The 72089-nt window shown below is 40.4% G+C and overlaps 4 protein-coding genes across 7 annotated transcripts in view; 3 read left to right on the top strand and 1 right to left on the bottom strand.

Moving 5' to 3' along the window:
- Window positions 1-16625, top strand: part of csnk1g1 (casein kinase 1, gamma 1) — a 27822-nt gene extending 11197 nt beyond the window's left edge. Inside the window, exons 5-14 of one of the 4 annotated variants that reach the window (XM_083759833.1) lie at window positions 2350-2501; window positions 4385-4619; window positions 5191-5276; window positions 6517-6601; window positions 6856-7004; window positions 7778-7885; window positions 8979-9089; window positions 11219-11325; window positions 13116-13139; window positions 14254-16625. In XM_083759833.1, coding sequence (XP_083615959.1) covers window positions 2350-2501; window positions 4385-4619; window positions 5191-5276; window positions 6517-6601; window positions 6856-7004; window positions 7778-7885; window positions 8979-9089; window positions 11219-11325; window positions 13116-13139; window positions 14254-14308 — 1112 coding nt within the window. In that variant the 3' untranslated portion in view covers window positions 14309-16625. The remainder of the gene's footprint in view (window positions 1-2349; window positions 2502-4384; window positions 4620-5190; window positions 5277-6516; window positions 6602-6855; window positions 7005-7777; window positions 7886-8978; window positions 9090-11218; window positions 11326-13115; window positions 13140-14253) is intronic. The other 3 variants (XM_083759835.1, XM_083759834.1, XM_083759836.1) reach the window with 3 other exon arrangements.
- Window positions 16626-20866: 4241 nt separating this feature from the next.
- On the top strand, window positions 20867-25786 carry LOC310854472 (small ribosomal subunit protein eS17). The gene is made up of 5 exons (XM_083759137.1): window positions 20867-20893; window positions 21988-22139; window positions 22824-22929; window positions 23317-23382; window positions 25673-25786. Exons 1-5 carry the CDS (start codon window positions 20891-20893, stop codon window positions 25748-25750), a joined length of 405 nt encoding a protein of 134 aa, XP_083615263.1. The 5' UTR covers window positions 20867-20890; the 3' UTR covers window positions 25751-25786.
- Window positions 25787-36285: 10499 nt separating this feature from the next.
- slc7a6 (solute carrier family 7 member 6) lies at window positions 36286-48080 on the top strand. Its single transcript, XM_083792840.1, has 9 exons — window positions 36286-36899; window positions 38617-38742; window positions 40640-40784; window positions 41329-41452; window positions 42050-42153; window positions 42928-43024; window positions 43773-43922; window positions 47520-47703; window positions 47928-48080. The coding sequence occupies exons 1-9, from the start codon at window positions 36404-36406 to the stop codon at window positions 47993-47995; spliced, it is 1494 nt and encodes a 497-aa protein (XP_083648966.1). The 5' UTR covers window positions 36286-36403; the 3' UTR covers window positions 47996-48080.
- Window positions 48081-49275: 1195 nt separating this feature from the next.
- Window positions 49276-54963, bottom strand: slc7a6os (solute carrier family 7 member 6 opposite strand). The gene is made up of 5 exons (XM_083792973.1): window positions 54704-54963; window positions 52842-53180; window positions 52503-52709; window positions 51714-51843; window positions 49276-51572 (listed from the first exon to the last, which is right to left on the bottom strand). The coding sequence occupies exons 1-5, from the start codon at window positions 54896-54898 to the stop codon at window positions 51445-51447; spliced, it is 999 nt and encodes a 332-aa protein (XP_083649099.1). The 5' UTR covers window positions 54899-54963; the 3' UTR covers window positions 49276-51444.
- Window positions 54964-72089: the final 17126 nt, after the last annotated feature.

Here is a 72089-nt window from a genome sequence, read left to right as displayed (position 1 = left end):
CTAACCTGCCTCTGTCCTCTACTCCAGATGGGATAACATGACCCCATTTCATCTTAGCTGTGTGCTAATATGCCATCATCCTATGTCCGCCTGTGTGGTTGTCCGATAAAGGATGTCTGTTTTGCATCAGTGCATTCATGGATGAATGTGCTCAACCCAGGTGTCTTTATACAATATATTGAATGATTATGAGTCTTTTATGACTGTTATGAGCCAATGTTTTTCTAAAGGTGTAGCTTTGGCTTTTTGCATTTTGGAAATTAGTGAGGCATGAAATAAAAAGTCTGCCTGGCTTAACTCTGAAAGACTACACCTTGTACTCTGGATCTCAAGCAAAAAAACAACCATAGCAGAATCTGCCTCTAGAGAAGGAAAGGTTCTGCAGTCTTCTCTTGGGTGCTCAAATCTTGGGTTCCCATCACTGGCCAAAATATTGGTTAAACCCAACAGCCTCTTAGCCCATAGTTGTATATTGCCTTAAACTGTACTTCACCTTCAGTAATTATAGAAATTATAGGCTAACAATTAACCAGTACTTTAGAGAAAGATTGTTTTGAATTTATTCCATGAATTTGTGGAATAAATACATTTTCTGATTTTGACCTGAATAGATATTTTTGCAAGAAAATACTGAATATTTCCCATATATCTGCTAGTGCTACTTCATTCACCTTTTCCTCAATCACCAGATGCCTCAAGGTATCATTCCTATGGTACAATTGGCAACCCACAGAATAGGATAATTGGCTCCTAAAACACAGGATGGAACCCAGCATGCTGTTAACGTGGCCAAATGCTAGCTAAATGGCTGTAGTGCCACTTCTCTCAGTCTCATGTGTTAAAGCCCATCTGTGATATGCCTCAGGAATATTTGCTCACACTATTCTAACGTTTTGGATTAAGTCAACCTGTTCATTAACCCATTCTGACCTGAGATCAGATTCTAAAAATGTCTTCTACATCCTGACAGTTTTCTGAAAAAGCTATGTTTCTATGTCAGTCGTTCTTTAAAAGAAATAGCAGACCTACAAGCTCGTAGATCTGCTATTTTTCAATAGCTAAAGCACAACACAATGCTAACACCGAAAGGGGTTCCCGCCAAGGTTAAGACCAACAATGACAATAATGATGAGTACCAAGTCTGTCTTTTTATGTAAAGTAGACCATTGTGGCTCCATTAGGAGCTGCTTTGAGTAACACAATTTCTTACTTGATTAAATTAGCTGATTTATTGTTTTTGTTTTGCCCATGGTTTTAATCATGGGTGGAAAGAAAATAGACCTTTGATTTCAATGTTTACTGGGGATAACTAATATTATTTTATGCCGTAATCATTTAGTCATGCCTACTTAAAGTGTGTTTCAAGTGTTATTCCAGTAAACATCAAAGATTTCCTACACTTTGGAACTACAGATCTGCGGAACAAATCCAATACATTTTGTAAATTCACACGTTTGAATATATTTTGGGTATCCCACAACTGCGGTTTGGTTTGTCTTTTTAAGTTGAGAATACTGCTTTGTCTGGACTGAAGACCTTGTAATCAGGACAGCTGTCCAGTAAAATAATTGGACACAGGCTGCAGAACATGTTGTCAGTTTGAAGTTGGACATCCTCCAAAACTGAATGACAGACACGCTGATCCAAATTATGTATTGCCCACACTTGAGTGTATTTTCTTTTTGGCATTTACTTACTTTACTTTACTCTTTCAAAAGCGGAAATTGCTCTGAGGTTTCCCTACACATACACAGGCCACTCATGCTTCTTTTCTTATCCATAACGTATGTAGGTTAATTCTCCTTGGACCATTAGCCTAATCAGCACAGACCTTTTGCTATCCAAAGTAATAGTCTAGGTCTTGACTTCAAAGCTCTCTCTCCCAGGCACACCAAGACAATTCATGGAGCAGTTTCAACAATCAGTGCTTTTTAGTTTCTGGTTAATGTGTAACTAGCAGCAGGATCTGATCTCTACCCTCCATAACAAACCATGTGATACTCCTAGTTTCAGATCTGGCTGTGACTGAGTTGGGCTCCAGGTCAATTTCATCAGTCATGGGAGGCAAGAATAATAAACAGTCTCTTGCTGCCCACAGGTTTTCATCAGACACATTGCCATGTGCAGCTGAAATAATTTCTTACCATTAAGGCTTTTAATATTAGCTGTGTGACTCAATTTACTGTTTACCATTCCAAGCTTATAACAATGTTGGCCGTGACGCACATGGAAACGAAAAATACAATCTGGAAATGAACCAATTACACATTATGCTCATGGACTTCAGTATTGTCAGCCGAGCTATGATTGTGTCTCATGCATTCCTTATTGCTCTTTCTTTTGTTTCAGCTGAAGGCCTGCCACAGGTTTTCTACTTTGGGCCTTGTGGGAAGTACAACGCCATGGTTCTGGAGCTGCTGGGCCCCAGCCTAGAGGACCTCTTTGACCTTTGTGACAGAACCTTCTCACTCAAGACTGTCCTAATGATAGCCATTCAGTTGGTGAGTTCACAGCAGTGGGTTAGACCCAGCAGGGCCACACTCATATGAACTAGAGTTCTCAATCTCTGCCCGAACCGACCCGGCCCGACATTTTCGGGTAGGGTAGGGCCCAAAATCCACGATAATTAGTCGGACCGAGCCTCGGGCTCTGTGATTTTCCGTGATTTTTCTTTTTGTAATAATCTTATTATAATAAAAATAACAATTCTGTTTGTGTAATGTATTTATTTAATATGAAGAGGGCTGAGCTGGTGAATGTTGGCGATTGACTTTTACAGTTTAGGCTATTATACTATTATGTGACTGAACCGGTGGAGATGATCAGCAGCAGCACACCAGATAAGTGACAGAATAGAACGGTGGTTGTTGAACTTGCTACTGCTGGCTGGCCTGCAAATGAGCTGCTTTAGTGCTCAGCACCAACTATATAACTTAAGTTAACTTGCCATATGCTTAAATGTTTTATAAGACCATCGATTGATCCGCATTAGCTCGTTTTGGAAACATTGGAGCTTAACAAGACACTGCTGTCTCGTTGAACCCATCTGGGTGAATAAGCTAAATTAGGCTACCTAATCAACGTCGCCAGTCACCACGGTAAATGCTCCATATAACTATGAAAGCGCCTGCATACACGTAATATAGTTACATGATGACCAAGCAATGTTACAGTCCACTGTAGGCTACAGCTATTTGGTTTCCCCATAGTAGTGCAGCGCGCATCGTTGTGTGCCCACTGCCCAAAATAAAAGATATGCAAGCTGTCTACACGCCATCGAGGGGCATGTTGGTTGTTTGTATGTCTGTTCTTTTGGTTAGGCAACGCACATTACGCTGGTATGTGGGTTTGAGAGGCAATGATTAATGTAAACTATACAGTAACCTAATAGATTATAGTGAAGTTGACAGTTGTCATAATATTGTAGTCTATAGCTCTGAATCGGGACTGTTGCACAACGGTGAATGATTAAAAAGTTGCACCTTGTTAACGGGGACAGTATTGGACATAATAACTGCGTCACTTCAGAGGATCGCTGGCGCTGCTACTTTGATTCAGAAGATGTTTACTCACCCCTGGAAATTGCTGGAAACCATTAGAATGTTGGAAACATGAACATTATCAACATTATCAGCCAATTAACGTGAGTTACATAAATCCTTTATTTCGGCGACTTTTAGTGCAATCTCTGACACACTCGTCTCAATAATCCACAGTCCAGAAGGAAACTCGCCCTAAGGGGCGAGAAGGGCGAGGTCATGTGCACGCATCCGCCTCGTTGACGGCAGACTGCTGGGCGAGCGCTGGGGCGCTGGCTTATTTGTGACAGCAGGTCGCATTTACTATGATGTGACTATTACTTTGATGATGTCACGTGATGTCATGAGACCTGGGCTTATACTGTATGGGGGCATTCCCATGTATGGGGATAATGAGTGACAGTGACTGACGGGAAATCCATGTATGGGGATAATGAGTGACTGACGGGAAATTAACGATTTCATAGTAAATGCGACCTGTGGTCGCAATTAATAACTGTGTAGTGTGTACACATCATTCACCATTAGCTGTGTAAATCAGTCACTGGATGTTTTGTTTTTACAACCAGAGAAACAAATGTTCACCACAAGCTTATTTGCTGGTATGCAAAAGTTGGTTGCGGCTCAACCTTTGGGCAACAGTATCAAGAAAGAATAAGATAGTACTGTCATTCTATCAAAGAATATAATGTAGTTGGTGATATAAATATGTGATGGTAAGAATAGCAACTGTTGCACAAATGTTCATCTTTTTCTGGCTTAAATTACTTAAAAGCCACATTTTTGATTTGTGGCTGTGCATATAATGCATTTTTCTTCTTTCTTCCTTTATTGTCCCACTACAGATCTCCAGGATGGAGTATGTGCACTCTAAAAACCTCATTTATAGAGATGTAAAACCTGAAAACTTTCTCATTGGACGGCAAGGGAACAAAAAGGAACACATTATCCACATAATTGACTTTGGCCTGGCCAAAGAGTACATCGACCCTGAAACGAAAAAACACATTCCATACCGTGAACACAAAAGCCTGACTGGAACCGCCCGATATATGTCCATCAATACACATTTGGGCAAAGGTAAGACGATGTGCATTTTTAATTAAAGCTACAAACCAGGAGTCTTCTCCATGCATAAATTGTTTGGTTATTCACGTTGACCATGGAGCCAGATACATAACGGACAGACTGGCATCTTTACCATGGTTGGAGACCATAAGCGTTATGGACATTCCCAGGTTTCAGCTACAATTAACAGGCTGCCTTACTGTTGAGCAGATATGACCATATTTTGGGTGTTTTTGGAACATTTAATGTATTCTCTCCTAAAATATGTTCAACTATACTGTTGGACTATACATAGACCAGGCTACCTGTTTAATTATGCAATCTTGAAAGAACACTAGAACAGTGGTGGAAATGTAGATTTCTGTGGTTAAGCTTGCTACTACTATTTTAAAGTGAATCCAGGGCTTAAAGTTCTCAGTCCTGGGGACGGATTTCAGTCCTGAGGATTTCATAGGGGTTATTTAATGAGATCAGTGCAGATTTGCAAAAAGTAATTTTCAGTCTTGGGATTCTTTTTGGCTTTAAGCCCTGTGAATCTCTATAGTGCTTATTTCTTCTTATTTTTATATTTACTTTTTTATAGAGCAAAGCAGACGAGATGACCTTGAGGCCTTAGGTCACATGTTCATGTATTTCCTTCGTGGTAGTCTGCCCTGGCAAGGACTAAAGGTATGCAGTCTATTTTGATATTGATTACAGTTCTGTAGAAGTGCAATTATAAATATTAAGCAAACTTACACATTGACTTTGTAAATATCGTTTGACCTGGTCTAGGCAACCTTTGAAAATTAGTTCAAGTACAGGTGATGTGTTGAAGTACTTTCTGTGGTTTGTGTCCGCCAGACAAGTGAGCGCCTAACGATTTAATTGTGTTTTTGGTGTTGAACATTGGAACGCGAATACAAATTAGCGCTGACGGGTCTCTCACTGATTTGAATGGGAATATCATGGTTTTTCCACGTAAAACACTCATGTTTGGAGCCAAAGCTTCAAAAACTCTTTCAAGTCCCATCAACAAGGTCTGCAGCATGTACCAGAAAAATATGCGCTTGGCTCAGTTGGCTGGCATATTATTGCAAATGTTTATCACTGGGAAGGAATATGGATGTACCTCATCTCATCTAAAGTATAATCGTTCCTGGGGGTCAGGAAGTTCTGGGGACAACCACACGGAGTTGCACCACTCAGTTCACACGGGTGGGATTTTATTACAATTCTTGCCATTACCATCATTAGTATTATTGTCATCACCTGAGTGGGGGAGCTGTCTAATTTCCCTGACATGAAGCTGTGTGTAGGCCTGTCATAACACAACTTTGTGTCACATTGTAAGCTTGTAGATCAGCTATTTCTGCTATGTTTGAAAGTTGAAAATGATTAAATGTCAGTAATTTCTTTCTATATTTAAGTTATTTGTCATATCTGCTATGTACCAATTTTGAGCAGGAAGCCTAAAAGGCAAGCATAAATTACATTTGTATTCACATGTTCCAATGTTCAATGCCAAAAACACAATTTAATTGAGTTAATCGCAATATTTTTCATGACAATTAATCGGCAACTTAAAATGTTGTCATTGTGACAGTGTGTGTGTGTGTGAGTGTGTGTGTGTGTGTTTGTCAATACAGTTTGAGATTGGGTAAAAAAGAGAACGCTCCAATCGCTCTGTGCACTGTTGCAGATCACACAGCAGCATAATCAGCAGCATAATTTCACCATAGTGTTTTTATGGTATTCCTATTCGTTCTAATATGTTGCTCAGATTATGATTATGACATGGCCAAAGTATTTTTGGGGGTCTCCAGCTGAAAAAGTTGAGGACCCCTGACTTGGATCAAAATGACAGGTGCTGTTCTTCTATCTCGATTGGATTGCAGTCTCTTTAGATTACCATGTTTATCTTCTGCAGGCTGACACATTGAAAGAACGATACCAGAAAATTGGAGACACAAAAAGAAACACTCCTATTGAGGTCCTTTGTGAGAACTTCCCAGGTACTATATCTTAGGCTTGCACAGCACTGCAGGGTTTACAGCTTAGTAATAACATGGCTGTTTCACAATCTGACTTGTTTTTATAGCAGTAATCTGTGATCCTTGGATCAAAACTGATATATCAAGACAATCGTTTCCTGCAAATACATTATTTTGCAATGTTGCATACACCTTCATGTGCTTTAATACACTTCATAAATTGTGTCCAGAGTTGCGAATATAATGTAAACCGGATTATTTTCTTACCGTTTCAGAGGAGATGGCCACTTACTTGCGCTACGTGAGGCGATTGGATTTCTTTGAGAAGCCAGACTACGAATACCTGAGGACTCTGTTCACTGAACTGTTTGAGCGGAAAGGATATACATTTGATTACACTTACGACTGGGTTGGCAGGCAAATAGTAAGATGGATAAAAGATTGTTCTATATTAACTATAAAATACTTTTCCTGATAACTCTGTGGGCTCACTGTCTTGGAAGCCATTCAAGTTTTGAATGTTGGTAGTGTTAAGTATTGATAATGCTGGTTAATTCTTGGTTTTAACCCATCTGCTGCTATATACATATTTTAAGTTTTTCAGAAAACTTAGGTCAGGCTTTAGAAGGCGTTTTTAGAATCGGCCTTAGGCCTAGAGTGTTGATAGTGTTAAGTAGTGTTAGTGTTAAGTCTAATATGGTTTTAGGGTAAACCGGTGGATGCTAGGGTAAAACAGTGATTGCTAGGTTCTAATAGGTGGTTGCTGAGGTAAAACAAGAGAAATACCTTTTTGAATGTACTGTGCCTTTTCAGAGTTACCTAATTTTACAGGTAATTAGTGGGATTTGATTAGTGTAGAAGAACATGGTTCTGAACAGATGGTCACAACTTGAAAAGTATATATTTACATGTGAGTGACCATCAGTGGACCTGTGTCAACACAATTTATATAAGTAGTCTAAAACATTGTGGCATGGATATATATCAACAATTTTATGACAGTACATCTCGCTGTGCTCTAGCAAATTGCCATTTTCGCTTTCAAACTAATGGGGATTTAGAATAGCGTTTTTAGCTAAACGTACAAAGGACTAGATGATGATAAATAGTTAGGATGACGTTACTGTGCACGCCTTAGTGAGCCCACAAGACATTAAAGATGGGAGTAATCATTTTCTGGTACTGTTTTCCTCACAGCCCACGCCGGTAGGCTCTGTCCATATAGACTCTGGAGCATCCGCCATCACAAGAGAGAGCCTTCCTCACAGAGACCGCCCCTCACAACAACAGCCAATGAGAAATCAGGTGTGATAAAGGCTTGCCATGTTTCAGAAAAGTGGTGGTGGTCAAAACCCCTCAACAAAGTCCCAGGAACTGTTGCATCATATCTTTAAACGAATGAATGAAGTCCCAGGACATCAACAAAGGGGTGTGGTGTTTAGACTCTGAGTGGCCTTCAGGCTGAACCTGCTAATGAAAATGTCATGGGGTTTCCACTGTTGGCACTGAGCAAAGCTTTTGTAGTACAGTAGTATGCAAGGCTAGAAGCTTTAGCCAACTAGATTTAGGCATAACAAATGGCTAAGTGACTCTATGGATTGTCTTGTTTAGTGGATCACTATCACTATGTGCTTACTTGGGTCCCAATAATTTACTCTATAATATATTAATATCATTTTGGAGGTATCATGATCGATTAATGCAATTACTTTTCTGATTGAGCTGTGGTGCCTCAAAAGCGGCAGTACCAATCGCAACCTGTAGATTCTGTTTCACTGTTTCCAGTATTTGAGGAGAAGGGAATTACCGTTAGGGATGTTAAGTTTGTAAAACTAGGATCACCTTTGAATAGTTGGATCCCTTTTTCAATGTGTGTTCAGCAAGGGTTTCTATACCTGTCTAGAGCTAGAGACACAAAGACAGGCCTCAGCTTATTAGAAAGTCTTCAAAGGAATGTGATCACATACAGCACTGGCTAATTTACACAGATAGCCTGATAAAGGTCTCTGAAGGATGACTATTCAGAAAGAAGAGAATGTGACTTTACATCATTGAAAGCAATGGTGGTAAACCTCACATGAGGGGGGCGGGCGGGGGGGTCCATTAAAGCTACACCCAAGGCAGTATTATTGGGACATTGAGGCCAAGGTTTGGGATTTTCAAACAACATTCAAATGAATTTGGCCTCAGTGGTAGTTATTCGTCCATCTTCTTGGCTTGAGCCTTTGCTTTGACGCATTTTATTTTATCATTTATTTATTCACGTGCAGCTTTGCATGACATCTTGGCTTGCTCGCCCCTCCCCAAACACCCATCTCACCTCCCCCTCCTCCCAATGCCATCACCCTCCCTGTCCAATTGCACCCCTACCTCCCTTATCATCCCATCCCTTGAACAGACTGCAGCCTCCGACCGACGAGGAGCATGGGAGGCGCAGCCCAGTCGCCAGGCAAACTCCTCCTATCTGTCCTCTCACCTGGCAGCGGACAGGCATGGGGGCTCAGTGCAGGTATACACCACTCATCTGATCCACTGCTACCCTACGCTCTAGCCCTTCTCTATGGAGTCACTCCTGTCTTGGCAATGAATCCAAAAAATACTCGTTCCGGTAATGTGCAACAGCATGTAAATATACCAAAAACTGGTATAGGCATTAGGCATCTGTTCACAAATTAACAAAAAAGACCATTTACAATGTTAAATTGTGTTTGTACAGTATATCAAACGATGTGGGTCTCTTATGATGTTATATTGATAGAAAAACACTCAAACATGCTCTACGTGTTCAATTTGGATATTTATAGGATCTTTAGAGCTTTTGCGGAGTGTGTGTGCAGTTGTTCACATGAGACAGATCTGACTCCATTGCTCCCTCACTCCCCACCCTTTTCCCAACAGCAAGGATACGGTTTCTCTCTGGGCAAGGTGCATCATCACATGCATGTCATATGGTGCACACTTCCCAGGTGCTGAATATGTGATGCATTAACCTGTACTGGTTGGACTGTTTTAGGTGTCATAAGCACAGGTTCCACTCTTCATGGCCCTTTGACATTCCTTGTTTTTTACCTTTTTATTTGCTTTTTAATTAACTATTGCGAGATCTAAGAGCCTATAGACCGGTTCAACTTAATATTGTTTTTCTTTTCTTTTTTTAACGCATTATTAGGAGGGGAAAAAAGTAAAGAGGGGGAAAAACACTTTGCATGGTGACCTTGCTTAGCTGGCTTATTGCATGCTCTGAAGTCATCGCAGTTAATTGCATACAAGTATGGTTAAACTGTCCCTATGCTAAGCTACATTAAACGGTGAACGCCATACAAGACGGATTGCCCTCACCTCCCTGCGTGCTTGCTCTACAGTGTACAGCAAATTGCATAGGTTTTTTTTTACCTCACAACCACATTTCTTGTAGCCTTCTACTGTAACCCCAATATCAATAATTGTAACAGCTATTCTTAATATAATAAACAATTTGTAATGTGATATACTGTAGTTATAGCAATGACTGCGACAGCAGACTGAAAAACAAAGCCAGTGACAGGTGAGTTAGTGAACGCGCACAAGCACACATGCGCAACTGGCCTGGCCCTCATCAAGTCACTCCCCTCCCCTCCTAGGTTGTCTAGTGATGAGTTGTGTTTGCTTGCTAGCCTCTCATTCAAGTATTCTGTATGAAAAGATTTGTTGTTTACGTTGGTTCCTTATGTCAGATTCATTACAGCAGTACTGCCATTAGTTTATTGAATGAGGAGTGATTTTCCATTCCGTCTTCCCGGTGGTGTTCCTCTCTGGCAACTGTGCCAGTAGGTACAAAAGTACGTCCTCCCCGTGGCGCTTATCTCTGGCAGGTATGCCAGTATAGACAAATCCACAGAGAGCCAACATAGCTAATTTCCTACTACTACAGTGAATGTGGAAGTGACTGATGTTTGTCTGCTCACGTTACTCTTTTATCTGCTTTTTACTAACACTAACTTTACAAATATGCCTAGAACATCTGGACGTACCTGTGTAGTTTATGGCTGCTCAAACTGTACAGTAGTGGCAAAATTCATCTTTGGAGAGAAACGGACTGTCAAATTGCGCATTATGTAGTGTAATTACGGTAAAGGCTACTCAGTGGCTCAGCCTTTACCGTAATTACACTACTTAATGCGCAATGACATACGGGCGGGTGCTCGTATTTGACATTCAGTTTCTGAAGTTGAATTTTGCCACTACAGCCATAAACTACTCAGTTTCGTCCCGATGTTCAAGGTGTTGAACTATATTATATATTAGCAGAGCTCCAATCGGTTAATATTCCAGTTTTTCACTGAGCGAGGGATTGTTTGATGCAATTCATGTATCACGTTTTAGTTATGGTAGTGGTGATAGAAAACCCATCTGAAACCATGTAGAATGTTCATTGAACTTGAGCATTAAATTGATACAACTACATTCTTAAATTGGAACAAAGCGGCAAACCTTAATATCTTTTATTTATATGCCACCAATTTAAACTTAAGTGTTTACTTTGTTATCAACCACAATTTCAGTGCTGCTGAAGCAAAATGACATGCCCTCTTGATTAGGAATGGTCCTTGATTGGCTTGGGACAACCTGTGACCGAATGTTTCACTGTGTCACACCAAGGTGGTCAGCTCGACTAATGGGGAGCTGAATGCTGATGATCCATTGGCTGCCCATTCCAACGCACCAATCACAGCTCAGGCAGAAGTTGAAGTGGTTGATGAAGCAAAGTAAGTCTCACTTTTGCTGTGGTATTGTGGCAGCCCTTTTCCTCAACTCTGATCCGACTGTCTACCCTCTTAGCAATGTCTTAATAGAATGTTAATGTTGATTAACCTTTTAAACCCTCTAGACTGGACAGCTGGACCTATGTTGCAGGTCCTCTTCTCTTCGCCAAACATAAGCTCACAACACGATATGTTGTGCATATTTGGCTAATGTTCCCCCCAGAATATGAATGCTGGGGTTCAAGTGATTAAAAGATAACGATAGCAATATCATGCAGTTCTAAATGCTTGTATAGTGGGTGTTAGCAGGCAGCCTTCCACTGTCCACAGCAGGCAGCCTTCCACTGTCTGTCCACACCATCTCTGCTGGTGTTTCTCTTTCTGTGTTCTGAGGGATTTCTGAACCGCAGAAATCAGACTTTAGAAAGTATTTTGGAGGTTTTAATTGAATGAGTTTTTGAGTGGTGCAACCACTCCCTTACGGAGCTATGTGTGTGGGTAGCTGGGTGGCTGGGTGCGTCTGAGCACGAAAACAGCATGGTTGTTTTTCACCACCTGTGCGCAACCTAACAAACACACACGCACATATTAACTGTATATATAGTGATTTCGGGTGTGCCAGTACAGTACAGTGAGAGTACAGTACAGTAGAGGGACCCCCACACGGTAACTGTGTCATTTCGCAAACGATTCGGATGCACCCTGGGTGCGTTCCTGTGGGTCTGGAACTCTCCTCCCCCCCACCCCCACATGGAGTTGCACCACTCACTTCACACCGGTGTGATTTTTAAAATGTTTCATGAAATGAAATGTTTGATCTTCCTGTATTTACACAATATTACATTGATATATATATACACACACACACTTTCCACATCATTGCATCTCCATCATGAGATTACCGTAATTCACTTTAATTTATTCCCATTTCTGGTCCTGTTTAATCAGACCAGTGTGTGTCCAGTGGAAACCTCGTATGAATCTGATCTCAGGTCAGAATGGGTTAATCAGACCACTGTGTGTCCAGTGGAAACCTCGTATGAATCTGATCTCAGGTCAGAATGGGTTAAATAACGCCATTTAGTTCCATTCATGCAAGCGTTTGATATGATGATTTGGCGCCTGTACTGCCAGTCTTTTTGATACATAGTCAAACAAGTTCACGGTAGAAATAAGTGCTTGTAACGAAAAAATGCAAATCTTGTAGCCAAAACCCTTTTCATTAATGTTGTGCATATTATTGATGGATGACCATAGAGGGAAAGGGAGAAAGGTTTCCATGAAAAATTGGTTTTTATATATTATGTCTACATTCGTAGATAAAACAATTGTTTCCTTTAAGTGATTTGTGTAAATGGTTACTTTTACGCTGTTGGGCTGAATCTAGACCTACTGTGTGTGTACCTGCTTTCCATCTAGATAAATCATTAAACAATGTAAGCTAATTAAGCACATTAGCCCTATGTATATATACTCTTTTATTTATTTGAGGTATTGGTTATCTTGACTTTGACCTCCATAAACTGTGAATGGATCCTTATGGAATCATAATCACACACAGGAAGTAGAGTATCTGGTCCAGTGTTTCCTCCTAGTAGATCTGCTCCGTCTGTGCCACGTGTACGTACGTGTGTGTTTGTTTGTTTGTTAGGTTAACGTTACATTACGTTTGCATGCTAGGTTAACGTTACATTACGTTTGCATGCATGTGTGGCATGAGGTCAGTCCCATCGTCTTGGTCTAGCTGAATTAATCTATCTTTTCTCTTTTATACTCTTTCCTCTCTTCTGTAGCTGCGTGAAAATGCTCAACCTTTGGTGAGTCCCTCTGCTAGTCCACATCAAACTCATGGGACATGGAGTGGACAGGCCTAGGCTGGGCCCCAGTGCAGTTAATACAGCATTAACAATGGACACTCACTAATAGTGCCATAGACGGTGCCCACTGAAAAAATGCAGACTTCAGATCAGTAAATTTCTGAACATGAAGGTGGTAGAGTGCATAAACGACCTTTTTGAAGTACTTATAGGCGTATCATTTTTATTATATTTATTCCTGATACAAACTCTGATACAAAAAGTACAAAACTACACCTACAGTAAGCAGGTATCACCAACAACCCAAATTGTTGGTGATACCAAGTTAACAAACATGACTTGTTAAGTCTCATTTACTTGAATTGCCAGCTCACGTGATTTTCTTCTTCTTAGCAATATGGAAAATGTGATTTAGTCAATGACTTACAATTGTGTATGTGTTGGCTCTGTTGCATGGTTCACCATTAGTCTCTATTAATAATTTAATTAGAAATAGACAATCACTGTCCTATGTCTTGGTCTATAGCTGTTTGCCTGTCTTCTGTACGTTTGTTTATAGTGGCTCACCATGTCCTGTGCTCTTTGTCTGCACCACTCAGGTTTTGTCCATACAAGCATAATTGCTTTCAAAGTCCTTAAAAGCTACTAGATGAGCTCCTCTGACATTTCACAAGTTGCTAATTGATGATTAAAAAAAACACCCCCACACTGGATAGTTGACATTGAATGCCTGACTATTTTAATTCCTGGTTATTATCGGAAAATTGGTAATGGAATACTTAGCAACAAACTGTGCAGGTTGTTTTTGTCACCATTGTATTTTGCATTGTGTGAACACAGTTTGACTAGGATGTGCATAATGATACACTACGTTTTTGAACAATAATGATGATGGCTCATAATAGTGGCAGATAAATTGGAACACAGGTAATGGTGGATGGCGGTGCAGCCAACTTGTGCTTGGTGCTGAATGGTGGCTTTGCTAACGGATGTATCTGTCAGACTTTTGGAAAGCTCTGAGAAAAACAGTTTAATATTGCATTTAAAAAATTTACTAGTATTGTTTAGGTTTTGTCTGTATAGCTAGCTCATCCAGTTCTCTCACTCTCTGCAGGTGCTGCTGCTTCTTCAAGCGGAAACGGAAGAAGAACACACCACGACATAAATGATTCTTCACAGCCTGAAACATTAAAAGTGTCTTGCTCAGCTGAATTGTGATTACAGAAATCAATAAGGTCCAATCCAGAAGAAAAGGGAGATGACTGAAAGATAGGAGGACCTATGGAACTGGTTATTGGGATGTACACAAGATGCATAATTATGTGGTATTATGTGTCCTTTGATTAGAATCCTGTGAGTTTCATGGGAGTCTCATTACATCTTTTCTTTTTTTCCCCATGATGCTTGGAATATTTAGCAGGCAAACGGGCCTGTTCGGGATCCTACATCTTGGCTTTTAGCTGACAAAAAAGATTTGCATTTTTGTCATACTTAACCAAGCATTTGCACTTTTCTTTGCCTTCTCTGTTTATTTTCATTTATCCTTGGAATTACAAAAGATGTTTCCCTCTGGAAAGAACTTCAGCTACACCATGTTTTACTCACTTCTTTCCTTTGCTCACAGTCAGAAATGCAATCTTTCTGTTCCTTTGTCAAGCCCCAATGGAGTGCAGTTTGCCTCTGGTATACTTTGCTAACTTGTTTTGGCACAACGCTCCCACATTATTTCTGGTGTTGAAGTGAATGTAAACCTGAACATGTGAGGAACCTAGAGTGTAACTGTATCTATTTAAACACTGAACATACGTCCAGAGGGCATGTCGGGGTGCATCATTATGTCACTAGACCCCTGCACTTTTTCCTCCAAAGGGGTCAGACATAGCACTGGGACATGGGCTGAGACCATGTGTTCTGTGTTTTCTCCAGGCTGTCTAAAGCTGCCAGCACTCCCCGTAACCATAACTGTCAAAATACATTACAACGTCTTTGACTCGTGGAGTTTTGGTCCAGGTGGATTTTCATTGAGCAACAACTTTGAGATTTGTAAGTTGGCTAAAGAAAATACTATTTATGCTATTTATCTCTTGATTTTCATCCTTGATTTTCTTACTAATTCTTAAACATACACACTGAATGTATGGACAGAAAAGCAAATGACATTGAGACATTTACAGACTGTCAAGCCCATGGGAAGGAAACCACCAGAAAATACAACTGACCAAACTAGGTGGACTTGGAGCTCTTCTAAAAGACATTTTTGACCTTAATCATGTGACGTCAACTAACAGACTTTATACATGGCTGGAGTGTATTACTTTGGAGAAACGAGACAATGGTGCAATGTGCTTTTGAGATCCAGTCTCCTTACACTACTGTCCAATGCCTTAACCCCAAACCACAACATCACAGCCAGTAGGGCATGGTGGCAGGATGAGGGTCTGCATAATGACACCCAATGTTTGGCACCATGTACCTGTACTCCCCATTGGTGTACACTAGAGCAGTTATAAGTCACTCACTTATGCTGAAGTTCATGGCCCCAGAGTATGATGCCAAATGAAACTTTGGGTGGATCTAAGATCATGTTAATACAGTAAGTGTCTACCCCTCTTAATGCAGTGCTGCAATGCATTCCACGATGTTTTAAAGAAATCGGCTGAACCCTGATCCTAGGTCACAGAAGCTGGACAAATACAATGTGTGTACACTATAGTTTCTTTTTTAATTAAAATTGATTTATTATTTTATTCTTTATTTGTACATGTGTTATGGAGGACTGCCTTGAAATAAGTTCCCTTGATAATGTCACCTTTCCTATCCTCTTGATGCCTTCCCAGAGGTAATTCCATGCATGGTGGCTTAATTTTATTTGAATGTTTTGAGCAAATGTTTTTTCTTTTTGGTAATTTAATAATTTTTGTTTTCTTGCTAATGTGACTTTACAAATTATTGTTTTGTTTTTCATTCCAAATGGCCATGGTTGTACAGGGAAAGTGAGGAAGACGAAGATAAAAAGCGTGACTGCACTACATTTGATTTTCCTGACAAGAACCCTGCCTCCCTGATCCTGTACTTGAGTGCTCATTACTTTATCTCATTGTTGCTGCCCCTCATACCTGTATGATAGGCCTTCATGCTGGGTGATTGGATTTTCTAACAAAATTGGGGGTTTTATCTTTTTATATTTATCCTTTAGTGCCATGCGCCCCATACATGCATACACTCAACCTCTGAATCAACTCTCAGTGGAATGTTGCATATTGTTTTTTTTGGTGCACCTGCTCAGCCACCTTGCATATTAGAGATACCTATGTTGTAGATGTTGCGAACTGGCTCTGTGAACCAGTAAATAAACCCGCTTGTTATGTGTAATAACACTGTATAGCTTTTGGTTTTTCCAACCCTGGTTACTCAAGTCAGTTGCTCTGGGGTCTAAGTTATTGTTTTATTGAAAGTACTTGAATATAAAAATCTATTGGATTTTTGTTTTGTTTGCTTTTGTCTTTATCAGTATGGTGATTCCAGAGATGGCATTTTAGGGAAATGGGAAAATAGGCTTTTTGAATGACCGGTATTCATTTCTTTAAGATGCCTTAGTGCCTCTTGACTGTATTGGGCATGAGTATTGTGCTTCTGGATGCTTGTGCTAGGTGGTGAGAATGACCAATTACCCTGAAGCAGTGGGATTTTCAGTAGGCCTACTTGCTCAGGGGAGTGGCAAGTAGACTACTTGCTGATTTGAGACTAAATTATTGATAACAGTAGAGCCTAGATTAAGCGAGTGAAAACCCCCCTTTCCTATGCCAAACCTGTTTCTGTTGTTTCCATGTATGTGTTATTGGATACCTTGAAATGTACATAGCCAGTGTTCACAAGAACACTGCAAAGCTGTGTTCAGAATTGTTCTTCAGCATAGTCTGTGTGAACATGAAATAATCTATTTAATCTTGACCTGTGGGAAAAAAATACTGTACCTCAAACTTGCAGTCATGATTTACAACATTTGAGTGGCTGTTAAACTAGCTCAGCCTATCTGGTCTACTTAAATTAAGTCTCAGAAGTGATGGGTGTGATACAGTATTGGTTCAAATAAATCATCTTTACAGAAAATGGTGCCATCTGCTGCCTACTGGTCCTCCCCAGCAAGGCTTCAGTGGAAATCATACAGCTGCATACCAGCTTCTTAAGACTATTCAAAGTATTCTTGTGTGGTGAGATGGATATCCAGACAATAGCCTTCAAAGTTCCCTTGAATTTCCTCATGCCATTCCCAAGACTACTAGCCCATGCCTTTACCTGTGCCAGGAAATGTTGAAGTTGAATGTTTTTCACCACCTCATTCTAACTTGTGTCCTTCATTTTTATTGTGTCCAGTGTCATTTTGAAAATCCTAGAATAGGATGGTTCAGTCCAGTGCTGGGAAGTGTTTGTGCTCTTAAATGGAAAGTGTTGAATGTGTTGCAGGAATATTGCAACTTAATTTTTGTCTAATGGCTTCACTCGGTTTTGTAATATATAAATACATCCATATGTGACTGGCCATCTTTGCCATTTACCTATAGCCATGGTCTGCTTTATCTGTTATGTCACAGTTGAGCCTATTGTTGAAATGATGGATATGTATTTACTTTTTCCTCTTTAGACCTCATCCAGACTGATATACGATTACTCTGCATAGTGTGTATCTGCATGGCTTGTCTGGAGATGACAATAGTCTGTGTAGTGAATTTTATGGTGTTAGTCACCTGTGGGGCTAATACTGTTAGATCAATAAAGTGCAAGGGCTTCCAGTCCTCATGTAAAAAAGAAGACGTTTACCATCTTGTGACCACCACCACAGCATATTCCATTTCAGTTCTTATTTCTTATATAGTTACTATAAGTCAAACATTGCTTCTCTGTGCTCATTGTTTTTGTTTGACATTGGTCTTGTGTAATCCAGTTTCCTCTGTTATCCAGGAGTGTATGGTTAATTTAGACTTATGCACAATGTGTCACTTGATGAAAATATCTTATTAGAATTAGTTATTGTCAAATAGCAGTCACTCAACTGCAAAATGTCCTTATGTCTTTTTGTCTAGCAACACGGTCGTGCACCTGAGTGTAAATTAAGCTTAAATCAAAGCAAAATATTAAACAAGGAGGAAATTAATAGCTTTGGTCTTGTTTGGGTTCTCTGGCACTTTTCCTTATTGCTGTACTGTAGTATACTGTCTTAGAATTACTGTATTCTTTTATTTTTTTATTTTTTATGGGGAAAGGTTTAGGGTGACTTTACTGCAATATTGTGATGAAATAATTTGAAATTGTACAATTGTACAGAGGTTCACCATTGTAGTCTTTTTTTCTGTCTGATCCCATATAAAGGATTTATTATTTGAGTTTTCTGTCTTTTAAATTGTGGACAACAGAACTGTACAGCTCCAAGAGTTTATCCCTCCCCTCAGCATTTTTCAGAGCTATGATTAAGACAAATCCTTAAACTGTAAATACATTGTGTTGAAATATGAATGTTACTTCCAAAAAATTATTTGAATGAGTTAACTTAGTCAAGGGCTTCAATTATGATGGAGCCTTTTTTTTTTAAGCTGTGGAAAGGCAAAGGTCCTTTTTTATCTGAGATGCCTATTTTTTCCTCTTTGGATTCATATGAAAAATGTCACATGTGATCCTTACAAATTCACCTTTGATTCCCTCCTCACCTAAAGGGAAACTCCAGTTTGCACCCTTTTTTATGTAAAATAAAAAAACAAAAATCTCTTCACCTTTTTCTGTATGTGTGTGTGTTTTTGATACATTATTTTGTATTGATATTCAAACAGTGTTTCTAATGTTGGGTCCATTTAGCAAAGTAAAAGTTAAAATGGGATAATGTCATAATCATTCTTCACCAATCACCTACATCAGTGGTTCCCAAAGTGGGGTCCGGAGACCCCCAGGGGTCCTTGATTAGTTCCAGGGGGTCCCCAGCTAAATGGTAGTTTGGAACCAAATGGACCCTTATATGGGTCTGCAACTAAACCCCTTTTCCACCGGTTGGTTCCCAATGGGAACCGGTTCAGTTCTTTTTGGTTCTTAGTCCATGAGCAAGAGCTCCAAAATTGAAACGTTAATTATGTATTGAGTGGGCAAAACTATAGTAAATGAATATAGGCTATGCTAATCCTTCCACAGTAGTAGCTTTTTCATGTTTTCTATTTTTAGCATATTTTCCTATATAATGCCTCATTTGCATATTTAAATCTAATTTGTAATACAATAAATCATTGTCTTCGTGTACCTACTACCGGTAAGTAATTGCAGCCAGGCAAAGTTGAGCCTCAAGGGCCTTCCTAGACTGGCTGCTTGGTGTTTGTGGGTCCTGAGACTTGGCCTGGGTCTCCTGTTTTAATCTTTTCCCTACTTTTGGTGAGTAACGCAGTGAATTGATGTAATTTAGATCATTGTACTAAATAAGTATTTTTATTATTTTGTTACTACTACCCTAACCAGGGTGAGTTCATGTGCCTGGGAGTGATGAGCTCATGTGCCAGAGGGGAGAAAGATATGAATGAACACAAACACTCATAACATTATATCAAATTGTTCTTGCAATGATTTATTTGTTTATAGTGTACTAAATGTCTGTCGTTTCCACTTCCTTAAATGTCACCACTGCTGTTTTGTTTAGATTGATTTTAGCATTTGATTTTATTATTTGAACCATTTCTTTTGTATGTTTTGTGGTTTGTTTTAGAAATTAATTCCATTGCATCTACATTAATATATATTAATAATAAATTAATGTGCTATTGCAACATTGTTCTGAGCTAACTTAAATAAACTTGTATTATGCTTGGGGGAAAACTCATGTCTCAATCTCATTGGCGAACCCAATTTACAGAGTCATTGTATCAACTGGGGAAGTTTCATGGTGTTAACAAACAATCTGGTATGGTTTTGTCCACTCAATTCATAACGTTCCAATTTCGGAGCTCTGGCTCATGGACTATAAGAACCAAAAAGCCATTCAATGGGGGTCCGTACCGTAGACTAATGCATGTCAAACTGTGGGTCCTTGAAATTAAACGGGTTGAGAATCACTTCTAAAAATGTTCTCTTATGGGGGTCCCTGGCATATGTTTTTAAATGGGGGTCCGCGGGCTAATAAGTGTCAATTCGGGGGTCCTTGACACGAAAAGGTTTGAGAACCACTTAGCCCTGGTCAGTAAGCCCTGGACCAGGGCTAGGAACCACTGACCTACAGTGCCAGATTGATCTCTAAAATATTTGTAGTAGCCTGAAATGTTCTTAACCTCAATGGTTGTTGGTTAATGTAGTCCTACACCGGCCATGTTGAGGAGGACCAACACATGCGTTTCAATTTGAACAGTCTGATTGATGTAGAACTAGTAAGTTTGTTGCATGAGTAACTAATAATTTGTTTGCAAGATTTTTATTTTATTTATTATTATTGTCCCAATTTGTTCTATTTTTTTAATGCCTACTTCTATTTTGGCAAATACAAAAAGTATTTCTGTTATTTGCACTTAAACCCACTGTTCTTTATACCCCCTAACACAACACAACGAGGTCAAAAGTACAATATAATATGAGTGTAATTTGCCCTAAAAGTTACTGAAGTATTCATATACAGTTACCGATCTCCACCGCTAGTCGGCGATGTTAAATTTTGGGGACGTCTGTTTGGTCGTTCACTATATACTTCCGTGAACAACTTCCTTTTTTCTCTTCCCCCTGTCCAAGCCAACATGGTGGGTATCCCTAGAAACATATCACTTCACAATCCTTTTCAATCTTTATATTCTGGCAGGCCATCCAACGTATAAAAGCATGGGTTTGCACATACGATGCTTTACCTTATCTGGCTGCTTTATTAACGACTCGTTTAGCCGACTCGAATGTCATATTTATTTCATTTTAACTTGTCCGGTGAACACTAAAACACCGAAGCGACTTGGGACACATTCAAGCGTCGGAACTTCGGAAGCCATAAACCTGTACTGACGATTTAGTTGAATAACGTATGTAAAGGAAGATGACCACCAACCTGTATGGCTCAGTCGCGAAACATATTTACTGGCCTGTCTGATAATATATATTTATTATGTCTCTTGTAACTGTCAAGACTGTCAAATGTTAGCCCTCTTGGTTAGCATGTAGCCTTGATACAAGACTCGTATACAGTCTTCTTGACCCAAGGCTAGGTTAGCATGTTGGTCCTCAGATGGTGCCATAAGTAAACGCTGTTCATGGGATCTTTATTGGGTACAGTATTTCACTCATTTGTCCTGCTTGTCGGCAGTGAGTGATGTGAATCGGATCAGTTAATAATGAACCTGTGCAGTTGAGTTGGGTTCCCCCCTCTAGGCTAGCAGTGGTTCTCAAAGTTGGAGATAGATTGACATTTTTATTTCAGTATGTAGATTGTAGAATAGGTACATTTCAAATGAAAGCACAAGTCAATAAAAAAAATGCTACTTTGTGGACGAAACCATGATAAAGCACTAAGACTTGTTTACCACAGGGTCCACCATTTTCAGTTTATAGGAATAGAGTCCTGGGACCCTCAGGATTCATCGGAGGGGGTTCCAAATGGACCCTCAATCAAGTCTGTAAATCTGAGTGTATGAGTACACTTTTGCGGGTCCATTCAATTAAAAGGTTTGACATCCACTGCCCTAAAGAAATTGGTTTGCATGTAGTATGCTTGCCCTGCTTGTCAAGGTTTTTATGAAATAAGGTCCGGAAAGATCCCCATTAAACATGAGCAACTCATTTTTCCAATTACTGTAATTTGACATGAAACAGATATGATATCGGCTGATAATGTTGTATTTGCCCTCAGGGTCGTGTCAGGACAAAGACCATTAAGAAGGCCGCCAGGGTCATTATTGAGAAGTATTACACGCGGCTTGGAAATGACTTCCACACCAACAAAAGGGTGTGCGAGGAGATTGCCATCATCCCCAGCAAACCACTGCGCAACAAGATTGCTGGGTAAAAATATCTCTGATTTACTATATGGTCTGATGTCTGAACACGGCATAGCTGTAGTAGCATAATTTGATTTTCTGTAACTGACCGAACAGTTTGTGGCAATATTCTCTGTAAAATTACATAGATAATCAGATGATACTACACTGTACATGTGCGCCTTGTGTGGACTGTTGAATATAGCCTACCGGCCGCTAAAGCCATCCAATGACAAATGAAAAGTCACCTGTTTCTCTGCTACCCATTGTATCGATATTTGGCAACAACTTTGAGATATGAAATGTTGTCTATACTCAGTTTTCTTTTGCCACAGTAATGTTTTTTGTTTCTTTTTCGAGGTATTAAAAATCTCTTACAAGGCATTACATTTTTAGAAGTGTGCAGATGCCCTGGTCCCAAGGCTGTAACTTGCCAGTCCATCAGCAGTCCTCGGAGAAATAAAGTAGCTCAAACACACCTGCATTGTCAGCTTGTTCAGTTCAAAAATCCCCCTCCACCTGCTGAGAATTTGGTGTCTTGACTCAAGTTTATATGAACAAAAATGTTATGTAAATTACTAGTATTTAAAAAGAACTAACCAGCCATTAGAAAACTCAATGGAGAGGTGAAAACTGGAGGAAATGTCTTTCAGTGTAATAAGGTGTGTGTGTGTGTGTGTGTGTGTGTGTGTGTGTGTGTGTGTGTCAGTTATGTCACTCATCTGATGAAGCGCATCCAGAGGGGCCCAGTGCGAGGCATCTCCATCAAGCTCCAAGAAGAGGAGAGAGAGCGAAGGGATAACTATGTCCCAGAGGTCTGTATCTAAGCACACCCTGCTTATCTCCACATCAGTGATCATGTTTGAGGAGGTGCTACATTTTCTTAGGTCTGGATGTTCTAAGGCATCTTGAAAATTACATCTGGGCATCCACAAATGGTTATTTTAAACGTCTGCAAAATGAGTTTGGAAAATACCAGTAGCATTCTCTCCAGTTAGATTTTCGTATAGCACCAGCAGATTAATCTAAATTACATGACCTGTGGTGAGACTGTTAATAGGGAGAAAGACATTGATATCATCTTTTTTTTCTGTTTTTACTAAATGAGAAGCTCTGAAATGCCTGAAAAATAAGTGTCTTGTTTGTATGTAGTAGATGAGAAGGCTATGAGATGAGCTAAACTACTAATCTTGTTTTGCCAGGTTTCTGCTCTAGACCAGGAGCTCATTGAGGTTGATCCAGACACCAAGGAGATGTTGAAGTTGCTGGTAAGTGTGGAACTATCTTGTTTGGCTTTCTCACTGGTTACATTTGGGATCTAATGATCCGCAACATGGATAGAAACGGTCATCTTGCAGACCAGATAACCTGTTCCAAACGTGGCTATAGCCAAGTGAACAAGCAAAGTTGTAATGCTTGTTTGCCTCTGAATTATCTGTTAAGTAGTGCTTTGCCTTTATTTTAGAGCCATGTCCAGTTTGCTGGGATTTATAAGATGTTGATTAAAATGTTTATTCTAATGCTGTCAAAGTTAACGCGTTATTAATGCATTAACGCAACACCTTATTAACGGCACTAATTTTTTTATCGCATTAACGCAACAAAAAAAACACAGCGATTGGCAGGCGGGATGTTGAGGAATACTGGTTCCTGCAATGCACTCCCTTCCCAGACCCCTTGTTAGGATGTTTAAAGTGGAGTAACAGCCTTCCATTTACATTTCACAAAGGTTTTGCTCGTGTACGTTCCAGTCCAAAAAAGCTTGAGAAACCTGTGTAATTGAATTCATCCATCCAGACCCAAAGCAAAACCCCCGCTGTTAATTTAGCATCGCATTGTAAACAGCTGTGCCTCGTTATAGCCACACACGTTTCTAACTTGCGGTCACAGTCGCGATACTTTTCAGTTGTGTGGTACTTTTATATTGATTTAACTGTAACAGAAAGTTCTATTCAAGACTATCGACAGTCCCATCTCCCAGTCACGGAGCAGGGACTGACAGTACACACACAGAGACGAGACGGAGCAACAGCAGCAGCAGCTAGCTGTGTTGCCAGTATAACTCTATGGCAGAAACAAGCCACCTAGGTTTATACAAAATAAGACAAAAAGAAGCAACACTGGTCGTTTCTGGCCAGTGTTGCCAAATAAGCGATTAGTAAGTAATTTAATTTATAAGCGATTTTGGGATTATTTTTGTAGATTGAAAAAATATTGTGGTCCTTTGCTCTTGGCATGAAAGTGTTTGAGAACCACTGCTCTAAAACAATATTAGACAAAGTTTGAGCCACAAACACATTGCTCTCTCTCTTCTCCTTTTGTACAAATTAAATAGGCCTATTCATGATTCTGCTTATAGAGAAGTAGCCTATGTTAGTTTGTTTTATGGAAACAGTTGTTTGTGTTGAATGTGCTAATTTCACAGAATATATATTATAGAAAAAATGGGCAAGCCATAAAATAATGCATATTGCACTTGTCTTTTCATACGTCATGTGGAAAAAAGGTAAATAAAAAAAGTAACATTAATGTTGTCAAACCTGATCGGAGCATCTCTACACAGCGTTTTCTTTCAGTTCATCATTTAATTTAGAGCAAAAAAGGTTTTGCGATTAATTGCGATTAACTACACAAATCATGCGATTAATCGCGATTAAAAATTTTAATCGCCTGACAGCACTAGTTTATTCCCATCTGCACAACCTTGCCTAAAGCGTTATTCTAGAATAACGCTAGAATCTATATTTATTGTGCATAATGTGAAATATTTCAATACTTTGTCTGCGTTACTTTTGAGTGTTGATGCACTCCGTTTTATCAAGTCTAGCAACACAGCCACTGACTTGACTAGGAGATTTCTGAGCACTTTGTGCTTCCGTTGGTTAACAAGCTTCATTGAGATGGTGATTTCATTTTCCAGCAGCAATTGTCAGTAACCACACAGTGCCAAAACTACTAGTAACTGGTGTACTGACCATGGTATTAGTATGCTTGACTGAACAGTCAATTGGTCGAGGACGCACGTTTTCAGCAGAGAAAATGGAATCACCGTGGCTCATTTTGGTGATCTAGAGAATCTATGTTTTATTGTCAAGAAGATGATAGACACCAGACCATAATACAGATCAGCTTAAGGCTGCTACCAAAGCAAATCCTTTTTGAGTGGTCTATATTTGTCACATGATGGCATATGCAATTGAGAGCATTAAATATGGTCCTGTTATGTTACAGGTCCTGTTATTTATTTGCCTTGCTCATCATCAAATAAACGATTTAATTTTTCACCAAAGACGTGCCTTGGATTATTTTCTTTTCAAGTCTCCAATTCACATTTTGACAAGCAGTACTACTTGGAGGAAGGATACCTTTTGTCTATATGGTTTTACCTGTTTCACCAAAGGGCACCCATCTAAGAGCCACTAACAGAACGCTTCCATTCCTCTATTTCTAAACCGTTAAATATCCCCGTTTGTCTAAATGCTAGTCATAATAATTGTCCACAGCCTATGATGACCTGTGTATATAAGACGTTAACTCTAGAATATGTTTTTGTCCTAGGACTTTGGTGGCCTTTCCAACCTTCAAGTCACCCAGCCAACTATTGGAATGAACTTCAAAACACCCAGAGGAGTCTAGAAACGTGTGAAAAATAAAGAAAGGTGTTTTAAGTTATTTTGTTGATTTGTTTTTTGTGTGTGTTTTTATGTGCAGTCAGTAGTTTCTCCATAAAGAATGTTTGTAGAGGACCCAGCTGGCCATGAAAGGTTGAAGACTGACTGATGATTTTAAAGGTATATTCAGTGATTTCACTTAATTCAAATATCACTTATTTTTTTGTTTTCTTGTGATAATCCTCCCTACTATAGAGTGTGCTGGCCATATAAGGAGTTCCTCCCTGTCCCCAGTTAACACCTGGGGGTCAAAAAACCTTAGGTTTCGTTTTTGACTCTCTATCCTGATTGGACGAAAGGCTGGGTCCCACAGCCAAAAACGAAACCTAAGGTTTTTTGAGTGAAATCACTGAATATACCTTTAAGTTGCTTTATTAGTGAATCACCGTAGAACTAAAATAAGAAAAACATAATATGCATCATAAATCAGACAATAATCAATGAACGACATATATAAGCACAAGCTGTTCACTTAAACCATATTTACATAACCAATAAAATCCATACAGTGCAGATATCAAACAGTATGAAAACAATAAACATCAAAAAAATGTAACAAGACCATCGGACCATAATAAACAAAAGATTTTCACCGTGTCCCTTTTCCAGCTTGGTGCTAATTGTTGAGTCAGTGTGTCCATGGTTTGTTCCAATTCTCCTTTACGTTTGTACGTTCCATTGCTATTACTTTGGCTCCTTTCCATCCATAATGAACAAATGTTTGTCCTTGTGTCTCTGATGCTCAACCATGGAGGACTGTTTTAAACCAGTCTCCACCTCCACAGCTGAGCTACCTGGGTTCCAATCACCAATTATCCTTAACTAGACCCATGTCAAATTAAAGGGCCAGCATGTCAACACTTCCTGAACATCACAATAAAAAGGTAGACTGCGGGTCCGTTACAATGTTGACTAGTTATAAAAAGTATAACACTGACTGTTGTATTTAAGCACTGCACAAAATGTGCGCTAGTATGTTCTGTACAATGTCACTTCACTGGTTTTTACATTGTTACATTTTACTATCCTATAGTGAATTTTATACTACTGTACTGGTGTTAAGCGATTATGGTCAATCCCCCCCTTGTGAGTTCTACAGTAGAACATGAAACCAATTGACCAATACCCATCCTATTGATGCATGGTATAAAAAGCATTCAAGAAGAATAAAGATTAGGAAATAAAATGGCATACAAATAAAAAAATAACTAGTAGGCCAAAAAAAAAGATGCGTTGAACCTAAAGGTTTTTTTATGGAATGATTACTAAATGCTGCCTCAGGGTGTGTTAACTATGGAAGCAGTTAAATCTGTTCCAAATGACCTAACGGTCTGGTTTATGTCAAAAGAAATTCAGAGTTTTATTTTTTTTGCTCAAACAAGTGATTTAAAGACACTGCGGTGGGGGGGGGGTGGTGGTCATATTGGGATTAACATGGTAAACAAGTGCTTTACAGTGAAATAAAATGCCATGTTACTAAACTACTGAAAACAATAGAAGCAACATTTCTAGCAGCATAAAATAATACAAATCCAATATTCAAATATAAAAAATATAGTAGGGGAAAAAAGGTGTGTGTGTGTGTGGGGGGGGGGGGGATGTGGCAAATGCCATCACTTTTCTATGGGTCCTCTAGTCTGTACTGTACTGTACTCCTCTGTAGTCTGTACTGTAATGTACTGTACTGTGCTATTGTCCTCTAGTCTACTGCTGTTCTATGTAGTCTGTACTGTACTTACTGCACTGTGCTGTACCATAATGTACTGTACCGTATTGTAGCATACTGTGCTGTACGGTATACTGAACTGTGCCATACTGTACGGTACTGGACCATACTGTATTGTACTCTACTGTAGCCTACTGTACTGTACAGAACTGCTGTGCCTTCCCGTACTGTGCTGTCCCCTAGTGTATATGGCTGTACTGTACCGTACTGTAGCATACTGTGCTGTACCGTACTGCTGCGCTGTGTGTGTGCAGTGGAAAGGGGAGGGAGTGGGGAAGTTGTGATGTAATTTGCATCACAGCGAAATGTTGCGCAATAACTGTCTGACAAAAGTAATATTTGTACAGTAAATATGGCAATTGTGTGCACGGATAAACGGCCATGTGCTTGTGTACCCCCTTGCCATTAGGGTAGAAGGATAAACGGCCATGTGCTTGTGTACACCCTTTCCATTAGGGTAGAAGGATAAACGGCCATTTGCTTGTGTACCCCCTTTCCATTAGGGTACAAAGATGGGAAAGTCAACATGCTAGCACGGAAATTTCACATGTGCACAGTCATAGCACTTTTTGAGGGGCACTAGCCTATATTCAGCTATAGTGTAGATTTCCGTCTTACACAAACATTAAATTCCCATTGACAATGAATGGAGAATATGTGGACGAGCAAATCGGCTATTTTTGTCCTACACAGATTAAATTCCCATTGACAATGAATGGAGAATTCACATCATATATAGTGTAGAGTCGAACAAATCAACTTTTTGTCCTACACAAAGTTCCCATTGACAATGAATGGATGATGTACGATGATAAGAGCTTGATATGATAAGAGCACTTCACAGTCACACGGGTGTGATTTTTAGAACGTATTGCGCTCCAAAAGCTCACTTGTGGTGCTGTTATAGCAGTCAGTGCTAAACTGAAAAAACCTCAGGTCAGGTGTCATATAATGCTTTTAAAAATTTCCTGGAACTCCCAAGATGGACCTGTCAAGTGAAATACTTGTGACTAGTAATGTCATGCATGCATGAGGAATTTTATGCTTAGATTTATGTGTAGACCGAAGGAGTCAAAGAATGTATTATGGCCTTAACAGGGATCACACAGAGTGATACAAGGTTTTCCTCTTGCTTCTGGAATCACTGGAGGCAATGATTTTCATTGATATGGACGTTATGGAGTGAAAATAGTCTGTTACCTCGGCTATCTATGTGTTTTCATTGTCGGAATTGTTTATTTGTTTCGTCAAAACGCTTTACGCTTTAATACATTTAACAATTGTAAATTGAAAACTGAATTGAAAACTGAAATCAGCAGTAACTAAACGCAACCCCATGCTTTGTTGAGTGTGCGTATACAATCTAAGTAGTAGTGCACAGTAAGCATATTTGAGATGTGTTGTTTTCCTGTGCGGCCATCCTCCCCATCTTATCTGTGTCTGTCTATGTGTTTCCTCCCTAGAGGTACTCCATTTAGAATTATTTTTCTCCACAAACATGCTGCGTGTTTGTACTTGTTTCCCATAAAAAATGTCCACTCCTTTTTGACAAAGTACAGTAGTAGGATAGGGGTAATTTATCTTTATTTTTATAAACAAAATATGATCAATTCATCAAGACAACAGTCAGGCTCAGGGCAAGGAGATATTGAATGAATGTATGATGCACAGTCCGCAAAGTTTGTTATAAGGTCACGTGTGTGCACGTCGTGCACGCATGGGTAGGTGTTCCTTTTCATGTTCAGGCACACTCTTCTGGGGGGCCAGATATAACAGACAGGTATATGTGACCACATCAATTTGTACACTCACTGGCATATGTCAAATGTGTTAAACAGTTACATCCTTGAAACCTCAACTTGCAAGTCGATGGCACATTCCATTCAAAGACTGCTTCTTAGCAGGCCAAGTCTAATTGCATATCTGTTCTTTACACAGTGAGGCAGGGTGACCAGATCTAAACTGTTCATTTGAGGGACAGAAGTATCACTTGTGTGGGACAGGGGGGACGGGACGCGGTTAGTACAACTTATTACTTAAATGCCTTGATGTCATATTCGACCATAGGCCTAATATAATTTTGTTATTAAACCCCTCTGATGTCTCACGTTTTAAATTTTACATAGGAACAGACTTTATTAGGAAGAAAACAAAAGAGCAAAACATAGCAGAAACAACAACAGTACAAGGTTAAAAAGATAAACGAGGGAAGGGGGGGGGGGGGGGGGGGCATCCTAACCAGACCTCAGCTGGGGAAAGCTGTCCTGAAGAGGTGGGATTTGAGTGAGGTTTTAAAAGAAAGGAGAGAGGGAGCAGCCCTGAGATGGTTGGGGAGTTTGGGGGCCGAAACGTAGAAGGCCCTGTCCCCCCAGGTGCGGCACTTGGCCTTGCGGACCTTCAGGAGGTTGGCTTCACTGGACCTGAGAGAGCGGAGGGGGACATATGGTTCGAGAAGATCGGGGGAGCCAGGTTATTGAGAGCTTTGTAGGTGGTGAGCAGGATTTTGTAGTGAATTCTTTGTTTGACGGGGAGCCAGTGTAGGTCGTGGAGGATGGGTGTAATGTGGTCTCTGGAGCGTGTACTGGTGAGCAGGCGGGCAGCGGAGTTTTGCACGTGTTGTAGTTTGTTGAGGACTTTGGAGGTGGTGCCATTGAGGATACTGTTGCAGTAGTCAATCCGGGATGTGATGAATGCGTGGTTTCGGCAGCAGGGAAGGTCAGAGAGGGCCGGAGACGGGTGATATTCCTGAGGTGGAAGAAGGCGGTTTTGGTGATCTGGTTTATGTGGGGGAGGAATGAGAGGGTGGAGTCAAATGTGACACCAAGGTTACGGATGTGGGGGGAGGGATGTTGTAACAGTGGAGCCATCTATGTTGAGGGTGAAGTTGGGTGGAGCTGGTGAGAGAGTTAGGGCCGATGAGAAGGATTTCTGATTTGTTGCAGTTGAGTTTTAAAAAGTTATTTTGCATCCATATTTTAATGAAATGAAACTAATGCTTTAAAATAATGTGACAGTAAAGTGAGGCCTACTCAAGTCACTCCATGCAGGTGTTACGCCGAACTCTGTGAGTTTGTTAAGATGTTTGCGTGCCGTGTGTTCCTTTTCATGTTCAGACACACTATAGTTCAATTGATTGAATTACTAGTTCAATTGATTGATTTAAAATTGAATCAATCAATTTGTAGAGTAAAAGCAAAGACTTGATAAGGGTCCTCCATTTTCAATTCATCACACTAAAAAACATTGCATGAATACACCTGGACGTATCCTCAGTGATGTATCCCAAGGTCCTCTGGGTTTCGGGTCTCACAACATCTTACCCCTCACTCGGGTGATCCAGCCGGGGTTATAAGTCCCGACTTACGTCCCAGTAGCTACCCTGGATCAGTACCATTAGGGAGAAACCAGGGACACACAATCCGCTGCTTCAGAACTACTACGGCCATAGCCACTTGACTATGCGAAGCCCATGACGATTGGCCAAATGGTGGCACTATAGCACTCAATTGAAAATGCAAACTTTGAACGTGCATATCTCATGAACCGCTTGACCGTTGGCAATGCAACTTTGATACACATAATGTGTCTCCTCATGCCGAACAACTTTCGTGTTCTGACTTTTGACCTTTAGATCACCTGCCATTTTGAATTATATGAAAAACAGTTAAAATGGATCTACTCCCAGGATCTTTGATCAAAATGCATGAAAACTTCTACACGTGAACTTTGGACCTATACGGACCAAAAAAGCGTAGTACATTTCAAGTGAAAAAACTCATATTTTACTTTCTCTAATAAGTAATAACAACCTAAAACATGACCCTTGGTTGAAAAAATTAAGTAAACTAGAAAAAGTGCCACTCGGGGCACAGGTCTCCACCAGGCCAGGTCAGGTTGTGGCCTCCTGGTGGCGCTATGATGGCAATTGGATGATTTGAGGCATTTTGTTCCAAAAAAGTGTTTTGCAAAAATCCACCTGTTGGTGGCGCTATAACAGACCAATGTGGAAAGGGTGGGATATATTCCTCAGCCTAGTAGGAAAGTCTGTGAAAGATTTCACATAAATTGCAGTTCATGATTTGATGCTTTTTGTTTCAAAAGGGCCAATCCTGCAAACTTTAAAAGCCAATTAGGATGGAATATGAAATATCGGACAGATCCATCTTGAACACATGACTATGATAGTGTGTAACGATTCGCAGGATTTTTGGACAGAATCTGGAGGAGTAATATCAAAAATGTGTTTTTCAAAAGTCGGCCTCCTGATGGCGCTATAACAGGCCGCTCTGGAAATCTTGGGGCAGAGGAGTGCAAAACATACTCTCTCCCCATGCCTTCGGCCTGATGGAGACAAAAATGTGAGTAGGCTACTTTTTCCACCACTGAGCATATCCCGCTGGAGTCTCAGAATTCGATAGAGGCAACCAACTTCGGTGTAGTGCTCCGCACCGGCGTCACGTGATAGCCATTGGTCTCTGGCTAGGTCTCTGGCAGCCAGTTGTTGTTTGACTGTCACTGTCACAGTGATGATAGAGAGAGACCGACCGATGTGATCATGATGATGCCGCTGCTGCTTCTGTCGAAGCTTGGAGGACACATCCTCTAGACAGGTAAGACATTCACTCTGCCTTCTAGACGCGTCTCCTTTTAAAAGTGTATTGTCGGTGAAGTCTATTCGAGGGAAAGAAAGTCCTACCTGGATTCGGCTACTGCTGCATGGGACAAAAGAAGGATGATGACGTACGTATGCCCCCCTCGAGCTCGGTCTGTCTATGTGCTTGTTTGCTGGATCTTGTAAGTCATGTAAGATTAGAAGGAAGGACGAATATCATTTTTTTGTATCTTAAAACATTAATTCAACATAGTTGGTTTAGGATTTAGAAAGGATGATGTCGAGAAGATTGGTTGCATTGCTGGGGCGCAGTCTGCTGCTGATCATACAGTATCATCATCATTATGGAATCGACTAGAATCAATGGATTTATAGCGCACTATTGCAATTAGCTTGTTTTTATTTATTTTTTGTCTTTATTTTTTTTAGCTTAATTTTCACTTTCTTATTTTTCGCAATTATAAGTAGGTTACGGGTTGCCCCGTTGCTTTGTGTAAAGAATCTGCCTGGGAGGAAAACAAACATCTCAAATAACAAGTCACACACCATTACCTCTGCCCCCCGTAGACAACAGTAGACTACTAGATTTATAGATTATCTTGGATTGCAGAATTGTGTCAATGACAGACAAATAGTTTAATTTATAACTGAATTTGATGATAATAATTGTTGTTTACTGGTATGGTTTTGACATGCATTTGTTACTGTACTTTTTAGAGCCAGCTATTGCAAATACTTTGCAAAACCTGTATGGCAGAGTTGGTATAGACTCCTGTATGCACTGAAAATAAAAGTGTTTTGCCTAATCACTTTGGAGTGCACCAAATGCCTTAACCCTTTCTTTATAGGTTTTGTGGCCTAATCATTATTAAACCATGACTGTTATAAGCAGCTAAACTATTACATTATTAATTATGATTTACATACTACATTGTCTTGGGTTACAACAAGCATTGGATTGCAAGGTTTGATAATGGTCATTTATAACAAGAGATAGCAAGGCAAGATTGATTAGCAGCCATGCAGTCTGTGTCCCTCTAATGACTCCTGTATGAAGTCATGTGTGGCTGAGGTCAAGGATTACTTCTAATGTGTGTTTCCTCTCTGCTAAACTTTGTTGTTCAGCCTACTACAGACACAGTAGCCTCAGAGACCACAGGCGTTTTGTTTTGATTGACTTTACAGACATTAACCATGGACGTGCATGCGTGTGAACAGAACACACACATGCATCTCTTCTCCTGTAGTTGAAGCACTTATATTTTCTCAATCTCAGGCATGTTATGTAGAGAAAACCAACACGCATGCACTATAGGTCACCCCAGCCTTTCAATCACATTCTACTAGAGAAACTGTCCCTGGGTGAAGTAGGTCTGAGTTGGAGTATACTTAGGTGTGAGAATTCTGAGAAAGTCCCTCTGGGCAAACTGAGCGATGGGGATTTATACCTGTTTTCAACATCTGGTCAGACGGTTCAACACAGCAGATGGCGTGGTGGCAATGGTGGGTGGAATGAATGACTAATCACTTGTGCACTGAACACACACACACACACACACACACACACACACACACACACAGATGTGTCACACTCTCGTAGCCTCGTACACAATGCACATTAATGCCAGGGGTCTTTTCCCCCTTTGATACAATCATGAATGATGTTCTTGTACTGTACATCTTTTTTTTTAACTCAACTTTATCCACTCAACCTAGAAAAAAATATTCATGCTTTATATCTTCCCGACTCGACTACTGTAATGGACTCTACTTCCCTCACCGCGTCATCTATTCACCAATTACAGTTAATACAGAACACAGCCGCCAGGATTCATACAAATACTAACCACAGATTACACATCACACCGGTACTCGCTGCACTTCATTGGTTACCTGTCAAATCCAGAATCAACTTAAAAAGTATTTTAACCACATATAAGGCATTACACGGGCTGGCTCCTCTCTACATCTCAGACCTTCTGCTTCCAAAAACTAATTCAAGATCACTCCGGTCTTCAGCTCAGTGGCCTTGTGGTTAGAGTGTCCGCCCTGAGACTGGGAGGTCGGGGTTCAATCCCCGGCCGGGTCATACCAAAGACGCTAAAAATGGGACCCAATGCCTCCTGCTTGACACTCAGCATCAAGGGTTGGATTGGGGGTAAGTCCCTGCGACATATTAGCGTCATGTCCAGGGTGTACTTGTACATCAAGCTGCCTCACGCCACAGAAACAGGAGATAGGCTCCTGCCCTATGGGCCTCATGGCTCGGCAAGGCTACTTACTTACTGGTCTTCAGATAAGGGCCTTTTGAAAATTCCGGCGACTAAACTAACTAAGGGCGACCGGGCATTTGCAGTAGTTGCTCCCACACTGTGGAATGCCCTCCCCCTTTCTATAATGAAGGCAGAGTCGACATTTTCAAGAAGTTGCTGTGTGTGTGCGTGCATGCGTGCGCAACAGTGACACTTGGTGGTGAAAACCAACCAAACGAACGCTATTTTTGTGCTCGGACGGACCCAGCCAGCCAGGGACTCACATAGCTCTGCAATGGAGTGGTTGCACCACTCAAAAGGAAGAAGAAAATGTTTAAATATGTTGTGAAAGCATTAAGAGTCATCCCAACAATATCATAAGGATATTTAGTAAAAAACAAGAATGACTCAGTCATAACTGCCAGGCTCTTGTAGCGCCCGCTTTCGTTAGTTTCCGACGTTCTTTTGTCACTCACTGTGTTTTGTTATGTGGCGGCTGTGGCTCAGCAGGTAGAGCAGGTTGTCCAATGATCCCCGGGTCTGCAGTTCGAATCCCGGCTCCTCTTGTCCATATGTCGAAGTGTCCTTGGGCAAGACAATGAACCCTACATTGCCTTCAATGAGTTGGTCGGTGTGAGCTTGCCACCATTGGTGAGGACGCTGGCATCGACTGTTCGCCGCTTCACCTCCCAATGTATGAATGAATGAACCATTGTAATGCGCTTTGAGCACTTGGAAAAGCGCTATAAAAATGCAATTCATTATGTCTTTCCTGTAGCTACAGTTAGCTCATAACATTAGCTTCTCTTGCCACTCGCTCCGCGTTGCAGTGCTCGGAGTACGCTAGTATGGTATATTTATGACATTCAGTTTTTTTGGGTAAGTCTCCCATTGTCTTAGAGGCAGCCAATCATGAAAGTGTCCATTACGATCATCTTTATGGTCGTCAGTAGTGATGCCTTCCTTGGTCTTGGTGTTATTCTTTTGTGGAATCCCCATAGGCAAATCTTAGATTGCGTCATAAGAACTGTGTTCCAGAAATAAACAAAGCACTTTGACTTTCTTAGGGCTGATTAACGATACTTGTCATTTTCTTGTGCCCATATATAGTTACTGTAACTGAAAGTATTTCAATTACACAAAACAACTTAATGTACTGTAATGTACACATTATGCGTCACTTACAATTATTTTTTCCTCTGTCAGCATGTCGTTCCAAACATTGTGTATGGTACTATCTGGACCAGATACAATACACAATGAGGGCCAATTTGGATGGAGGGCCAGTGGGCCACACACGAAAGAATGATCACCCAGATAGTCATTTGACGAGCATATATGTCTCAGAGTTTGTAATTGTGCTTGGTAATTTCATGAGAGATTAGAGATATCATGAAGCTTTTACATTCTTTAAAATTCACTGTTGAGTTCTCTTTTAAACTGGCCTAGTTTCTTTCTGTATTTTTGAGAACTGTGAGTAATTTCAATAGTATGTATTTCTTCTACTATATTTCTTTTCACATAGATTGGGCCATACAAAACGTTTTGAGAATCCGTGTTCTAGACCTTGTTACACCAGAACCTAGTGTACCCTGGGTTCTTCTTTCTCATCTTCTTACACTACTATCCCTCCTGTATAGGCCCTTTCCCATCTCTCTCTGCCCTGGCTGGACCTCACGCTGCATGACATCACTCTACACACCACTCTCTGTCATATTAGAGTTAGAGTATGAATGTCACATCTCAAATCACAGTAGCATTAAAACCTGGGGCGGAGGAGGCATGATTTTGTCTAGGGAATGGGCTGGGCTGCACAAGCTGTCTTTTTCTACTGCTGTCACTGTAAATCTACTCTCTCTTTAACTCCTTTCCCTGTCTTTATTGCTTTTGTTGTCTCCAAAGGGCAGGTTGCTTGTTCCAGAGCTTGTCAGATCAGAGCCTGTGGTATTGTCCACAGTCAGCCCTGCTGACTCATCGTGTTTGGGCTACGGCCAGCAGCAGACAGGCCCCTGCTGAGGCGACGGCACCATGGAGGGCCACGGGGACACCAAGAAGCTGAACAGTAGCTCGGACAGTTTATCCCTTCCGCCTCCGCCAGACCAGCCGAAGGAGAGCATGCAACTAAAGAAGGAGATCTCTCTCCTCAACGGCGTCAGCCTGATCGTTGGGAACATGATCGGCTCTGGGATCTTCGTGTCCCCTAAAGGCGTGCTCTTCTACAGCGCCTCCTACGGTCTGTCGCTGGTCATCTGGGTCATCGGCGGGCTGTTCTCTGTGGTCGGGGCGCTGTGCTACGCCGAGCTGGGCACCACCATCACCAAGTCAGGGGCCTCCTACGCCTACATTCTGGAGTCGTTTGGCGGATTCATAGCGTTCATCCGTCTCTGGACATCGTTGCTGATCATTGAGCCCACTAGCCAGGCTGTCATAGCCATCACCTTTGCCAACTACCTGGTGCAACCCCTCTTCCCTACCTGTGAGCCACCGTACGTGGCATCCCGGTTCATCGCCGCAGCGTGTATATGTGAGTAGTACACACAGTCTTTGTTCCTGTGAATGGAGTTGTGTGCGTGTGTGTGCGTCCTTTACACTAGAAAATGTAAAGATGTTATAAACTATTTAACTTGAAATGAGGAGAAGCAAGCACTCAGTTGAGTAGTTCACAGTATAATAATATCGGTTGCACGGTTCTGGTAAGAATAGAAAGGAATACTCACAAAGTGAGTGCTGGTATTCCTTTTCTATAAACTATTTAAACCATGGGAATCAAGAGAAAAGTGTAATCATACACTTCTATACACTGTACATGATGAGTTATTTCAGTCATATTTCCAAAAACAATGTAGCCAGTCAGATCACATCAGTCAGTCTTTCTGAGAATATTTTCAGCTTGTTGCTGAAGTTGCCCTTTATCATTGACCATTTGGGATGAGATGGCTGCTTTTAGCAATTATGTCACATGTGTCCAGTGTAGTTAAAATGTGTGATAGACTGTTTTATCTATATGTCTTTGCTCATGTCACTTGATATTCTGTTTTGTCCGATTTTGTAAAACAAATCTTAATTATTCTTTTCAGTAACCCCCCCTCCCCTCCCCCCAATGAAAATTAGCCAACTCAATCAGAATCAATCTTTATTGTCACATCACATTACAAGTAAGGTGGGTGGAAAAACGTGGTTGTGCAGGCTCATCATTGCAGTTAAAAAGGATAGAGAGAAGAGAACTCAGTTCTTGTCTAATTGCTGATAAGTAAAAACTGTTCAAGAGTCTGGTAGTACTGCTCCTGTAACGCTTGCCTGGCCGTGGGTACGGCAGCGGGTTGAACAGGCTGTGGCTAGGTGGTAAGTAGCCTTGCCGAGCCATGAGGCCCATAGGGCAGCCTATTTCCTATTTCTGTAGTGTGAGGCAGCTTGATGTACAAGTACACCCCCTGGACATGACGCTATAGTATGTCGCAGGGACTTACCCCCAATCCAACCCTTGATGCTGAGTGTCAAGCAGGGAGGCACTGGGTCCCATTTTTAGAGTCTTTGGTATGACCCGGCCGGGGATCGAACCCTGACCTCCCAGTCTCAGGGCGGACACTCTAACCACAAGGCTACTGAGCTGACCTTAGCCATGCAACGTCTCTCATGTATTTCCTGGAGGGGGGAAGCTCCCCTCCCACATTTATGTGCATTTGTCCCCATCAAATTAATGAATAGTCCATGAAGGATGAAGCTGTTTGCTCACTTGAATGTACAGTACGCTATCTGACTGTAGTGCCTACATTCTTAAGCTGCTATCAGCAGGTAATGTAGGTTAATCTGAAACTCAAAAGTGGAGTTGAGGTTTATCTCAATTGAACTTTGTTTTGTGTGCTTAAAATCCATATTGTGTTGCATACTTCTACTGTGATGGTCTATATATCAGCTGTTTGTAACACCATCCCGCAGTTACTGTACTCGTGGTACACCATAGGCTGTCACAATTATTACATAATTGTCTAATCACAATTATTTGAGATAATCACAGTTAGAAAAATTGTCATAATCGTTTCCATGTTGAAAAATGTTCATACATTTTCCAAAAATGTTATTGTATTGTTGATGCAACTCAAGGGACTATCCTCTAGTGAAATTCTTAAAAAAGAAAAAAGAATTGTGACAGCTCTAAAGTCATTTGATTACATTGTTCTACCCCCTCCTTCTACTCTGTTTCCCCTTCCTGTCTCTGTGGTCCTGTCCCTTTTCTCTGCTAGGCCTGCTCACGTTCATCAACGCTGCATATGTGAAGTGGGGCACTCGGGTGCAGGACGTCTTCACCTATGCCAAGGTTGCTGCTCTCATTGTCATCATCGTTACTGGCATCGCCAAGCTCTGCCAGGGTGAGTGAGTGGCACCATCACACGGAATTGCTTACCGAATTTACCTCCGGACTGTCATACTATGATTACATATATAACTATAGACCGATTCCGTAGCGGGTCTCATGGTCGCAGCTTATGTATTTCCTGTAGGCGGACTCGACATAGCTGCGGGGTTTAAACCCTCACCAGGCGCACCTCTTCTACTACAGTGAACGGCAGAGTGACTGATGTTTAGTCTGCCTCAAACGTTACTCTTTTACCTCCTTTTTACTAACACTAACATTACAAATATGCCCAGAACATTGTGATGAACCCGTGTAGTTTATGGCTGCTCCAACAGTAGTGGCAACATAAAAAAGAAAAAGAAAACGGAATGTCAAAATATCCACCGCGGTGGCTGAGACCAGAGCCATTGAGTAATGGTTGAGACGAAGCAGTGAAAGGTCCTGAAAGATACATAACGTCAGTCTTACCCAATACCCAATATTTCTGTTTTATGAACACAAGGCTGCTGTATTTTATACCTCATACTAAGCATTTAAAGTATGAGGTATAAAGTACAGCAGCCTTGTGTTCATAAAACAGAAAGATTGGGTATTGGGTAAGACTGACGTTATGTATCTTCCAGGACCTTTCACTGCTTCGTCTCAATGGCTCTGGTCTCAGCTACCGCAGTGGATATTTTTACATTCCGTTTTCTTTTTCTTTTTTATGTTGCCACTACTGTTGGAGCAGCCATAAACTACACAGGTTCATCTCAATGTTCTGGGCATATTTATAATGTTAGTGTTAGTAAAAAGGAGGTAAAAGAGTAACGTTTGAGGCAGACTAAACATCAGTCACTCTGCCGTTCACTATAGTAGAAGACGTGCGCCTGGTGAGGGTTTAAACCCCGCAGCTATGTCGGCTTCGCCTACAGGAAATACGTAGGCTGCGACTATGAAACTGCTACGGAATCAGTCTATATATTTGATCACTCCATTTCTCTAATCAAAATCATTATTTATTTATTTTATTTATTTGTAATACTTCTTTTGGGACAGAGAGTTTAGAAATGTGAGAATAAGATGGGATGTAAGGTGGGATATAATCCTAGGATGCCTTGGGATAGATGGATAGACGATAGACGATTCGGACTCAAACTCTGGTCCCCTGGCATGTGGTTAGTGCATTAACGAGCTATTCCACCAGGCACCCTGATGTCGTTTTTCCAACCCTGTAGATCAGGGGTATTCAACTAGATAAGGGTTCTCAAAATGCATTTTGCGTTCAAATACAAAGATTTATGTAATACATTTGTACACAGTATGAGCACAGGGTGATATATGTCTATAAAGTATATGCTACATTAACATAGATGTAGACCTATTTGCATTGCACAGTGCATAAACATACATGCCTTGACATTAACTGACGAGCGTCAACGAGCACATGCTGAAAACACACACACACACACACACACACACACACATACACACACACCAGCAGTACTCTAGTCTAAAGTGACTGGTGTCTGTCTCGTTTCTCTCCAAAAGCCCTTGAATATGATAGAATATGATTAAGGATTACTGTCATGATAATCTCACACTTCATATCGCACACACCATGTAACTTTCATTAGCTCTCGCTCTCTTTTTTTCTTTTTTTACTTTTAAATTTTTTTTCCAAGGGCCACTAGGGGGCTGCCAGTTGAATACCCCTGCTGTAGATACTGTTCGTAAATCAGCCCAATAGAATATTGGCAAATGTGTATTTTCTTGCCCGTTTCAGGGTGTACGCTGAGGGTCCGTCGTTTGGTTTGCTGTTTTTATTTCACTGTTGTTACTTGTTATTGCTGCTGTAGCTGTTCAGAAAACTCGCAAACCAGTCGGCTTTGAAAAGAATAGACTTTTGCACATGCCTGCTTCGTATCCAGGTTACACGGCCAACTTTGAGTCATCCTTCCAGGGGTCGTCCACAGACCCAGGGGACATTGCGCTGGCACTCTACTCAGCCCTCTTCTCATACTCTGGCTGGGACACCCTCAACTTTGTCACAGAGGAGATCAAAAACCCTGAGAGGTAATAACAAGTTAGTTCTTTCTCAAAGAACAACAATAACAATGCACAAAGTTCAAATTTGAAAGGCCAACAAGAGAAGGATTCAGTCTTTGACATATTATTTGGCTGGCAGAATACCTACCGTATTTACCTATAGGTATTCTACCTATTAACAATAGCTGGTTTTCCTGGGAGTTTTAGACTTCCAAATATGATTTTTATTTGATGCTTCTGTGCTCCGTGATTAAAGGTAAATGTAAAAAACTAAGTAAAGTAGATTGTACAAAAGATAATGAAATACATAGACATCATTTTATATATTGTTTATGTGCTGAAAGTGTGATTTTGAGACGTGAGCACAGAAATAGTATAGAAATAGATGCTCTACCAAATTACAACATTGCTTTAACCCATTTTGGGCGGGAACCCCTTTTGGTGTTAGCATTATGAACGACTGACATACAAACATAGCTTTTTCAGAAAACTGTCAGGATGTAGAAGACATTTTTAGAATCTGATCTCAGGTCAGAATTCTGATACTCTTCTGTGTACTGTATGTATGTAGGAACCTGCCTCTGGCTATTGCCATCTCCATGCCCATAGTCACCATCATTTACATTCTGACCAATGTGGCCTACTACGCTGTTCTGGACATGAGTGCTATACTGGCCAGTGATGCTGTGGCTGTGGTGAGTACACTGTTGTGTGTGTGTGTGTGTGTGTGTGTGTGTGTGTGTGTGTGTGTGTGTGTGTGTTGTAGTGGGAGTTTTTGATATTACTATTAGTAAGTAAACAACTTCAGGAAGAAGCAGGACTCAACCATCAGGATTCGAACTCCATTCTTTTATTGTATATGTCATCACACCAGAGAGAGACTAGTGTCTCCCTCCAGAGCTTCCCCCAGCACTCCCCTACACACATGTCCAACACATATTTTATACTTTCAGGAGTGTACAGAGTTTCAGGCGTAACAAGAGATGGTCATTCCTTAAATGTACTCTATTCTATAGTTAACTCACACAGTTTAAAATAGGTTTACATGAGTTGGCAGTCACTAATGAGTTTGACAGTGAAGAACAGGTGGTAATTAGAGTGTTAAGTATCATCTACTAGTAGGCTACATTAAATTAATCAATACCATAGTGTTTATATGCATCGGCACCACAGTGTGTGTGTGTTGGGGGGGGGGGGGGGGGGGTTACAGAATAAACACAGCAGAAAGTGTGTCTGTGTGTGCACAGTCTGCACACGCATGTTTGCTGAAGCTCTATCCTTCTGTGTTTCAGACATTTGCAGACAATACTCTGGGAGTGATGAGTTGGACCATCCCCATCGCTGTGGCTTTGTCCTGCTATGGAGGTCTCAACGCCTCCATTATAGCTGCGTCTAGGTAAGACACACAAAGACACTCCCAGTGACTACATTATAGAGCATTCAAACACAAGTACTTTTAGTGGTGTTTGCCCTTTTTATGTATGTGAGGTTTTGAAAGTGCATTCTTGTCCTCTGCAACACTCTTGAAGTGGTTGAGTGATAATAAACATCGATAATGAACAGACTTTTATGATTGCACACACACGATTGTTGATCATTAGAATAAGCAGTAGGTTATACAGTATACTGTATATTCTCTCTTTTTTTTGAGGGTTTGTGTGAACACAAACATTGGCTGATGATTGGCTGATCACCCCATAGCGATGATTTGATTGGCTGAGCAAAGTATATAATTATTGAGGATATATATTGAGGATAAAAGTGAAGACGCCAAAAGTGATTGGCCGGAATGACATGTGATGGTTTGATTGGCTGAGCATGGAATGTGATCTATGATGATGTATGATGATAAGAGTGCCCCTCACTCACACGAGTGAGTGTTTTTTTGTATATATTTTTGGGCCTATTTTGCCTTTCTTGATAGTATACAGTAGAGTGAGACAGGAAACAGGGATAGCGTGACGTGGAGTGATATGCAGCAAAGGTCGTCCGGCTTCTTTATTTATTCATAAGGCCAGATAAGAGCAAACCAATGCAACTCCTTGCAACATGCAACTCCTTGCAACCGTTATCCCCAATGGCAGTTGCAAGGAGCTTTGTTGTTGTTGTTTTTTAAAGATTTACAAACGGAATGTTAAAATATCTGTTTACATTGCTGTGTGTCCTGTAGGTTGTTCTTTGTTGGCTCTCGTGAGGGCCACCTGCCAGATGCTCTGTCCATGATCCACGTAACACGGTTCACTCCGGTCCCAGCCCTGCTCTTCAATGTGAGTACACAGCTCAGTAACATCCTGTATATTGTATTTGGACAGTGGGGGGTAATTTCATCATCCCTCTGCTTCATGTGTACTATATGTGTACTATAAGTGTTAAGTAAAGTAAATGCATAACGTTCCTCAGAACAGAAATTCTACATTTTGAGCAAGGCACAAACAACCTCAAATAAATTGAATAAATGTATGTTCGGCTCGACAATTCAGAAATATATTCTTTATTTTAACTTGAATGTTTCTTCATACCTCATGCGATTGGTCAGTAAAATAAAACAATGTTATGCTTATGGTCTCTGTCAGGTGGAAACTTCATAGAGTATGGTTATCCCACAGTAATCCTATACTCACCCCATAGTACTTTCCGCATATTTAACAACTTTCTGCATGTTTTGCAATTTCACTGCATTAAAATCACATAAAAACCTTGCATATTTCATATCAAAACCAAGGATTTTAGCCAAAACTGTTACTTTTCAGGATTCAAATTTTAAAAAGGACTTGTAGATCTGCTACTTTTGATGCTTTTGTGTGACACTGTATGATCAAGTAGTAGGGCATTCATTATAGAATAATGGAGTGACGTTTCTGACAACAATATGATGACAATGATGTTTGTGGCGGCGATGGTCAGTTGTCTCCCTCTAGTGGTGGCCATCATACACTGTCTTCTCAGTATAATTACGGTATGTCTCTAGCCATCCAATGTCAATGTGAGGCTCAAAAATACCTCCTTGTTTCCCAGTGTGTCATGTCGTTGATCTACCTGACTGTGGAAGATGTATTCCAGCTCATTAACTACTACAGCTTTAGCTATTGGTTCTTCATGGGCTTGTCCATCGCCGGTCAGATCTACCTCCGCCGAACTCAGCCTGACAGACCCAGACCACTTAAGGTAGGATCGAAAGGAATAAATAAACTGAATAATTACAATTTACAATTTAGCAGACGCTCTTAATCCAGTAGGGTTGGATCAGACTTTGAAGATATGGGGGTGCCATACCTTTTTGATGTTAGGCCAACATTAGTGTTTTGTACTCTGTGACCCCTTTTCCACTGGTTGGTTCCCATTTTCCCAATGGGAACCGGTTCAGTTCTTTTTGGTTCTTAGTCCATGAGCCAGAGCTCCAAAATTGGAACGTTGATTATGAATTGAGTGTGCAAAACGGTCAAAACCATACCTATATTAGATTGTTATCACCATGAAACTTCCCCAGTTGATTACTTACATGAAGACAATGATTTATTGTATTACAATTAAAAAAATTGTAAATATGGGAAAATGTGCAAAAATTGAAAATATGAAAAGGCGTGTGAACTGTGCTGTGCACATGGGGTGATCACTGCCTGCCTCCTGTGAATCATTTTATTTTTGGGAATCATTTTATTTTTGTGGAAGGGTTATCATCATATATTAATTTACTTTAATGGCTTGGACAATGAACTGGAAGTGTAGCTCAATTAATACATTTAAAATAATGTATAAATCTAAAATAATAAGTATAGAACATTATTATAACCTAGTATATCTATTAATCATATCTTGGTACACAATTACTATGATGATAAAGTAATGTTATAACTATAACTTCTTACGTTTGACTCTGGATTCTGTGTGATCAAATCTGTCTTCTGTCGTGCCCCCCCTGTTTGTAAGTAAGCCTTGCAGAGCCATGAGGCCCATAGGGAGCCTATCTCTTGTTTCTGTAGCGTGAGGCAGCTTGATGTACAAGTACACCCCCTGGACATGACGCTAGTATGTCGCAGGGACTTAAGGGCAGTCCATACTGTCTCCTAACCTGACGCTGCCAGATCCAAGAAGCTTGCTACACAAATTTGTTTCACAGCTTATTGGGATCTGGGATCGCGGAAGCAAATTCGATGACGGGGCTGTTCCTTTTTTTCAAGATATTTGGTAGATGATTGGATGGGACCGTCTGTCTATCACCGTGTGGGCGTGCAAACACAACCAATCATATTGACGTGCAGGGCTCGACGCTTAGCATTTTTCCAAGTAGCACGTGTGCGCCTAAGTTGAAAAATCTAGTAGCACACAAATTATTTTAGGAGCACGATGAAAAATGATGTATTTTTAAGGGGCGCTAGCCCCTCCTATATACAGCCTTTGTCCCCACACATCTCAAAATGAGCCATTGACAATCAACAGAGAAATTACGTCAAAATTCTGCTAAATATGACATAAATTAAACGCCATTGACATTGAAGGGAAAATGTATGTCATATGTAAACGAGCAAATCAGCTAACCAATCACAGGCAACAGGCATTCTGATTGGCCAGTATGAGATGATATCTGATGATGTATGATGACAAGAGCGCCCCTCACTGGGTGTGATTTTTCTTTAATGAAGTGATATGAGGTAGGGGTGGAAAATAATGTCAAAATATTATATCACTATCTTTTCAGCAATTATCACGTGGGATTATCGGTGGGACCAAAGGGGACAGATCTTCAAATGAACATCGCATTGAGCCTCGACACGTTGTTAGCTTGTAGCTCTTCTCTTTTTGGCGAACGACACCGCCGTTCAGAAATATAAATTTAGGTATAGAACCGCGACTATAGAATGTGCACTTGCTGTAGACAGAGACTTGTCTTTATCACGATTGAATGGTCAAATCCTGTAGTCGCACCTGTGCAACAAATTTAATTTTACAAGTCCACCGGCGTCATCTCCGGGGGTGCAGAAGAGCAGCTGCACCCACTGTGGCATTCTGTTTTAATAGCAGAATATGCACCCACTGTCGTGACTGTCCTGAATGAAATGTCACGTAGTCACATACCTTGTGCGTCGGGCGCGGGCCAGATAGGTGTTGGGCCGCCGCCCACCGCCGTTATAGGAACCTGACGCGGCTGTACAAGTCGCACGGTGATATTTTTAGTCGCAAATGTGAGTACCTAGTCGCACTGTCGAGCCCTGTTGACGTGTCTATATAGCTTCACATCCGATTTCGCACATATCCCGCCCTTAGCTCACGCTGATTGGTTCGGTACGGAACGGATTGGTGTCAGCTCAACTCCCTGAGAGATCCCAGATGAAGGCTGTGTTGGGGAACATGGTTACCCAATACCGCCCCCATCTGGCAGCGTCAGGTTAACTGTCTCCGACCACCCAACTTTTCGTCGGAAAGATCAGACTTAAATTTTTTCTCCGAAGTAGAGTTCGGAGAGTCACAACATCTGGGAGTGCAGCTTTCAGAACAAAAATTCGGAGGAATGCGTTTCAGAAGTTGCGAGTGACGTCATGTTGTAGTTGTACCGGAGCTTTCTGACAAAGTTTGATGGTCGGAGACAGTATGGACTGCCCTTTACCCCCAATCCAACCCTTGATGTCGAGTGACAAGCAGGGAGGCACTGGGTCCCATTTTTAGAGTCTTTGGTATGACCCGGCCAGGGATCGAACCCCGACCTCCCAGTCTCAGGGCGGACACTCTAACCACAAGGCCACTGAGCTCCCCTGTTTGTAGTTATATATAAAAATTCTCAAAGTCAGCTTGACGTCTAAAGGATAGGCACAATAAGCTATTGGCTTCAGCCTAAACCTTTTTGGTCTCTACAATATGATGAAATTAATACATGTAATGTTCATTCTATGACCAAAATAAAACTAAACTGAAACATATCCAATTTAATTAACAATTTAATGTATACTTTTGCCCACTCAATTCATAATTAACGTTCCAATTTTGGAGCTCTGGCTCATGGACTAGGAACCAAAACAATCTTAACTGGTTCCCAATGAACCAACCGGTGGTTGTGTGGTCTGTGTGGGCACTGGGCAGTACCCGAGAGCCAATGACTTGATTAATTAATACCAGAACTGACATAATACTGACCATGACATGACCATAATTCTAACATGATACTGCCATGAAACTGACCATTATACTGACATGATATATATACTACTGTATGGCTACGTAAAGTTATTATTACATTATGCAGAACTCTGTTATTACGTTATGCACACCATTTTATTACATTATGACCCGCGATGGGCTTGTGTTTATTGTTGGTCTTTTTTATCATGTTTTTATGATCATGTTTTATTGTATTGGTGCTTCCGAGCGGTTTTTCACATGCTTGTACCTAAACAGTGCATCTAATGCTGCATTCACATGGAATCAGGCAAGCGGTAGACGGTAAACGGCAAAAGCTGCTGGACGGCACGGAACGGTAGAAAATGTTAAATATTTTAACATTGATGCCGTCTGCCGTTACTGTCGCCAGTTCTGTCTGCCGTGCCGTCCTGTTTACCGCCCTGCTCCCGTCCACTAAAATGACTTCTGCTTGCCTGATGCCATGTGAATGCAGCATAAGACTTTACTGTTTAGACTAGGGATCTTAGAGTATAGGCTAGACTTTGTCACTTAGATTCTAAGTGAATATGAATTATTACATTATGAGCCTAACATGTATTTACGGTACAGAACGCTAAAGATTGTAATGCCTCTTTGTCTGTCTCATTACAGTTGACCTTGTTGTATCCAGTGGTGTTCTGTATGTGTGCCCTTTTCCTGGTGGCAGTGCCTCTCTACTGTGACACCGTCAACTCTCTGATTGGCATCGGCATCGCCCTATCAGGGGTGCCCGTCTACTTCCTGGGCATCCATCTGCCTGAGTCCAAACGTCCTCCCATCGTCACAAAGCTACTGCGTGAGTTTACAGTGACACAGTGCCAACACTCGCATTGCTGCTTTTTTGACAGCCAGTAATGTACACAATAAGCACACATTAAAAACGTGTTCTTCTCTTGCACACAGCTTAGTTAAATGCCATTCATTTTGTTTTTTTCCTGATGAAATACATAGACCAAAAACCTAAATTCTGTGACATGAACTTGTGTCTCATCTCTCTTCTCCCTTTGCCTCTTGTTCTAGACTGTATCACTCACTACACTCAGCGTACCTGCTTCTGCGTGCTCACAGAGATGGACAAAAGCGAATAGCCATGCTCACATTTCAGACTCTGAAATGGACATTAACCAAGAACCTTCTTCAACCTGACAGCAGACAATGCCCTGGGGACCATATAAGACATGTTAACCTATGTTAATGTGATGAGGAGGAAAGGTTTTATCAATTTTATGTGCTGTACATTATGCTGAATTGTTCACAATGTACAGTATGTCTATGGGAGAAGTGGTGGGCGGGTGTGGTTGGACGGTGACAAAGACAAAATTACAACAAAAAGTGCCAATTTCCTACACTTCTCCTGCTAGTTTATTTTGTATTAAATTAGTTCTCATGATCAAGGGGAAATGCACTCATGACATCAAATGAAATAACTAGAAATACTCAATATTGAGGAAGGTACAAAGAGCCTCATATACATATATACTGACAGAATATGGTTTTCTTATTGTTTTTAATACGTATATGTTTTTCTACAGTTTCAGAACTACAGAGAAAGCCATTGTAAACTACAAGGCTCAGCCATCTATTACCCCAAGGGTGTATCGATGAGTTGACAAGGTCCGGGACTAAACTCACTAAACTTGAAATGTAATTTTTAATTACATTTCACTCTTACTGCCTCTGCTGAAATGTCTTCAGATGTTTCGGTCTTCATCACAATTGTTGTAAACTCACTCGGATTCAGTCCGCTGCTAGTTGAAGTCACTATCCAATATTTCTTCTGGAGTAATCCAGAGGAACTCTGGTTATGAGTCAGAAAATGACTTTTTTGTTTTAATTTAGCTAGGAGCCTGCCGTTTCAGTTTAATTCAGTAAGTTAAGTCATTTACAGTTTCACTCGATGTCCCCCTGCATAAATGACATTTTAAAATAGGTGATAACCTATTCCGTCCACATGTCCTGCCAACTTGTCTATTCTGTAATCTGTCAGTGCCCCTGCCTTGTTTTCAAATTGGCAGTCAACTCTGGTACTGCAGGAACCCAGTGTTGCACTGAGCAGGTGAGACGACTGAATGAAACATTTCTTCTAATGCTTTTTGGCAGAGCTTACATGGCCACTGGTGTGTTGCTGCTTCTCCCTGTTGAGACTTGAGAGTAGTACTGTACATATTGAGGACTAGGGACTTAAAGGACAACTTTGTTGTTTTTTTCAACTAAGGTTCATGTTTTAGGTTGTTATTTGAGAAAGTAAAAGATCAGTGTTAATTTTTCGTTTTAAAGATTTTAGCTATTTTTGACAGGGGGGCATTCAATTCAATTCAATTCAATTCAAAGGGCTTTATTGGCATGAGAAAACATACGTTTACATTCAAACAAGTCGCTAAATATGTATTTTTACATATTACATTACATCTGGCCACAGTAGTTGTCTGAACGAACGAGTACTAGGGGGCTGCAGTACTGTGTCGTAGGCTCAATGTCACCCCTCTTCACATTCAATAGACTCATGTGATCTTTTGTGGACAGATGTAATTTCCTAGAGTCTATTAGGACTATAGTAAATAATAATAAAGAAATCAACGTAAAATGTAACAAAAATATATATACCCGCCCTGTCAAAAATCACTAAAACTAAAGAAAGCAGCAAATAAATAAAAAGAACACTGATCTTTTACTTTCTCAAATAACAACCTAAAACATGAACCGTGGTTGAAAAAAACCAAAGTTGTCCTAAATCTCTGAAAATTAAGTAGCCAAAGCCACCTATACAGACTCATGAGCCGAGTGATCTTCACATGGGGACATCATTCTCCAACTGCATATCCTGCATATGTTAGTTCCAGCACTGTTGTGTAATTGTAATACCAATAACAGATTTCACCTTGCTTTTCTTGTCAACAAAGAATACTTTCAGATTGAAGCATTGTAAATGACTGGTGAAGATTCTAGACTAGTTCCTCATCTGAGTGAACAGGGGAACAAAACATTAGATGTTTGCTGCTCTTTGGTTTTGGGCCACCATTAGAGTGTATTGCTGCCTTGGTATTTCACTGTGAAATCCACTCTGCCTTGAGCTCCAGAATGTCTGACGTGTTGTAACCTAGAAGTCTATAAAATGTAGCAATGTCATAATTATGCAATTATCAGTTCAATCTGTTGAACTTTATTCAGGTATTGAACTTTTGCCAATGCATCGTGCAAAATAGTAATTTCACCAATGATTACTTCCAGCTGTAGTGTGCACTGCTGTGAAACTTGCTCATCTATGAATACAAATAATTTATTTTATATTTGTTAATGCATAGTGTATCTGAGATCCACTGTTTACTATACCCGACCTCACTGGCCCAACTCACAGAAGGCAGTGCACTGTACACCAAGTACTGAATATGGTTGGGCGCCAATACAACTCTGTGCAATATAACCGCAGTGTCTTTGTCATCGTAAACCGCTGTACTCCTCCCAAAGCAAAGTTGTGTATGACTACTCTATCCATTTCACCTTTATGTACCGGTATAACACTGATAACCTTTGAGTTTCTTCCACAACAGAAGCAGTTCAGACGTGGCTGCTCAGTTCACTGCAATGGAAATGTTTTAGTTTCTCCATGCATCTTCCATCTCTGGGATTAAAGATGACTTATCTACTGTATGTTCTAATTTATTACAGAGTTTATCAATAAATACAAACTTTGACAATACCGTTACATTTCCCACCTCATTAAATAATGTCAGTTTTAGATGTTTTACATTTATTTTGAAAGCTTTTTATACACATCTACATATTTACAAAAAAAAAGTAACTTCACAGGCATTCGTGAGAACAATCAGGAATGTTGAAACAAAAACACGCGCGCACACACACGCCCACACAAGGAAAAAAAAACATGCACAAAATGCAAACACCCTAAAATGCAAACGCATTGACATGTCTCACAAACGTAAGTGTTAACTGCACAAAGCATACAAGGCATACCACGCTAATGTGCAAAATTTCTGACGCACATCCACTTTGGAACAAACACCCACACATATTCACTCCACAGTAAAAAAAAAAGCCAGGCCCTTCCAGAAATAATATTGTTGCCGTCAGTCAGAAACCTCGTATCTCCAAATTTCTACTTTTTTTTCTTTGCAAGAATGCTCTAATTTGTCAAATGCAGCTCTACAAGCTCACAACAGATCACAATGTGGCACTATTTAAAATATGTGTCTTTATATTTTATAAACACTAGAGATTTGGGCCACGTAAGCTCAAAATGCATCGCAGTGCAGCACACTAATATCTTGTACATCTGATATTTTTGAATAAAATTTAATATAATTGAAGTGAAAGCGGTCAAGTGATTTGGGCTTTTTTTTTATAAATATTGAACCAATGAAAAGCATTAACAAGAGCTTGTGACTAAATAATAACTACATTGGAAACGATTCTTTCCCCCCACATTTTATGAAAAGTAACACACAGGGTTTCCACATGACGGCGACGATATCCTCCCTACAGCTACAGGTATGTTGAACCAATCATTACAGTGTATGGCTCAGTCAGAAGCGCGGTCTGCGTCGTCGTCATCTTCATCTTCCCCGTTGCGACTCAGCTCGGTCACCACCTCCCTCTGATAGCACTCGAAGCTCCTCCTGCTGTAGGAGTGCTCCTCCTCCCAGTAACCTGCCACACAGGAGACCAGAGCACTGTTCATTTCGTCGACTAAAACTGATTTTCTTTTACTGACGAAAAAAAAAAAAAAACGAAGCTATGATGCCTAAAACCAAGATTAATAGATGCAAACTGTCACAAAATTGGACATACCACCGTAGCGCTCCTCTCTGTCGCTGTCTCCGTCACTCTCATCTGGGTATTCGTTCCTCCAGTTGCCTTCCTCATTCTCATCATCCTCGTCCTCATACACCTCCTCTTCATGAACCACCTGGTCAGGAACCTGTGATAGAAAAGATACAAACTAAAACCTTGAGCTGAACCTGATATTGTTGCCATGTTCCATAAGTATAGCATCAAGCAATGCACGCCTTAATGAAAAAGTCTAATAGGGCAGCTGGACATTTAATAAAAAATATATTGAAACAGATTTAGAACCAAAAACTTGTAAAACTGAATAATCAAGCACTTTATGATTTGTCTTATATATATACTGTATATATATATATATATATATACACACACACACAAATTGACAGGAAATAAAACATTTTTATAATCACTAAACCAAGTAGTCTGGTTAACCCTGCATTATACTTTGTTGTACAATGGTGGTGTGCCCAAATCGTGAAAATAGCTCACATCGCATCCCATCACGACGTGTTGTGAACTTGTAGATCAGCAATTTTTGTATTGTTCATTACTTATAATACGTGCCAAAGTTTAAAATCTAATTTGAAGTCATATCGCCCAGCCCTAGTCTATGACCAGGCCCACATTCACCGATTCTGGGTGATCACTAACGACCGTTTTCCATGTCTGCTCACTACTTCACCCATCAATTTGCTCACTCCCCCATATACACACACTCACTCACTCCAATTCTCAACGCCGTCACTCATTCATCTGTCTGTCCATCCATCATCCAGCCCATCCACACACCAGTTCTCCCTCGTCTGCGTAGGCCCTGACGGACAGGATGTCCTGGATCCAGCCGGGTGTGGCCGTTTCCTGATAGTAAAGGTCGTAGACGTATTCGTCCTCCTGCTCCCGGTGCTCCGTCCCTTGTTGCTCTGTGGACACACTCAGACACTCTCTCAGCATCTTCACGTTGTTGCACAGGATCTCCTCTGGGTCTGAGGACAAGGTCTGTGGACACACCAAAATGACAGGGGAAGAGTTTTACTTTATTGCATAGCAGATAAGACGCTGAACCAAGTGACTGCACCTTGTATGTCAGTACTACCATAGTATGGAAAGTGACACATTCAATTAACTCACCTTGCCAGGAGCTTTGTTCTGGTCCTCTTCATCCTCGTGTACAAGGTCAACTACTTGCACGTCCCCAAGTCCCCAGCATTTCTCCAGCTCTTTCCCATCCCGCTCCGTCTCATCTGCCCTCTCGGAGGAGTCTCCCTGGGGGTTCTGCCGCGCTGCGGAGCTCGACAGCCCCGCACGGTGGCTGGAGAGGATTCGGTAGCGTTCTTCTCGCCGAGTGCTCCATTTGGCACTCCGTAAGTCCCCGAGGACCCGGTGTGAGCTTGCAGCAGAGGGACGCAGGGCATGGGCCACACGGGGCCGAGCCAGAGCCTCACGGACCTGTGTCTGAACCGGAGCATCCTGGAGATGAGATATGAAATGTCACAACATACCCAGTCTGAATGGAGCCAGATCATCAAAATACAACCCCAACCTTATGTATAATTACCCCTCAACTCATTCCTTGTCAAGGGTGACTGTTTAGGGTTTTATTGATTCAGTTAGATCTCGCTCTCCACCACCATAAGAATAGCTCTCGGTTGCTAGGCGATTAATAAACAGGAAATGACACGGTAAAAAAAGTAAAAATTAAATAAAAATAAGCCTGCCTCCATCCGTTTTAATGTAACAGACTTTTTCAAATCCATTTATATAACATCTTTATTTCAGACAAGTCCATAGCACATAAAATCTATATATTTATATTTTATTGCCGTATATAGGTACAAGGTATTTGTATTTTACTTGGGTATTTCAATTTACAGTACCTTTACTTCTACTCCACTCCATTTCAGAGGCAAATATTGCACTTTTACTCCATTACATAATAAATGCAATAAATTGCAGGGCCGATCAGTGACTTCGACTCCAACAATTAGAAAAAGTATCACCTGCAGAGAATTTCTTGACTTTCTAGCTCATAACATGTCCACAGTGGATTTTTATGAAACAAAAGCTTGGCAGATTGAAAGGATAATTCAAGCTTGCCCTACAGCTGCAATGTTGGTGAGTTTAACGTTGTTTAATACAAGCAGATCACAAAAGCAGATTGGATGAATGGAGGGTGTCAATGGAGGGTATTGCAACTCTAGATTCATCCCATTATTTAAAAAAATCTAGAGTTGCAAATTGCAGCTAGCTTTAGTCCGTGGCATTACAGTACAGTGGTTCTCAACCAACTGTGGTCAGGGGACCACGACCACCAGTGGTCCTTGAGGGGGTTCCAAGTGGTCCCCAGATGGTGTCCGTGGCTCAAATGCCAAATAAATAATGGGCCTTGGTGAAAAGGGTTGAAAACCACAGCGTTAGCAGGAGCTATGGACCAGAGCAGAGCTACTAGGACACGCTGGCTGTGCAAAGTGACATTCTGAATAGATGGCATGACAATGACGTCGTCCATTAGCTCTCAGGGCTAACTGTGGCAGGAATGCTTCTGCATTTTCATTCGATTCATTTATTTAATGAATTCAACGCGCTACCTAAAACGAGTTAGCTTACCACGAAACAGACAGCGTCGACTGCGCGTTTGCGTACGCAATCATTTAGCCGTACATTTGGAAAATAAGACTTCATATATGCTATGCTAGCTTTAGCTAACACCCAACAACACCAAGGAATCGTCAGTGCCGTCACAACAAATCCTCGTCTAGGGGGAAATGCTTCAGTCAGACCCACACAGGGGTCCTTCAACTGTTCTGTATGTTAACCCCATGGAGGTTAGAGTTGTCTAATACATCTTTAAACAACTTAAGTTGAAAATGTAACAGTAGCATCGTTGCGTTTAGCGCTTTACACAACAGGATCCGATGGTGTGTGACGTCACTAACGTATCCCCGGTGACTTCTTTGTAGGGGAGCTAATATCAACGGGCCTCCGTCTCTCACCTGTGTTGCCACCGTCGCCACCAGTGTGAACACGGAGTTCTCCACCTCGGCTTCATTGGGCTCCGGTATCGTCTCCGCCGGGCTCTGAGACGTGGTGCTCTCAGGACGGATACGCTTACATGCCAGCAGCAACGCGTCGGCGGGGTCGGTCCCCCGCTTCCTTTTGACTCGAAGGATTGTGGTGTTTGGGTCCATGTTGCTGCCTCTCCGCCGCGCCTCGCTGTGTGAGAGACTAGAGTGAGTTTCTGCCTGGCGTGTCAGAAGAACGGAGCGGAGCAAGTGTCTTTTGCTTGCCGTAACGTGGGGGGCACACGTCGCAAAAATGGAAAGGGGGCGTGGCCATCAGTGTTGCAAGGAATTTACATCATTTTCACATGTTAATTGCGTTTTTTTTGTTTGTTTTTTGATTGATTGAAATATTTATTAACAGTTTGTAGAATTACAGTACATTTCAAGCACAAACTCAATACAAAGACTGTTAACTTTGAGTGGACAACCCAATTAAGCATTACACTTGTTTACAACAGGGTCCACATTGTTCAATTCATCAAAACATTTAGAGACATACAAATAGACACTTCTATGTAGTTAAAGAACAGAACAGGAATTGATCATAATATTGGAAGCAAAAAGGGAAAAGATACATATACAGTGAGGGGAAAGGGGGGGGGGGCGGTGGGGGGGATTCAGATTTTACAGAGGCCAGTTTCGAATTGCAGCCATCCGTAGGTGCCCTTTGAGAGCGGTTTTGAAGGAGTCAAGGGATTCACATGTCTGACTGTTCCACATTTTGGTGGCATAGGAGCGAAAATAATTTAGTCCCTTGTTTGTGCCGAATCTGGGTTGTACATGGTTTGTTGCACTCCCTCTGGTGTTGTGGGTGTGGACTTCGTTTACATTAAGGAAGTATTTAGACAGGTACATCATACATGGGTATCTTAGTGGTGTATCGAATCTTGTGGACCAGACCCATTGCAAGATGCTGTACTCTGTCGTCGACCCTAAGCCATCCCAGCCTGTCAAAGTGGGCAGGGGTGAGGTGGGTTCGGGGGGTGAGGCCAAGTAGGAGCCTGACCAGTTTGTTTTGGGAGGTTTGGAGCCTTGTTTTAAGGGCCTTAGAGGTGCTGTGGTACCAAGAGGTGGATGCATAGTCAAAGAAACCTTGTACGAGGGCTCCTGTTAAGGTCTTCAAGGTATTTTTGTTGACCAGTGAGGAGATCCTGTAAAGGAATCTTGTTCTTTGATTGACTTTTTTGATTACGTTGGTGGCCATTTTATCACCGGAAAGATTGGCCTCCAGGATGGAACCTAGGTATAGGTAATTTCATCTTTCCGTGTGATAATGTTGTCACCCACTCTAATCAAGAAGCCATCTGCCTTGCTGAGATTACTATTTGATCCGAAGAGAATGGATTCAGTTTTTCCCAGGTGTAAGGATAGTTTGTTATCAGCGAGCCAGGTGCAGATTCTACCGAGTTCAGAGCTGAGGGTCTTTTCAACCTGCAATTTATTCCTGTCCGAGACCAGCAGTGCTGAGTCGTCTGCGAACAGGAACAAGTTGCAGTCACAAGCTGATGTCATGTCGTTAACATATATTAGGAACAGTAAAGGCCCTAGTATGCTTCCTTGTGGGACGCCACAGCTCACTGGGAGGGGGGGGGGGGGACAGTGTTCCGTTCACCTCCACCATCTGTTCTCTCCCCTCCAGGTAGGATTGCATCCAGCTCACTGATGTGCTATCAAAACCAATAGCTTTAAGCTTGTTAACCAGTATGGAGTGGTTCACGGTGTCCAAAGCCTTTTGGAGGTCCAGCATGACCATGCCGCAGTATTTTCCAGCATCCACCTCGTGTTTGATGTGGTCGCTCAAATAGAGGAGGCATGTGTCAGTGGAGTGGGATGTTCTGAAACCAGATTGGAACTCGTACAGAAATTTATTAGTGGCAAGATACTTTTCAACCTGTTCATAGACTATTTTTTCCATCACTTTCGAGATGGAGCTTAGAATAGAAATAGGGCGGTAGTTGCCGGGTTCTAATTTACTCCCTTTTTTGTACAAGGGGGTTACTTTGGCCAGTTTAAAATCTTGGGGGACCTGTCCCTGTTTACTATGTGGGTGATGACTGGAGCTATGGAAATGGCTGAGTCTCTGAGAAATTTGGAGGGTATATTGTCATGGCCAGTGGCCTTGTGGGGTTGGAGGGCACTCAGTTTTTTAAGTACCTCCTCAGTTGTTACCATTGCCATTTTAAAATCATTTTTACAAACACGGTTTTTGTAGAAGGCTTTGATGTGCTCTACACCAAAATGCCCAGAGTGGGAGGGCAGTTTGTTAACCAGCATTGTTGCAATGTTTGTAAAGAAAATGTTCAAGTGGTTGGCTACATCAAGCTTGTCAGTGATGAGGGTGTTATTCGATTTGATGTTTATGTTAGTAAACCTGGTTTTTAGTTTCTGACCACAGCCTAGTTGGTTGTTTAGTAGCTTCCAAAGCTCCTGAGGATTGCTTTTAATTTCCTCAGCTTTATCATTGATAAAGTTACTTTTTGCTGATTTGGTCATGGCAATAACACCGTTCTGTTATTTGTAACTGTTCTGATAATTAACCTTAATGAAAAAAGGGTCAATACTATCACATTCATTTGTTTTGACAACAAATCAATGAATGAACACCAATTGGCATAGGTTTATCCTGCATCACATCCATATTATGTTTATTATACCTGTAATAACGCAAGTTATGACTATGATGGTTTTTAAAATTTAAAGAAAGTATGAGGCCGTTCTCAGCAGGAAACCGGTGGATTGTGCAGTCCAGGTAGGGAATGAGGCATTACCCCAGGTGAAGGAGTTTAAGTTTCTCAGGGTCTTGTTCACAAGTGGGGGGAGGTAAAAAGGCGGGTAAAAATATGGTTTGACCCTAAAAAAAAATGTAACAAAAGGTTTCTCAACAGATTTATTTTGTATTAGGTGTCCTAAATAACAGTGTTGTGTTGATGTATTGTATTGTGTTGATGTGTTGTGTTGTGTTGATGTGTTGTGTTGTGTTGATGTGTTGTGTTGTGTTGTGTTGATGTGTTGTGTTGTGTTGTGTTGTGTTGTGTTGATGTGTTGTGTTGTGTTGTGTTGTGTTGATGTGTTGTGTTGTGTTGATGTGTTGTGTTGTGTTGATGTGTTGTGTTGTGTTGATGTGTTGTGTTGTGTTGATGTGTTGTGTAACACAACACATCAACACAACACATCAACACAACACAACTTGTGTTGTGTTGTGTTGATGTGTTGTGTTGTGTTGTGTTGTGTTGATGTGTTGTGTTGTGTTGTGTTGTGTTGTGTTGTTGTGTTGTGTTGATGTTGTGTTGTGTTGATGTGTTGTGTTGATGTGTTGTGTTGATGTGTTGTGTTGATGTGTTGTGTTGTGTTGTGTTGTGTTGTGTTGATGTGTTGTGTTGTGTTGTGTTGTGTTGATATGTTGTGTTGATGTGTTGTGTTGATGTGTTGTGTTGTGTTGTGTTGTGTTGTGTTGTGTTGTGTTGTGTTGATGTGTTGTGTTGTGTTGATGTGTTGTGTTGTGTTGTGTTGTGTTGTGTTGTGTTGTGTTGTGTTGTGTTGATGTGTTGTGTTGTGTTGTGTTGTGTTGATGTGTTGTGTTGTGTTGTGTTGTGTTGTGTTGTGTTGTGTTGTGTTGTGTTGTGTTGATGTGTTGTGTTGATGTGTTGTGTTGTGTTGTGTTGATGTGTTGTGTTGTGTTGATGTGTTGTGTTGTGTTGTGTTGATGTGTTGTGTTGTGTTGATGTGTTGTGTTGTGTTGTGTTGTGTTGTGTTGTGTTGATGTGTTGTGTTGTGTTGATGTGTTGTGTTGATGTGTTGTGTAACACAACACATCAACACAACACAACACATCAACACAACACAACTTGTGTTGTGTTGTGTTGTGTTGTGTTGTGTTGATGTGTTGTGTTGTGTTGATGTGTTGTGTTGTGTTGTGTTGTGTTGTGTTGTGTTGTGTTGTGTTGTGTTGATGTGTTGTGTTGTGTTGTGTTGATGTGTTGTGTTGTGTTGTGTTGTGTTGTGTTGTGTTGTGTTGTGTTGTGTTGTGTTGATGTGTTGTGTTGATGTGTTGTGTTGTGTTGTGTTGATGTGTTGTGTTGTGTTGATGTGTTGTGTTGTGTTGTGTTGATGTGTTGTGTTGTGTTGATGTGTTGTGTTGTGTTGTGTTGTGTTGTGTTGTGTTGATGTGTTGTGTTGTGTTGATGTGTTGTGTTGATGTGTTGTGTAACACAACACATCAACACAACACAACACATCAACACAACACAACTTGTGTTGTGTTGTGTTGTGTTGATGTGTTGTGTTGTGTTGTGTTGTGTTGTGTTGTGTTGTGTTGTTGTGTTGATGTTGTGTTGTGTTGATGTGTTGTGTTGATGTGTTGTGTTGATGTGTTGTGTTGTGTTGTTGTGTTGTGTTGTGTTGTGTTGTGTTGATGTGTTGTGTTGTGTTGTGTTGTGTTGTGTTGTGTTGTTGTGTTGTGTTGTGTTGTGTTGTGTTGTGTTGATATGTTGTGTTGATGTGTTGTGTTGATGTGTTGTGTTGTGTTGTGTTGTGTTGTGTTGATGTGTTGTGTTGATGTGTTGTGTTGTGTTGATGTGTTGTGTTGTGTTGTGTTGATCACATGGTTCTCGGACCCCTAGTATATGGGTTCCTCGTTACTACAGAGGAGTGCCAAATCTTTGATTTGCAACTTTTTTCATTTAATATTCATTCATTCGTTCATATCATTAATGTAATAAATACATCCAATTTTCATTTATGTATTTACTACATGAATTATATTAAAGATGGAGTGCCGTGATTTTTTTCCACACTTAAACATGATCATCAGGTGTATTTAGGTGTATATGAGGTATAATTTTTTCAAAAAAGTGTACAGTATTTGTTAAAATGATGGTTTTATGTGGACACACCCACCAGTTCATTAGATATGCGTGAGTTTAACCATAGCACCACCCACCTAATCCAGTCCCTCCGCCTCCTCCTTTAAGACCACCCACTTGTCCTAGTCCCTCCCCTCCTTATAAAAGGACAGCCCATGGCTCTGCCCTTTTGTTTACAAAATGGCAAATTGGTGTCTGTAATGTAACAAAAACTCATGTTTTTGTGAATGTTAGAAGTGAACACTTCCCATATTTCTGAGATATCGTATAGGCACCATTATGCACTTATACTGCCACCATCCATGTATAGGCATATAATCCATGCATCCATACCATATCAGATCTGTTTTTTCTGATTTTTTATAATCATTTATTTATTTCCTCCAATTATATTGACCCTATTGTCGCAATCAGCTCAGCTCATCATCCAATTCGATCATAGTTTAACAGCAGAAACAATTAGTTTGATAGATCATTTAGCCTACAATATATTGTAGGCTATTGATTTCCTCCAGCTAAGCACCCTGGCATTAAAACTGTCCTTTATCTGACTGCATTGAGTTTCAGCAAAAGTCGCCAGATCTAAAGAAACAAGCGGCCAGGTCCACAAAAATAAGTCACAGACATTGCAGTGAATATTTATGAAAACGTTTCAACAACACCAATCCTTTTAACAACATATTAATCTGAGGGTCCTTCACATGAACCATTGGTCAAGTCAACCACATCTCCCCTGAAAGTTACTTATATGAAAACAAGCCCAAGTCGCTTGTAATAGCCAGACATGGCAACATGGCTTCCAGCGCGACACAACATACTTCTAATTCTTGACTTTACAGCCTCGTATAAGTATTAGGACCTACATACATATTGACTACAACAGCCAACAAGAATGCACACTGTGACACTACACTCTGTATCAAAGCCCGACCACTGTGATTATAAAAGAAACAACCTACTCCTTGAGAACAACAAGAGCAACTATACAGCAGAGCAGGGGCCCGTTCCACGAAACTTGGATTAGAGATTAAGCCGGGCTTTAACACATATCCTGGCTTAATATATCCTGGATCAGTGATTAACCGGTTTCATGAAAGCTGGTTGATCTTGCCAGATTAACTTAACCAGTTAACCTGGATATGTTGAGGCTTGATTCGGTTTCATGAAAGTGATGCTACATTAGTTACCATGGAAACTAATGCTTTGGACTTAGCCTGCTCCGGACCAGGCTAACAGCCAGGTTTAACCTAATCCTGATGTCTTTACTGTTCATTAAGCAGTCAAACTGATCACACACCAATGATGTTTTCCAGATTTATTCAATTATTATGGGTTTATGTTGCCTTATTTGTATCGGTCTGCATTAAAGGACAAATTTAAGCACTATATAAAATCAAATAACCAAAATATATAGGCTGCACAACATCATGACAGCTTGTGAGCTTGTAGATCAGCTGCTTTTGGTGAATGTACCCCATGAATAGGTTTGCTGTCGTGCAAGTGCACGGTTAAGAAGAATTATTATATTATATTATTATTCTTTTTTTTTGTAAAAGTGAAAACCACTAAATATTACCATTACTCATTGTTTTACAACATATTACCATTGTAACGTTTCACCCACTACTAGTCCTACATACTTACACCTAGAAACCCCATTCAAACCTATTTAGGTTCATCCTACGGTGGACATGTGTGCCTGAAAAGGAATCTTTGAAATGTTTCATAGTTTTAGAAATATAGTGCTTTCAAATTTGAGACATTTATAGGCAGATAGTGGCACTTCAAAAAATTACTTTCACCTAGAAACTCCATTCACACTTTGTAAAATTCAGCTTTCTGTGGAGACACAGTCCAAATTTCTCAGAGACTCAGCCTTTTCCATAGCTCCAGTCATCACCCACATAGTTAACCTCTCCATCAAACAGGGACAGGTCCCCCAAGATTTTAAACTGGCCAAAGTAACCCCCTTGTACAAAAAAGGGAGTAAATTAGAACCCGGCAACTACCGCCCTATTTCTATTCTAAGCTCCATCTCGAAAGTGATGGAAAAAATAGTCTATGAACAGGTTGAAAAGTATCTTGCCACTAATAAATTGCTGTACGAGTTCCAATCTGGTTTCAGAACATCCCACTCCACTGACACATGCCTCCTCTATTTGAGCGACCACATCAAACACGAGGTGGACGCTGGAAAATACTGCGGCATGGTCATGCTGGACCTCCAAAAGGCTTTTGACACCGTGAACCACTCTATACTGGTTAACAAGCTTAAAGCTATTGGTTTTGATAGCACATCAGTGAGCTGGATGCAATCCTACCTGGAGGGGAGAGAACAGATGGTGGAGGTGAACGGAACACTGTCCCCTCCCCTCCCAGTGAGCTGTGGCGTCCCACAAGGAAGCATACTAGGGCCTTTACTGTTCCTAATATATGTTAACGACATGACTTCAGCTTGTGACTGCAGCTTGTTCCTGTTCGCAGATGACTCAGCACTGCTGGTCTCGGACAGGAACAAACTGCAGGTTGAAAAGACCCTCAGCTCTGAACTCGGTAGAATCTGCACCTGGCTCGCTGATAACAAACTATCCTTACACCTGGGAAAAACTGAATCCATCCTCTTCGGATCAAATAGTAATCTCAGCAAGGCAGATGGCTTCTTGGTTAGAGTGGGTGACAATATTATCACACGAAAAGATCAAATTACCTACCTAGGTTCCATCCTGGAGGCCAATCTTTCCGGTGATAAGATGGCCACCAACGTAATCAAAAAAGTCAATCAAAGAACAAGATTCCTTTACAGGATCTCCTCACTGGTCAGCAAAAACACCTTGAAGACCTTAACAGGAGCCCTCGTACAAGGTTTCTTTGACTATGCATCCACCTCTTGGTACCACAGCACCTCAAAGGCCCTTAAAACAAGGCTCCAGACCTCCCAAAACAAACTGGTCAGGCTCCTACTTGGCCTCACCCCCCGAACCCACCTCACCCCTGCCCACTTTGACTGGCTGGGATGGCTTAGGGTCGACGACAGAGTACAGCATCTTGCAATGGGTCTGGTCCACAAGATTCGATACACCACCAAGATACCCATGTACCTGTCTAAATACTTCCTTAATGTAAACGAAGTCCACACCCACAACACCAGAGGGAGTGCAACAAACCATGTACAACCCAGATTCGGCACAAACAAGGGACTAAATTCTTTTCGCTCCTATGCCACCAAAATGTGGAACGCCCTACCAACAGTCATTAAGACATGTGAATCCCTTGACTCCTTCAAAACCGCTCTCAAAGGGCACCTACGGATGGCTGCAATTCGAAACTGGCCTCTGTAAAATCTGAATCCCCCCCACCCCCCCACCCCATTTTCCCTCACTGTATATTGTATCTTTTCCCTTTTTTGCTTCCCATATGATGAACTTAGCTACATAGAAATGTCTATTTGTATGTCTCTAAATGTTTGTATGTCTTTAAATGTTTTGATGAATTGAACAATGTGGACCCTGTTGTAAACAAGTGTAATGCTTAATTGGGTCGTCCACTCACAGTTGACAGTCTTTGTATTGAGTTTGTGCTTAAAATGTACTGTAAATTCTACAAACTGTTAATAAATATTTCAATCAATCAATCAATCACACATGCTGGAACTTTTTACTTTGAAATGTTTTGTAGTTTCTGAGTTATTTAACTTAAACGCCCAATGCATTCTCAATAGCACAAACTTTGGCATGCTACATGAACCCATGACCCTCACCAGTCTGTCCCCTGTCTGGACAACAACCCCCTTCCCCATTATGCTTACAATATTAAGAATTCTGTTTTAAGTTAATAGTAGTGGTAAAATGTAAAGTATTTTTTGGGGTAGTTAATCATTCAGTCTATCCACTATTGAGAGTATGTTCTCTCTTTAATTACAGCAGCAGTATTTCTTTTAGAAGCTTAAGTCCTTGTATCAGTAAGTCTTGAATAGATTAGTAAAGATAATGAGATATACAGAAGGGGGCTGTAATGCAACTATTAAGGATGCAAACTGCCTTAATACCCCATGAAGAAGAAGGATCAGTAAATCTGTGATCCACATAATGGGTCTAGAGACAAAAAGCCAGACTGTCTATTAAGCCAGGCTTGCTGATCCCGGCTCGCCAAATCCGCTAATTCTGAGCCTCGCTTGGCTTTAGTGGAACGGAATAAACCAGGCTGTAAAGATCAGGATTTAAAAAGCCTGGCTTTGGCCCAAATCCTGGATTAGTTAATCCAAGTTTCGTGAAACGGGCCCCAGGTAGGAGGCTGGTTTGTTGTGTTTTCCTTGATTAATCCTGAGGACCCGACGTGAACATTTACTTGCTTCCAATCTAACGAAAAACAGTCTGCTCTGCTGTGAACTGGTAATGTGTGAAATGACTGTTTGAAAATCTGCCACACAGTTAGACACACACAGAGCAGCAAAAGCAAACTGGCTGCGCTGTTCAGTTCACACGTGTGTATGTGGCAGGCAGCTCCGCCCACAGAGGTTGTCGTATTTAAAAAATATGTATAGAGGGGGAGGTGCGTGTGTGCGTGCAATATTTTTACGTCACACTATCCGTGTTTACTTCATTGGCCCGTTTGACCGTCAAGGGTTCAGCCTCCAGGAAGAAACCCTAAATACAAAGTTATTACACCATTGGACATAAAAACGACTCCAGGGTGTCTAATGAAGTACTGTCACCCCATAGACACATGAAAAGCTGGAAAAATACAAAAATTGTGGCACTCCATCTTTAACCCTAGAATCACTATTCTGATGGGAACATTAGCAAAAAATCTGATCTACAAGCTCATGATTTAAGAGGATTTGAAAAAAATGACTCGGACGGCATACTATAGAGCAGGGGTGTCGAACTCAACTTGGGGCGAGGGCCGCATTGGTCAAAAGGTCACTTGATGGGGGCCACAACCAGTTGCGCACGCATGCTCGATGTCTCAGTCAGTCACTGCTATAATATCTATCTATCTATCTATCTATCTATCTATCTATCTATCTATCTATCTATCTATCTATCTATCTATCTATCTATCTATCTATCTATCTATCTATCTATCTATCTATCTATCTATCTATCTATCTATAAGCCATTTAAACAGTGTTTTGCATGAGCGCATACATGCGAGGATTTGGGCTGTCTGTGCTGAAATATTTCCATGACGGGACGTTGGAGAGTATAGTGCAGCAGTGCTGCAGCTCAGCTGCGGAGAGTCCCAACGTGCAGGTATAGCCTACTGTAGCCTATCTACAGCATGAAGGCCGATGACTTTCTTACGGTATGTGCAATATAATAAACCCGACGCGTCGCTCGAATGCCAAATGTACCGTGCCAGGCTCCCAGCGCAAGTGGGAACTGCATCGGAGATATAGGTATATTACCCAGCCAGCCCACGCTGCCCACCACCAGCCACATGAGGCTATATACTGTTTTGGCTGCACATTCATATAATGACAGTTGACAGCCCGGCCGGCGGCCACTGCAGTGACTAAGGCTGCGAGGCAATCTAAATAGACTGTCGAACGTCGGAACGTGCATGGTCAGTTGGTCACGGACGGACCACTGTGATAGAGAGAGACAGACAGACAGACAGACAGACAGACAGGACAGGAGGAGCACCTGCAAAACAGCAGCGTGTGTGTGCCTATTTGTTATTTAATTATGGTTCACAGGTTCAGGTTTTCGTTCACTAATATATCTTGTTGTATATTAAATTAAAAATACTTTAATAATTTAATATACAACTAACAACACACAGTGAAAGTTGCAAATAGCGATATGTGCGTGCGTGCGTGTGGGGGGTGAGGCAGGCAGCAAGGGAAGCGAAGCGAGAGGAGAAACAGACAGCTTTATTTTAATGTGTCATGTAGGTGCGTGCGTGCGTGCATGACAGCAAGGCAAGCGAGGTGAGAGTGAAACAGACAGGGTAGACCTACAACTTTATTTAATTCATGCAGGTGTTCGTTCTTTATTTGTTTAACAACACACCAGTTAGTTGGGCTTGCAAGTTGCGTGTGCGTGCTGTGCGTGTGTATGAGAGTCACCCGCAGTCCCGCCCATAGACATTTCAAAAAGTATTTATTTAAAGACCTAAGTGTCGTACGAAGCCGAGTCGTGACAAATCATGACAACAAACACAATTCTGGACCAAACAAATAATAAAGAAGAACAGTTGTACCTGCCATTTTTTTCTAATTCTTTGTTTGGCCCAAAACATTGTGTTGTCATGATTTGTCATGACAAGAGTTGGCTTTGTCCGCGGCGTAAACGTCTTCAAATAAATACTTTCTGAAAAATCTGAGGAAAATGAACAGATTTCTTTCCGGGTCTCTCGAGGGGGCGGGACTGCGACGCTCTATAGTATGCCGTGGTGCAACCCAACAGAGTTGCAGCACTTGCTTCACACGGATGTGATTTGCAAGATTGGAGGATTTGAAAAATATAATAAAAACTATAGTCCATGGTTTCGGACTGCATTTTTCATGATTTTGCAGGATTTGAGAACAAGATGAAAATAATGGACCTGTAAATTACAACAAAACAAACTAAGGCACTGGTGTGGTACTCCTGGTTTACCAGAACGGGGTTCAAGTCCCTGCAGTGCTCTGCTCAATTTGTTGTATTTACATGGTTTATTTAAATTTTCTGCTCATTGTGTTGCCTTTTCATAGATGATAACCCCAAGGTTCTCTACTGTGTTTGTACTCCCACAGTTAGGTTCCCAGGTCTATTTATTCCATATGATTTCTGTTCACTAGACCCAGAACAAAATGAGAGCCTCTTATTTTAGTTTGAGAAAGTTTTCACACGTATATTTCTTCTGCAAAAATTGGTGATGAAGTGATGTTTTATGAGCAACACAAAACTGACTCATCATAGTTAGTTTGGGAACTTTATACATTGTGAGATACTTGAATGTGTTCTTATATTATCACTTTACCCAAATACAGCTCAATGTCTTATCTTATCACCACTTTACCCAAATACAGCTATAGTCCATGGTCTCGGAGGGCATACTATAGTCTTATGAAGGTCATCTATACTGGTCAAGGTCATTGATACTGGTGACGGTCATTTATACTGCTCAGTCATTTATATTGCTCAAGGTCATTGAGTGGCGCGCTATAGTGAGCAATTCTTCATTGTTGAGGATTTGAAAAAAAGGTAAATCACAGAAAATCCGCGATTTTCACCTTTTCTTTAAATCCTCCAAAATCGTGAAAATCGACATACTATAGTATGCCTTCCGACACCATGATTTTCCTTGTTTTTCACCTTTTTTCAAATCCTCAACAATGATGAAGAATCACACACTATAGCACGCCGCTCAATGACCTTGATCAATGACCTTGAGCAGTATAAATGACCTTCATAAGGCTAGTTAATGACCTTGACCAGTATAAATGACCTTGACCAGTATAAATGACCGTGACAAGTATAAATGACCTTGACCAGTATAATTGACCTTCACTAGTATAAATGACCTTGACCGGTATAAATGACCTTGACCAGTATGCGGTCCGTGACCATGGGGTATAGCCTTTCGCTTTTCTGCGATTTTCAACTTTTTTCAAATCCTCCGAAATCTTGAAAAGCGACATACTATAGTATGGATATAGCCTTTCGCTTTTCCACGATTTTCACCTTTTTTCAAATGCTAAACAATGATGAAGAATCACGCACTATAGCGTGCCACTCAATGACCTTGACCAATATCAATGACCTTGAGCAGTATAAATGACCTTCATGAGACTAGTAAATTACCTTGACCAGTATAAATGACTGTGACAAGTATAAATGACATTGACCAGTATAAATGACCTTCACCAGTATAAATAACCTTGACCGGTATAAATGACCTTGACCAGTATGCTTTTTTCAAATCCTCCGAAATCGTGAAAAACGACATACTATAGTATGCCCTCCAAAACAATGGACTATAGCCTCTCACTTTTTTATTTTCTTTCTTTTCAAATCCTCAAAAATGATGAAAAACGGCGTGCTATAGTATGCCGTACGATATGGGCTATAGCCCATGGTCAAACATGATGAAAAACGAGCATACTATATAGCATGCAGTTTTTCATCATTTTTGAGGATTTGAAAAAAAGACGAAAATCACTCCGAGACGATGGGCTATAGCCCATGGTCTCGGAGTGATCTTCGGTTTTTTTCAAATCCTCATTTTTCATCATTTTTGACCATGGGCTATAGCCCATACCGTACGGCATACTATAGCACGCCGTTTTTCATCATTTTTGAGGATTTGAAAAAAATTAAAAAATTCAAAAAACATGGGTTATAGCCCATCGTTTTTTGAATTTTTGAAAAATAAATTATCCTCGTTTTTCATCATTATTTTGGACCATGGCCTATAGCCCATATCGTACGGCATACTATAGCACGCCGTTTATCATCATTTTTGAGGATTTGAAAAAAAATCAAAAATTAAAAAAACATGGGTTATAGCCCATCGTTTTTTTATTTTTGAATTTTTTTTTAACCTCGTTTTTCATCATTTTTGAACATGGGCTATAGCCCCTACCGTACGGCATACTATAGCATGCAGTTTTTCATCATTTTTGAGGATTTAAAAAAAAATCAAAAATCACTCCGAGACGATGGGCTATAGCCCATGGTCTCGGAGTGATCTTCGGTTTTTTTCAAATCCTCATATTTCATAATTTTTGACCATGGGCTATAGCCCATACCGTACGGCATACTATAGCACGCCGTTTTTCATCATTTTTGAGGATTTGAAAAAAGAATAAAAAAACATGGGTAATTAAAAAAAAAAAAATTATCCTCGTTTTTCATCATTTTTGACCATGGGCTATAGCCCATACCGTACGGCATACTATAGCACGCCGTTTTTCATCATTTTTGAGGATTTGAAAAAAAGAAAAAAGAATTAAAAAACATGGGTTATAGCCCATCGTTTTTTGAATTTTCGGAAAAAATAAATTAACCTTGTTTTTCATCATTTTTGAACATGGGCTATAGCCCCTACCGTACGGCATACTATAGCACGCCGTTTTTCATCAATTTTGAGGATTTGAAAAAAAATCTAAAATTCAAAAAACATGGGTTATAGCCCATCGTTTTTTGAATTTTTGATTTTTTTTTAACCTCGTTTTTCATCATTTTTGAACATGGGCTATAGATAGCCCCTACCGTACGCACGCCGTTTTTCATCATTTTTGAGGATTTGAATTTTTTTTTAAAAAAACATGGGTAATTTTTGAAAAAAAAAAGTTATCCTCGTTTTTGACCATGGGCTATAGCCCATACCGTACGGCATACTATAGCACGCCGTTTTTCATCATTTTTGAGGATTTGAAAAAAAAGAAAAAACATGTGTTATAGCCCATCGTTTTTTGAATTTTTGAAAAAAAGATTAACCTTGTTTTTCATCATTTTTGAACATGGGCTATAGCCCCTACCATACGGCATACTATAGCACACCGTTTTTCATCATTTTTGAGGATTTGAAAAAAATTAAAAAATTAAAAAACATGGGTTATAGCCCATCGTTTTTAGAATTTTCGGAAAAAAATAATTAACCTTGTTTTTCATCATTTTTGAACATGGGCTAAAGATAGCCCCTACCGTAGGCACGCCGTTTTTCATCATTTTTGAGGATTTGAAAAAAAACAAAAAAAAACATGGGTAATTTTTGAAAAAAAAAAGTTATCCTCGTTTTTGACCATGGGCTATAGCCCATACCGTACGGCATACTATAGCACGCCGTTTTTCATCATTTTTGAGGATTTGAAAAAAAAGAAAAAACATGTGTTATAGCCCATCGTTTTTTGAATTTTTGAAAAAAAGATTAACCTTGTTTTTCATCATTTTTGAACATGGGCTATAGCCCCTACCATACGGCATACTATAGCACACCGTTTTTCATCATTTTTGAGGATTTGAAAAAAATTAAAAATTTAAAAAACATGGGTTATAGCCCATCGTTTTTAGAATTTTCGGAAAAAAAGAATTAACCTTGTTTTTCATCATTTTTGAACATGGGCTAAAGATAGCCCCTACCGTACGCACGCCGTTTTTCATCATTTTTGAGAATTTGAAAAAAAAATAAAAAACATGGGTAATTTTTGAAAAAAAAAAGTTATCCTCGTTTTTGACCATGGGCTATAGCCCATACCGTACGGCATACTATAGCACGCCGTTTTTCATCATTTTTGAGGATTTGAAAAAAAAGAAAAAACATGTGTTATAGCCCATCGTTTTTTGAATTTTTGAAAAAAAGATTAACCTTGTTTTTCATCATTTTTGAACATGGGCTATAGCCCCTACCATACGGCATACTATAGCACACCGTTTTTCATCATTTTTGAGGATTTGAAAAAAATAAAAAAACATGGGTTATAGCCCATCGTTTTTTGAATTTTTGAATTTTTTTTAACCTCGTTTTTCATCATTTTTGAACATGGGCTATAGATAGCCCCTACCGTACGCACGCCGTTTTTCATCATTTTTGAGGATTAAAAAAAAACAAAAAAAACATGGGTAATTTTTGAAAAAAAAAAGTTATCCTCGTTTTTGACCATGGGCTATAGCCCATACCGTACGGCATACTATAGCACGCCGTTTTTCATCATTTTTGAGGATTTGAAAAAAAAGAAAAAACATGGGTTATAGCCCATCGTTTTTTGAATTTTTGAAAAAAAGATTAACCTTGTTTTTCATCATTTTTGAACATGGGCTATAGCCCCTACCATACGGCATACTATAGCACACCGTTTTTCATCATTTTTGAGGATTTGAAAAAAATTAAAAAATTAAAAAACATGGGTTATAGCCCATCGTTTTTTGAATTTTTGATTTTTTTTTAACCTCGTTTTTCATCATTTTTGAACATGGGCTATAGATAGCCCCTACCGTACGCACGCCGTTTTTCATCATTTTTGAGAATTTGAAAAAAAATAAAAAAACATGGGTAATTTTTGAAAAAAAAAAGTTATCCTCGTTTTTGAACATGGGCTATAGCCCCTACCATACGGCATACTATAGCACACCGTTTTTCATCATTTTTGAGGATTTGAAAAAAAATAAAAAATAAAAAAACATGGGTTATAGCCCATCGTTTTTAGAATTTTCGGAAAAAAAGAATTAACCTCGTTTTTCATCATTTTTGAACATGGGCTATAGCCCCTACCGTACGGCATACTATATCACGCCGTTTTTCATCATTTTTGAGGATTTAAAAAAAATCTAAAATTCAAAAAACATCGTTTTTTGAATTTTTGAATTCTTTTTTAATCCTTGTTTTTCATCATTCTTGACCATCCCACTGAGCAAAAGCCGGCTATTTGACGTGCGTCTAAAAATGGGATAAAAAACGTCAAAAAATAGACGTCTAAAACACGTCTATTTTTAGACGTGTTTTAGATGTCTATTTTTAGACGTTTTTTATCCCATTTATAGACGCTCGTCTAATAGCCCATATCGTACGGCATACTGTAGCACGCAGTTTTTCATCATTTTTGAGGACTTGAAAAAAAAAAAAAAAAAAGAAAACATGGGTTATAGCCCATCGTTTTTTGAATTTTTGAAAATAAAATTAACCTCGTTTTTCATCATTTTTGAACATGGGCTATAGCCCCTACCGTACGCACGCCGTTTTTCATCATTTTTGAGGATTTGAAAAAAATTCAAAAAACATGGGTAATTTTTGGAAAAAAAAAATTATCATCGTTTTTCATCATTTTTGACCATGGGCTATAGCCCATACCGTACGGCATACTATAGCACGCCGTTTTTCATCATTTTTGAGGATTCGAAAAAAAAGAAAAAACATGGGTTATAGCCCATCGTTTTTTGAATTTTTGAAAAAAAGATTAACCTTGTTTTTCATCATTTTTGACCATGGGCTATAGCCCATACCGTACGGCATACTATAGCACGCCGTTTTTCATCATTTTTGAGGATTTGAAAAAAGAATAAAAAAACATGGGTAATTAAAAAAAAAAAAATTATCCTCGTTTTTCATCATTTTTGACCATGGGCTATAGCCCATACCGTACGGCATACTATAGCACGCCGTTTTTCATCATTTTTGAGGATTTGAAAAAAAAGAAAAAACATGGGTTATAGCCCATCGTTTTTTGAATTTTTGAAAAAAAGATTAACCTTGTTTTTCATCATTTTTGAACATGGGCTATAGCCCCTACCGTACGGCATACTATAGCACGCCGTTTTTCATCATTTTTGAGGATTTAAAAAAAAATCTAAAATTCAAAAAACATGGGTTATAGCCCATCGTTTTTTGAATTTTTGAATTTTTTTTTAATCCTTGTTTTTCATCATTCTTGACCATCCCACTGAGCAAAAGCCGACTATTAGACGTGCGTCTAAAAATGGGATAAAAACGTCAAAAAATAGATGTCTAAAAAACGTCTAAAAATAGACGTC

The sequence above is a fragment of the Protomyctophum parallelum genome (genome assembly GCF_964188405.1).
Source record: "Protomyctophum parallelum genome assembly, chromosome: 2".
NCBI lineage: Eukaryota > Metazoa > Chordata > Actinopteri > Myctophiformes > Myctophidae > Protomyctophum > Protomyctophum parallelum.
This window is presented reverse-complemented; position numbering and strand designations above follow the sequence as displayed.

Coding starts and splice junctions, on each gene's coding strand:
- LOC310854472 (XM_083759137.1), top strand. Junction 22,140..22,823: donor CTGCGCAACAAGATTGCTGG/GTAAAAATATCT, acceptor TGTGTGTGTCAG/TTATGTCACTCATCTGATGA. Junction 23,383..25,672: donor AGGAGATGTTGAAGTTGCTG/GTAAGTGTGGAA, acceptor TTTTTGTCCTAG/GACTTTGGTGGCCTTTCCAA.
- slc7a6 (XM_083792840.1), top strand. CDS start 36,404: ATGGAGGGCCACGGGGACACCAAGAAGCTGAACAGTAGCTCGGACAGT. Junction 41,453..42,049: donor CCAGTGATGCTGTGGCTGTG/GTGAGTACACTG, acceptor TCTGTGTTTCAG/ACATTTGCAGACAATACTCT. Junction 43,923..47,519: donor ACAGACCCAGACCACTTAAG/GTAGGATCGAAA, acceptor GTCTCATTACAG/TTGACCTTGTTGTATCCAGT.
- slc7a6os (XM_083792973.1), bottom strand. CDS start 54,898: ATGGACCCAAACACCACAATCCTTCGAGTCAAAAGGAAGCGGGGGACC. Junction 52,710..52,841: donor AGAACAAAGCTCCTGGCAAG/GTGAGTTAATTG, acceptor GTGTGTCCACAG/ACCTTGTCCTCAGACCCAGA. Junction 51,844..52,502: donor ACGCAGACGAGGGAGAACTG/GTGTGTGGATGG, acceptor TTTCTATCACAG/GTTCCTGACCAGGTGGTTCA.